At 45.9% G+C, this 72,089-nt stretch overlaps 3 protein-coding genes across 3 annotated transcripts in view; 2 read left to right on the forward strand and 1 right to left on the reverse strand.

Annotated features, from left to right (window-relative positions):
- Positions 1–6,402, forward strand: part of LOC117205616 (homeobox protein Nkx-3.2) — a 9,993-nt gene extending 3,591 nt beyond the window's left edge. The window contains exon 2 of the mRNA XM_033444223.1: positions 4,033–6,402. Within this exon, the coding sequence (XP_033300114.1) occupies positions 4,033–4,892 (860 nt within the window). The 3' untranslated portion in view covers positions 4,893–6,402. The remainder of the gene's footprint in view (positions 1–4,032) is intronic.
- Positions 6,403–37,989: 31,587 nt separating this feature from the next.
- LOC117205663 (homeobox protein Hmx) lies at positions 37,990–57,076 on the forward strand. The gene is made up of 3 exons (XM_033444304.1): positions 37,990–39,869; positions 50,017–50,363; positions 54,619–57,076. Exons 1-3 carry the CDS (start codon positions 39,277–39,279, stop codon positions 55,455–55,457), a joined length of 1,779 nt encoding a protein of 592 aa, XP_033300195.1. The 5' UTR covers positions 37,990–39,276; the 3' UTR covers positions 55,458–57,076.
- A 13,708-nt stretch (positions 57,077–70,784) lies between these two features.
- LOC117205779 (peroxiredoxin-like) overlaps positions 70,785–72,089 on the reverse strand; it is a 1,340-nt gene continuing 35 nt past the window's right edge. The window contains exons 1-3 of the mRNA XM_033444504.1: positions 71,738–72,089; positions 71,418–71,644; positions 70,785–71,341 (exon numbers count right to left, since the gene is read on the reverse strand). The exon at positions 71,738–72,089 is cut by the window's right edge and continues 35 nt beyond it. Coding sequence (XP_033300395.1) covers positions 70,882–71,341; positions 71,418–71,644; positions 71,738–71,782 — 732 coding nt within the window. The 5' untranslated portion in view covers positions 71,783–72,089 and the 3' untranslated portion in view covers positions 70,785–70,881. The remainder of the gene's footprint in view (positions 71,342–71,417; positions 71,645–71,737) is intronic.

Here is a 72,089-nt window from a genome sequence, read left to right on the forward strand (position 1 = left end):
AGCTTAATTCGTCCAAGTTTTGTACCGCCGATCGATTGACAGGTAAAAAATAACCGATATGTTCTTATTTATAATAAACGCGTCTCGCGAAGGCCCGAAACCATTCGATCGGACGTACACCGAAAGTAAACACCATCCTTGACGTCTAACCACGATATCGAAAGTAATTGATGGAAATTTTGTATCACTGATCGATTGATACGAGAATAACGATTAGAAAAAATTCTGATTTATAATAGACAAGAGTGAAACAAGGACGGTAGAAATTCGCACGTTTATTAAATTCTTTCCCACAACAAGCGATCTAATCCGAGCGGGCATCTGCCGCGGAAAGCTTATCTTCTCTCGATGATCGAATTGAGAGTCCGCGCGCCGAATCCCAATTTCACAGTTGACTTTCGAATTTAATGGAGTCTGGCGGACAGATAAGAGGAAGAATCCCGGGTACCGATAACGCGGTAGGAGAGGACGAAGAGGGTGAAACGACGTAGAAACAGAGGAAAGGAACTCACCGTTGGCTGATGTAGGGGGTTATAGACGCGGGGAGGGGGTTCGCGAGGGCGGGCTGTCGGAGCGTGACAAATTGCTCCGCTAATCTGCGTTAACCAGTCCTTGAACCCCATCATTATCGTCCCTTTATCCCGGTACGGGACACTGGCTGCAAACGAAATCAACCGACGCTGTGGACCGCATACGTCTTCGACCTCCGAAAATCGGAAAAAACGATCCGATGGACGCGAAGGAAAGTCTGTGGATGGACGATGAGAGGAGAGAACGGTATAACGAAAGAGCGAGGCGATTCCTTGGAGGATCGATCGTGGCGATGAAATCGGGATTACACGATTCTCAGGCCATCCATCTTCCAGGGTGGTCAGGCCACCCATTAAAAGTGCATCAGAGCCAGCCGGCCGATCGGTGAAATCCGTTTCGACTGCTGCTAGCGGCGAACGGTGTCCGCCCCCATGGCAAATCCGGCGACGGAATAATATCGTCGGTTGTTATGATAATCGCGCAGCATCGCGGCGTATCGCGTCGCATCGCGCCAAGCCGCCCAGAAAATTGGCTCTTCTGCATCATAATGACTTCTCTCTCTCCCTCGTTCCCTCATCGTCCCCGCGTTTCATCCCGCCACACTACGCCCTGTCCCCCTTTTGCACATGCCACCGATCGTCGTCGGAGAAGTTCTCTCTCTCTCTCTTTCTCTCCCTCTCTCTCTCTCTCTCTCTCTCTTTCTCTCCCTCTCTCTCTCTCTCTCTCTCTCTCTCTCTCTCTCTCTCTCTCTCTATCACCCCTTCGAAAGACTCGGCGATTCGAAGTCTCCTGGATTTTCCGCTAGATTTCTAGAAAAATTGTAATTACCGGCCGCTACCTCGCCGTTAGATACCGTTAAACGCCACTTCTTGTGTTTTTCTTATCGAGACCGGCTAGATGGTATCGTCGCCGCTCGTTAAGAGACCGATTCCACTGTTGTACCGGTCGAGCCATTGTTCCTAGACTGCGGACGCGTCGCATTGTTCCTGCACGGGGAAATAATATGATAATTGCTCGTATTTTCCCGCTACCTCCTCGCGATAAGGATAACGCGTGCGAAATTTGTGGCCACTTCAAAATAAGAAAGTACAAGCTCCTTCGTAATGGTCGGGGAGGGTCGTTGGAAGATAAAATTCAGAGAATCGCTTTTTAGACAATGGAGTGTAATATAGTGGACTTGTTCAACGGGAGATAATTAGACTACAGCTAACGAGAACAATCGTGTCGAGCCTGCTGTTTAGATCGTCGCTAACGAAAGCAATTTCGACCCCCTACAGTATCCATCAACACCACCGCGATATTTCCAACCCCACTGATTTTAGACAAGTGACCATATGTTTCTAACCTCTGGCTTTGGCTTTTACGAAGCCGTATGTACGAAAAACCGAGATGATTATTCAACTCCTACCATCCATAATCTTGGCTGTCGGCTAATAAAACAAACAGCACCGTTCAATCGAATCGATCACGATCAACCGGCTCGTTTATCTTTCCCCGTTGACTGAGATTCACACCGATCTCAATATCGTCCGTGGCGTCGAGAACGTTTCTAGGCTTCGATCCAAGAGACACGTCTCGCACGCTCTGCCAACGTCATCATCGGCGGCGATCCAAAGGGGAGTGCGCGCGTATTCCCAGATCGCCGCGCTCGTTGTCAAACTCTGTCATTGTGCTTAATGAGGAAAACCGAAATAAGTGTTCCTGACTGTGTTGACGTCCCCTGTGCCCCCTTACGGTGCCCCTGGGGAAGCTACAACCCCCGCGATCGGTTCCCCCGCGTTGGACCCGTGATCATGCTTAATGAAGAAGATCTAAACAAGATAAATGGTTTCGAGCGGCGGTACCGCTATAAAAAGTCGATAAACGCGATAAGAGGCGATTCATTATGGATGCGTTCGAACTTAATTGACCGAGACGCTTTATAACGGTATATGTCGGTGTCGCGTACGATCGATTCGGCGATCGTCAATTACCAAGATGCATGGAAGATAGGTCGATCGCATGGCTCCAAGTCGCTGAAAAATTCATCGTCTCGCTTTTTCCCTGAATAATCAGAGAGCAAAGTAACCCGCGAACACGAGATCGGTCAGCATGAAAAACGTAGTAGCACCTGGTAGCCGATGAAAAGAGACGATCGAGGAACAATATAAATTACGTGATTCAATTAGACGCAATCAATCGGAGCGTACACACATATAGGAAGAGAGAAGGAAAAAGGGAGAGTTGTAGCCTGTGGCTCACGGTGTAGAGCTGAAAGATACGAGGCCGGTGGCGGAAATAGGCAAAGAAAGAGGAAGCAAAGGAGGAAGAGAGAGATGATAGTCGGTCGGCGGCCTGTACGACGGGGCAAGAACGATCGCGCGTTAACGAGATACAAATCCCATTACGGCGTAAACCTTCTCGATCCGTCGCCCCCTACGGACTTGCAACCCCCAGGCACAGTGCTAGGCTACGGGCTATGGGCCACGAGCCACGCCAATTCGGATAAAGTTCCACCGTCTCGCTCTTTTTCCTTTGCTGCTCTCCGTGTATCTTCCTCTCTTCTCTACCGATACACCCTGTGCTGCTCCTGTCCTCTCCGTCCGTCTCTTTCAATCGCGCGCCACTGCCAACCTCTCTCCTTCTCTGTCTCTGGTTTTATCCGGAAACCTACCCCACCCTCCTCCCCCAACCTCCCAGGGGCGCCCCAGCCTCCACGGACCAGAGCCAGGGAATATCTGTCCCCGGGACATCTGCGTGCTGATTGAATCTCCAATCTCCTCTCTCATTGAGCGACCGATTGGCCGCTCTTTCTCTTTCCCTCGTTCCAGGCGGCCGGCTGGTCGGTCGCTTCCTCTCTATGAGTTTCGCGCGTTTCGATCGTTCGTCGGCTAGAGAGATCGGTTGGTCGGTCGGTCGGTTGGTTGGTCGGTTGGTCGGTTGGTCGGTCTGCCAGTTTGCCCTATCGTCGCTGGGATATCTTGCTTGGAATACCTTTTCGCGATTACGGTGTCTCGAGCAAACAGAAATTAAATTAAATGCGGCACGATACGCGGGACCAGCTTTTGCGGCCGCACCGACGACACGCTCGTTAAACTGATTGCCGTGGAACGTAGCACGGCCGCGCGTTTCGAACCCTGTGACTGCGGTTCCGCGATAGCGGTGATGGGATGAAAGGGTTCCTACACGAGGTTGGGACTTCGATTTGGTTATACACTCTTTCGCCTATTTTCCGCTCCGATAAATGGAGATCATCTTTTTTTTCACTTTTTCCGTATAATACGGTATCGAATTCGAACGGCGCATCTTCCGCGTCTCGATGTGAGGACAGGGTGTGAAACAACGGCCGGGATCGCGTTACCGCTTTGTCATGGGTAAACCGACACTCGCGGCGCAATTTTATACCCCCCGTGGTGTAATCAATTTTCGTCACACAACACCGTATCGCTTTCCTTGCTACGGCAATCTTCCTCCGCGAGACGTTCCCCGCCGCTGATCCTCTGGTGTTATTGCTATTTTCAGATGGTGACTCGCGGGGCGAGTTCGCCTGCGGCAGTGGCCAGGAAGACGAGGAGGGCACACCGGACACGGGGATGGAAGACATGGACGAGGACCCTGACGAAGAGGACGAGGACGAGGACGTGGAGATGAGGGTGACGGATCAGGAATCCTCGAACGCTGGCCGGGAGAGTAATACCACCACAACGAGCAACGTTCCATCGTCGAACTGCAAGAAGAGGCAGTCCTCCTCATCCTCGTCGTCGTCCAGCAGCGTGCAAGCGCAGGGTTGCCAAGGTCAAAACCAAACCAGCCAGAATGGAACCAGCGGAAGCGGTGGCACAGGAGGCAAACCTAGAAGAGCCAGGACTGCGTTCACGTACGAACAGCTCGTCGCTCTGGAGAACAAGTTCAAGACCACTAGATACCTGTCTGTCTGCGAACGTCTGAACCTGGCTTTGTCCCTTTCGTTAACGGAGACCCAGGTGAAAATTTGGTTCCAAAATCGGCGAACCAAATGGAAGAAACAGAACCCAGGACTGGACGTGAATAGTCCCACGGTGCCCACCACACCGCCACATCCTCCGCCTTACGCGCCTGCCTTCCTGTTCGCCACGCATCCTCATCAACACCCGCTGCCACACTCGCACACACATCCCCATCCTCACGCCCACGTCCATCATCCGCCGCCCGTGCCACCGCCGCCACCTGGCTATTATCACCCAGCCGCGCCACCTTATCCTCCGACAGGGCCGACGTTCTTCGGTCATCACCTATCCGCCACCACCGCCACGGCGTCCGGTCCTCCACCCACCTCCACGCCATCCTCCACGGGCTTGGCATTGTCGACGCATCCACATCCGCACACGCATCCGCACGCGTAGCGAACTCGACAATCCATCGCGCGGACGTCGTCTTCGCCTTCGTAGTCGTCGAGGTGTGTGCTGGTTGGTTCGACGTTGAGGTCTTGAGAAGTGCAGATTATCGATGAGGAGAAGAGAGAGAATGTGATTGGTATGAAAGAGAGAATATTGTTATATATATATATATATATATATACGTTTTGAGTATCGATGGCGTTGCGGCGCATTGTGTAGATGGATATTTGGATAAAATAAAGAAGGACGGGGGTGAAGAGACTGCGTTTGGTAGGTGAACGTAAGAAGGTGGGGCATGTAAGATGGTGTATGATAGAGGTTTGCGAGTCGCTTTAATTACGTCGACCAAGTGTCTCCTGCGGATTTTGATTCTAGCTTCGTTATTTGTAGATACGTCTTACGTTATGTCCTGAGTGTCAAATTCGTCGAGATCTGCACGAGACACTGTTATATAAATGTATATACCGTGGCGAGAGAGACCACCAATTCCGTTCTTCACCTCCGGGCAGCACCATCGAGGACTCGAACTAAAGGAAATACGCTCTCTGGCTCGTGAAAGTAAAAGTCCGTAGGTTCGAACTCGGATATTTCGTCCGTAGTTTCCACTTCGTGTCCGTTGATCGTCGCACATGGGACGTTTTCGATAGGGTAATCGGTTTACGCGGGGTGAAGTGCGGAAAACGAGCATATCTCTTGGAGGATATTGTCGGGTCGTTTAAAATTCGTCAGCATGCGAGAGAGAGGGGAATCCGTCGGCCAAGCGGTAAGATAAATACGCGGTGATACGCGGCCGAAGAATAACAGGCGCTCGATTACAGCTCCGCGCGTAAACCGCCCCCCTTCCCACCCCTTTTGGCTCGGGTATAATTAAAAAATTAAACGAACGGAGCAGCGAGCGTCGGCTTATTTCGCATTTCGACGCCGATATTCGCGATGACGTTTGTATACGGGCAACGATGACTGTGAAACATGAGTGTAACCAGAGGAACGAAGACAGAGCGAAAAAACAAATGAAAAAGGGGGGAAACGTGAAATTAAAGAGCTGGAATCAAAGCTGTACTTCTCGTCGAGCGGAAACACGCGAGCCTCGTCGTTTCTTTTTTTTTCGCCACCTTCGTTGTAACATATGTCCGTTGGTCGCAGCAAATGAGAGGCCCGCCTCCCCTTTCCGTTTTAAAAACGAAGTAAACTTCATCAAGGGGTTGCGAAAAAACGAAGAAGAAGATGAAAAGAAAGGAGAAAACGCCGGTAGCTGTAAGGTGTGCGTGAGAGTAAACGGAAGAGAAACGGTTGGCCGGGTGTGTCTGTTGCACGTCGCGAATGGATGAGCGCGAAAGGATTTAGCGAGCAAATTTTTTGTGCTGAACTGCAAAAAACTGAACCACGTCGGAACGCAGTGGAACGTTCCTGTGTAAAATAAAATACCGTACGTTACACTCGTAAGCCTTTGCCAGTAAATACACGCAGATTATCCCATACAGCATACGCGCAGCACCAACGAAAGATCGATCACGTCTGTACTCGATACAGGTGCAACTGCAAATCGAGCATACTTTGTCTATTATGCGTTCCCATTTTCAATGATCCTGTAGAATCATTGTTATCACGAATCCTCTTCTAAGTTTGACTATTATACGCCCTCGATTTCAGTTATTCTATGGAACCATCGTTGTCCGTTTACGTGTACTTTACGTATTGCGTGTTCCAATTTTCCATTACTCTATGCGACTCGTCATTGCAAAATCCTCGAACTCTATATTTCTCTTATTTTCGCTCGACTATGTCCTTCCATCCTCCAACCTCTTGAATAATTTTCCTTCGTGAGAAACTACGTATCCCGAAGGTTTTCGTACTTTTGTATAAAACAACTAACATCTCTCGAACCATTCTAAAGTAATTTTTAATCAATTTCGTGGGACTGAAATCCTAATCGTCCCTCGGGTCGGACAGATTCCGTCCGTTTTTTCTCGATCAACCCTCGTTGCGAGGATAATCGTTTAAACGGTGTTACATGTACAGCCAACGTTTTCGTAAGAAATGGAAAGACGACGAACAAGAGGAGAACGCTAAGTGAGTCGAGCCATTAGAACCGGATGGAAGAAGAATATTCAACGCTTTGAGCGGTTACTCGTCCAAACTCATCCAGCCTTCCACGCACGGCTCGTGATATACAACGGCGGTTTGTTGTCGCCCATCCTCAAGGCAGCCACGTTCAATTGACGGAAAATCGCTCGCGCCTTGCTTTGATGCCGAAATTAGAAGACACGAGGCGGAGCTCTGATTTGGTCCGCGGTAAAGATGCGAATATAGACTGCCTGTGGGACAATGGCGGACCATTGACACACAGAAATCAGTATCTTTATGAATCAGCACAGTGATTCGCTTGTATCGTTTTCTTCTTTTACACTACTTTTTATAACGCGTTTGCTTACACATTCGAGGTCAGTCTGGTTAATTTGAAATCGACGAAGTACCACATGTATCTTGAAACTAAAATTTTATAACTATTCGATATACAAGAAGTTATCAAAAATCATCACACGAAAAAGGGATAATAGAGGAAAATTGTGGGAAAATAAATTTAGGTAAAAGATGAATATGAATATAATCTATCGTTAAAACTTTGAAACATAACTAACTTTAAAGATCGTTTTGTAACGAGACACCGGTTTTAAATGGTTTAAATGAAACGTCAGAATTACGGACAACGGAAAGTTTCATTGACACAAAGCCAAACGCACAGTGTCACGTTCGAAGAACGATCCGCGTCTAGCAATTGAAAAATAGCTGTTCATCGACGAACAGCTAATATATCATTGGAAGCGTTATATCTCTAACGCCTATTAGTCATCCAAGTTAATGAAAATGATATTTTGAATGGTCGGTGTATGCTGGCCCAATGGAATTTTTCCACCGAACCATCCGACAGCGTGAAATATTTTTATCCATCGTTCGTGGCCGCGGCAACATACGGGTGCAAATCAATCCAGAACACTACACGTCGGCGGCAGAAGTCATTGTAATCCCAAATACGAATCAATCGGCGTTCGTATTACAGGAATCAGTGAAAAATCGGGGGTAGCGAAAATTAGCCTTATCAGACTCACGGTCCGTTCAACCGGAGACAATGAAAAAGGCCGCATTCCCCACGCCTCGGTCCTTCGTTTCAGGCCTTCGTTGCTTTATCTCGACCCTTCGAAACGACGGTGTTATCAAGCCAGCAGCCAGGAGGAAGTTAGATCGACGCGAACCGTAATGCGAAAGGAGAGACGAAAAGAAAGTGGCCGTGGGTTAAGGGAAGATGATCCGAGAGGGTAGGTGAAGGCCGATGGAAGAGAACAGAAGAGGCGGCTGTCGCTCGGCCGCCGGACGATTCTCTCGAATTAATTCTTAGGGGTGGATTTGGAAAGGGGCTGCCACCGCTGCCGCCGCCTGTAAGGGGTGTGAGTGGAGCGAGTGGACCGTGAAATAACCAACCCCCGCGCGACACTCGCGCACCCCACGTTCCGTAGCCCCGACACAGTGGCGTAACCTCGTCGTCGGATACCTATTCTCCCGTGTATCCTGGCGATTCTTTCTCGAGGACGTTTAACCTCGCAGCCGAGAACACGGATATAGACAGGGGGCGCTAATTAACGATCTGTCTCGGGACTCTTAGTGCCCCCGGACCCGCGTACTTCCGGGCTGCCTGGCTCATTAGCGTCGCGAATTAACGATTGATCGACGCTTTGAACTTGGGGAACAGAGGTGCTACAGGGAGACTGTTTTCTCCATTGAGCTGAATCAAATTTGTTTGTATAGAACGATACGAAGGTGACGCAAGATAAAGTATCGAACTGCGGACTGTTCGTTATGAACCATTGCCAACAACGAGTCTAATGGTATTAATCGTCGAAATTTAGACATAAAGGAATGACATCTCTAAATTTCGACACATAGAAAATTAAAAATTACAGATTATTTGTTATAGTTCGCTTCCACAATTCTTCGTAACAGATTCTAACAGTATCGAAACGTAAAGAGTGCTACGAGGGAAATACGTTTATTACGTTACTAAGTTTCAACGCTTATCGTAATTATTATAAAACGTTACTAGAAACGATAAAAATGATCTATAACGATTGACCCGCAATTTTGAATCTTGTCTCGTCAAAGAACGTCAAAAATCTGTCAACTGATCGACAGTATCAAAAATTTAGTTTCTTCGTTTATTTGATATTAATGCAGGTTTAAATTTACCCAAAAGAGCCATAAAAGAAGCCACAGAAATTTCCTCTTCGTACTTAGCTAAAATCAAAGAAAGTCACCTAAATTCTGAGTCTTTGTGGCGGCGCGTTTCCGCTTAAATCCTCCCGGCCGGCTCGTTATCAGCCGCGAGAAATTACCGTGAAAAGACACGCCGGCGGGTTAGGAAGTCGCTCGGACTAGAGTTACCAATTATCCACGGTCAACCGCCTATTCCCTTTGTCCCCGCCTTCGGTAGCTTCCGGTACACGAGGCGTGCAGCTCCGGCAACGCTTGTACTCCGATCCTCGGGATTCGTGTACGGATTAGCAGTTTGAGGTCGTCGAGTCGCACGCATCGGAAGCAGCAAGGCACGCCACTGCAGTCATCCTGCTCCACTTAAGCGTGTAATAGCTCAATAGCTGTCGTTCCCGTGTCTGCGAATACGACGAGGGTCACCATTGCGCGTGTACAAGCTCTGCCTGTATTTATAGACTCGCCTCCGACCGAAATACTTGCCCGAAAATGATGTTCTGTGCCCACGAGTGTCCTTCGTTCTTGCGAGACGTTTCGCAGAATCAGAGACGTTGCTCCCATTAATTGGTCCCGTCAGTTTGACGCGTTGACTATCACGGTAATAATAATATCGTCAAAGAAAAAGGACAACGCAAATACGATATAATATTTTGATAAAATTAAACGTTATAGCGAACTATATCTCTGTCTATTACGACTCGCAGGGCGAAATATATAAAATTCGCGTGAACCAATGAACGTGTTAACGAGACTGTCCTGCCTTGTACAACCGTGAAATAAGAATCGACGAAAGGGGTGTTTCGATTGGAATCTGTTAACTGAGTGATCGATCGAGGTAAACGTGGTAAACCTCCCATCGTACGAAACGTAGAAAAATTGGATTTTAAATGATAAATTTTTGTTTCAAGTTTCATACGAATTTCATGTGAAAGAATTGATAACATTTGCAGAATGAAGGCAGATCTTTGTTAACGAAAGGGGAGTTGGTAAACAAGCGGGAGTAAGGATACAATTGAGCAATATTTTCGCAGCATCCCTTGGCCGCGGAGGGGACGAGAGATAAAGTCGGTTCTTACGGTGGCGGCTCGATTCCGGGCTGTCGTAGTTAAATCGGATAGCAGGACCGTAGACGAACAAAAGCCTCCGCGAATCGATCGATTGGCTGCGAGGCGTTATCTTTCGCGTCCGCGCTTCTCTCTTTCCTTGTTCAACTCGCGCCGCTGTTTCCCGCCGCGATGTGGACGCGTCTCGCTTGTCTCGCGCTAGTGGAACGGAATCACCGAGGATTATGACGTTGCCAGTCAATCTTTTCTTCTCGAGACTCATTCACGAAGCTTCGCCGTGATTTCATGTAGCACGAATCACCAGATACTGTTTAATCCCTGAATACTGCAACGTAGAATTTCGCGAGGGCAATTTTACTACCGTCATATGTTGACGTGAATAAATTTGTCAATATTTTGGTTCTATATCGGTTAATTATTAAATGAATTAAATTGAAAAATTGATTGAAGATTAGCGTTGTATGTGGAAAAGGAAGAATGATTCCACAAAGATGGTGTAGTAATGACAAGCATGGTAGGGATGAAGAGAAAGATTGAAACAAATAGAATGAATAATGAGATGAAGGAAATAAGAAAAAAGAGAGGATTAAAGGGAAAGGGAGAAAGGATAAGAAAGGAACGAAATGCTTAGTATCTATCAATGCCCTGTCATTTACGACACAAAATAACTCGATATCTAGCTAATTTAGAATTTTTATCACCCCGTATCCGTCTCTAAATCTATTTTACAATATTTCAAACAAGATCTTCGACCCCTGCCGTTTCCAAACTCCTTACAGAAACCATTAGAACGTTTTAAAGTTTACCTGTAACGATAAAGTCAATCACGACTAACAGTTACTGTAGACGTTTAATCAAAGGAGTCGTCTTCAACAAGAACGATTTAAGTAAAGGTATGGTTCCGGTATGACCATTATCCTTTCGAGAATTTTACTTGCCAACTTGCTCGGTGGTCTAACCAAGATCATCTTGATTCACTTATAATCACGAATACGCTCAATAATAACCGATACTTACAGTCACGTGATTCAACTTACCGCACTTATTGCTACGAGTTCACCGCAAATTACCCATCCCCGTTCAATTACCATCGACATCGGAGCAAGTCGATCTAATCCTCGAGCGACAGCGTCGATTGATTTCCAGCCGAATGGAAAGACAGGCTGCCGCGAACGAAGCGAAGCAAAAGGGGTGGAGGAGGAGGGGGGAGGGTGGCGGTCGGAGTTTCGACAAAAACTGCCTGACGAAAATTGGCGAAACCGGCGCGGTGGCGGCGCGCGTGCAACCATCCACATGCACTTTCACCTTAGCGATCGGCGGAGTGTGTCGGTGAACGTGGTGGCTGCCGTATCTGCCTGCACGCATACACACGCACACGCGGCAAGCAGACTCATACACACGCAGCCGGGAGAACGGAATTCGGTTCGACCTCAACAGTGCAAACAGAAGCATTGATTTCACCGCTTTCAAACACCCCCTAGCAAAGCGTCAGTCGCTCGGGGTGGTCCCCGTCCGCGTATACGTGTACGTGAGAGACCTGCGCGTTCGGACGCGGCACTGGTGTGCGTGTGCAAGCCGACGAGGAGCAGGACGATCGCCCGCTCCTTGTCGCCGATGCGGTTCTAATAATAATGCTAATTGAAATCAGCACCGCCGCGAAAATCGACGCTGCAGCCCTTCGCGTTTCCACGCTCGAATTCCGAACACCTCGAATCACTCGGCCGTCTTTTCGATCTACCGTATGCTATGCGATTCCAATAGCTTCTTATGGATCTCCGTTGAGACACTAATATCAAAATCCGTCTACAGAAAGGATATTCGTAGAACGAGAAATACATTCTGAATCGTTCGACTAAGCCTGATCATGCGTAAAATAGACAATTTCTTAATCTTCCTTGTTACGAATCTACGAGATGAACAGTTTCTCAAGTACAGTCCGATGTTTCGCGTAAAGACCTCGACCCAAGGCATACCAGTCTGAATCTCTGAAATTGCTTTCTAACTGGATTAACACCCCACTATCAAAAGAAAACTTTACAACCCGCTGTATCGACTTTTCCCGCTAAGAAACCAAATTAATTCGGAAATGTATCAAGCCTACTCGAATATATCAAGCAAAATCATCCGTAAACCGAGGGATACCGATCCAAATCCTCGATATTCGTCTCTAACTAGATCGACATGCGTTCCAACCTACCACCATCAAATTCAGCCTATTTCCAAAAGAAGCATCGTCGTGCATCGAGGACGTCGACGAGCCTCGGCCAGAGGAACAATGAGCCACGTCCAGGCAACTCGTGCTCTCTGGGCGACCCTCCGCGCGCACACCTTTCCGCGAAGAAGAGAGCAGTCAGGGTGGCAATAACCCGGCAGCCGAGGGGATGTGGGTTCCAGCTCGGATAGTTGAGTGCCGGCGGGAGGGGCGGTGGAGGGTGGCCCGGGGGAAGGGGCGGCGAAGCGAACGTTTAATAAAAGATGCGCAGAGATAGCGCCATTACCCCGGCTTGCATTATTTACCGGTGCGAGGCAACTCTCTGGCCGCGTTCCGCCGCAGTCGCGGCGTTAGGTAGGCGTGTCGTGTCCAAGTGTGTGTGTACACGGGCTTCGTTCGCCCGTGTACGAACGCCACGACGACGCCAAATGCACGTACATACCTGCCGCCGTGTTCATCTACACCCGCCTCGTGGCGTCGTCTTGGTTACACGGACGAAGAATGGGGACGATCGCCGCGATGGAGATCGTTGCAACGATCGCTGATTTTGTACGATGATACCGTTCTGAAAGTATAAGAGATGTTTAGAGAGGAAAAAAAGAGGCTGTGTCGATGGTTCTGAAATATGTATGTCGAAGGGTGGTTTATTTTTGGGTGCAACCATTCCCGAGCATTTGGCAGATTGTTGATTTTCCTGGATGTGGTACATGACCTCCGATTCTACGAACTGTTGGAGAGTTTATCGAGACCCTTGCGAGGGAAAACAACTCTGGAGAATTGAGGCGATTCAATGAATGAGTTATTATCGTTATTAACGACAGAATACTAGATCGATGCCTTTCTTGAGGATATAATTGACAATAGAGGAGAAATTTTCTTACGATAGGAACAGGATCGGATGCTTCTTCGAAGCGTGTATGACGTTTTTAGACGTTCCTCTAATGAAAGAAAATTTCCCTCGAAAGGAAAACTTGCCCATTCTAAGAACCATATTAACTGGTTAATCCCGAGGAAAAAGTTCTCCTTCATCAAGTTGTCTTTGGTCAGACATCTAACATTCAGTCGGAAGCGTAGAATGGTTGCTTAACGGCGCGGTCGAAGAAAGCTCGGGCCGATTTCTCGAGAGCCGAGCTCGACGCGATTCTCTACGAGCAGAAGCCGTCGTAACGACGAACATTACTCCGGGGGTTGGAAAACACCGTTAATTACCTCCCCGTGGGCCGTTCGTTATCCGCTGGACCTTTCCCGGCCCACTGGTGTGCGGTTCGCCCAAATTGCCTTCTCACTTGCTGGGCGAAGATCGCTACGATTACGCTCGTCCGTTGTTCCTCTCTTCTCTCTGCACTTTGTGCTTGTTGTTTCGCCAACGTGTGCTCCCAGATGAGGAAACGGAAAGAGACGGTTGGTAAATAGACAAGGAAACGAATATCCAAGGTACATGGAACAACGAGGAGGAGAAGAAAGATCGCGGGGGTTGGACTTTACAACTGAGGGAAGCGAAGTGTAAGCGTGTACTCGAAAGGGATGGCAATTCGGGAGGAACCACGGGACTAACAGGGAAAACTCGGGAACTGTATGCCGCGGCGGGGAGGAGGTAACGACAGAAAGGGGGTGAGAGAAGAGATACAGCCACGTCAAGGGCAACGAGAGCCGAAACCACCCTCGGTGACGAAAGAGGAACGCGCAAACGGATGGAGGGAGAAAAGGCTGGAGAAGAGATTCGAGTGGCAAAGCCGGAAGGCGAACTTGACATTTATATCGGGGATTCTCGGCTTTACACCGAGAAGAACCCTTTCGAGTAGAATACCGTTGAACGGAAGACCGAATCGAAAGGGGCGGAACATTGGGGGAGGAGAAGCTTTCGGAGATCCTTCTTCTTGGACTCTCTATCTCTCCTACTTTCTTAGTGTCTCTCGTACCGCGGCAAATTATGTCCGGGCTGTTCGCAGTCGAGGAAGCTTCAATCGAGCGTGACGCGGTCTCCGTGGTAAGGAAAGTTTGCGTATCGATGGCGACCTTGCTCCGATGCACGGGGTTAATCGTTGCTTTCGTTTATGAAATCTTATCGAACCTAATCTTCGACCTTTCGGTAGATTCTTACGTGACAAGTCATTTTGCAATTTTGTAGATGTAATTGGAAAATAAATTGATGATAAATATCTTCGGTGGTACATCACGATATATCGGTGAGGATAGGTACTTGTACCTGTACTTAGGATTAGTCCTATGCTTGGTTCACTGAATTATCAGACTTACGCGGAACATGGACACGAAATCTCTCAAATGGTAATAATCATGTACCTACGACAATGCTCGAGTTACGTACATTTCCTATAATGGAACGTGTTGGGAACAAATTTCTCTGCACATGGTACGTATATTTGCAATATGTTCGGCGGAAAATATCATTTCCTTCCTACCTTGCATTCACGATAGATAATGAAAAATGCTGTGTTACAGATGAACGATAACTACCAACGAATGGTCATCGCTTACCAGCACAAGGGATGCGCCCTTAGTTGCCTGGTGCTGCCACCAGGAGGTGTTTTCTCTCATGGTAACAACCCCAGAGCAGGGGTGGCTTACCCTTGTTCAATAATCTACCAGAAGCGGATAACACGTTTTCTACATGTTTTAAATGTATTATCTACGAAACAAGAAGGGAATTTACCAATTCCGCAGCTTCGTGGCGTTAGTCGGCGAACTTTGAACGCTCTGGACAAACATTCTCGTACCCGTTGGAGTGCAGAGGGGAAATTCCGCGGAGCGTTAAATTTCGAACGTGGACACGTGTCGGAGGAATATAAATTTTCCGCGAAATTTTCGCGCGTGGCGTGATTCATTCGCGGTTCGCGTCGATAAATTACTCCTCGTTAAAATTCCTCTCTGGAAAAAGCGTCGTTGTATTACCAGCCTCGTAAAACAAAACGAGAAAAATAACCAGGAGAAACGGTCGTGATACGAAACAGAAACGGAAAGGGGAGAGGGAAGTAATCGATGGGAAAATGTTGGTATTTCCCAAGTGTAAACGGTTTCGAAACACCGTTAATGACGAACGCGATCGAGCCATTCATCCAGCGACGACAGAGCCGACGGAACGCGTTAACTTTAATCTTCCGCTTTATTCTAATGCGTCCGTTTGAAACGCGCCCCGTTTCCTTTCTCTCCGCCACCCTTCCACCCCTTTGCCCACCCCCGCTCCAGCGTTCTCTGTCGCGCTCTCGCTCCTTAGTCGCAAATTGGCCCCGGCATTCTTTTCTTTATCATTGAAAAAGTTTCTATTATACCGAGAATTTTCCCGTTCCGCGCGATACCGTCGTGAATAGACGATGTCTGCAATAATAAAAGAATGAAACGGGACAACGGGAAAGCGTATAGAGTTGCATAACAAGAGAGCAGTATCACGGAAAATCACGAACGGGAACGACAAATGCGTTTGGCGTGCCTCCTAATGAGGTCGTTTAGCACAGCGGTGAGGAGAGCCGGTCTCTGGAGGACCGTATTAATGAATCGGCCGGCTGAAATTGGTGCAGTGCGTCGCTAGAAGCGTACACATGATCGCACACGCGTATACACGAATGGCGAATGCTCGTATACACGTAGGTTGGCAAAGAGAGGAGCGCGTTAAAGGCGCGCCGTTTTCACGTGCAATTAGCCTCCTCATCGGAGGCGGATCGATGCCGCGAGGAAAGGAAAACACGGGCTCTTTTAGGGAGCTGGTTCTGTTCTACGATTGAAGACCAACCCCTTTTGCTGCGAGACAAATAATTCGCGTGAAAGGTAGAATTCGCACGACCGAGCCCCGATCGAGTTTCAATGGAGGAACGATTTTAAACGGTGTCTGGTGTTGGAAAGGCGAAACGAAAGCTCGCAACGGAGGCATTGTGGTTTTAGTATCGGCGAAAGACGCTGTTTTCACGGTTAATCTTTAGCCAATCTAGCGATACAGAAACGTAGCGGTATTGTTCGAGCAAGTTTTCGTATAGAATTCCGATCTGACTGTAAAACATGCCGGGGCGTAATCGAATCCGCAGCGGCCGACGTGAAAGACAGGGGGTGGCATCGAGATCGCGACAAAATGGCGGGGTTGGTGGAAATTCATAAGAATCCCGGCAAAGCCCGGGGATACAGGCAGCCGTGGAACGAGTACACTGCCTGTGAGCTTCATCGCCCGCGATTCCCCCTTTTCCGCCTCGCTTCGTTGCCGGGTGTCGTCGTCTGAAATAGGAAGTCCTCGGAATCCGCGGCAGCCATATCGCCGGTAAACCAACAGATTGGAGCTTGCCGCCTTAATGCCTCTTGCCTGGGGAACGGGGTGGGTGACAGGCCAAACAAATTTATAGGTCTCTTATCCGAAAGATACACGGGATTATCCCCCGGGTCGCGCGCGCGTTCGCAGTAGTTCGCGGGGGACGACGTTGGCTGCGGAGGGGGCGGTTTCGAGGGGTTGACTCCTCGGCGAGGCAGAGCTCGAAAAATCGTAAAAACTTTATATAACTCGGCTGAAGGAGCGAGATATTCAACGGCCACGATAGAGGGGGGATGGCGGAGAGGGTGGAACGAGAGACAGAAGCAGCGAAAGGTAGAGAAGGAATAGCGAGGCGGGGGTTGGCCGCCGTCGGATTCCCGTATAGAGGGGTGGCGAAGAAGGCAGGAAAGACAGTTACCAGAAGCCAGCTTGCGGAGTTTGTAGCCAAGGGTGGTACTGAAGCGTTTCAGAAAGAACGGGAAGGAAGAGAAGTCTGCGATCGGAGGAAGAGAGTGAGAGACAGAGGAGAAAGAGCCTGATTTGGGAAGGAGAAACGAAGATTATCGGGGCTGGAACAGAGAGAGGGAAGAAGAGGCCGTGGATGCAGAGGGCAGGGTAAAAGCGGCGCGTAAAGAGAATAAAACCGTGGGAGGAGGCAGGGAGAGGGAGAGAAGGAGGCAAGGGTCGATTCATTCTAATTCGGTTGTGAAGGCTACAGCTTGTCCAACAGCTCTGTAGTATCTGTAGGGTGGCTGCTGGCTGCCACTGTTGCTGCCAATGTGGCCGGTGTACTCCACTGTTTCCTCCACCTCTCTCCGTTGTCCTCTTTCCTCCCCTTTTCATCCCTCTTTTTCCCTTTCTTTCCCTCTATTTGACCCTCTCTACACATTCCGCTCGCCCCCCGGTCCTCTATCTGTCTCCAACGCCGTTGACTTCTCGCCCTTCGGGAAGGGAATATTTTTCAGGAAATTTCCGTGCCCGGATGGATACGCCGGGGCGATGATACTTGCCGGCGACGACACGGCCCACAGACTTTGTCGACTTGACAAATTGGTAGCGCCGTTGTCGCTTCTATTAGCGCGTCGCGAATGAGGATTTCTGGCCGGAACGTTCTCATCGACGATACCCGGCCCTTCCACCAACACGTAGTGCAGTCGCCCACGGTTCTCCACCGACTTTGTTCACCAATTAAGATAGACATCATTCGCACTGAGATTTGAGAAATCGTTGTTCTTTATCCGATCGAAAAGATGGTGCCAGCCGATTACCAGTATTATTTTCAACGGAGGAGATACCGCTTTGATTCGCGGTTCACCTTTTTCCATGGATACCATCTTTGCACCAGTTTTGACGAATTCGGTAGGACACGTCAGGACGATACGAAACGACCGCGATAAATCGGCGTCCATTTTACGAAGAGCGTATAAATTAAGGAATTTATGGGGCTTGGCGTTTCCTCGCCTTTCCAGTCGCGATATTTCCACACGAGTTTCGGTGTTGCTATGAAAAAGCAGAATTCTTTTTCGGTCAGAAGCGGAGGCGACGGAGCATCTCAAAGAGCTGTACGGAACAGGAGCATACGGCCGGGCTGTTTATGTCGATACAGGTACAATGTAGCCCCTTGCTGCTCGTTTCCGGCCGCAGTTCCTCCAATCTATCGAACTTCAATCCCCGTCGACTTTCCATTCTGCGCGCGGAAAAACATTCCCAGGGAAATTTCAGCGACCAAAAGCCCCCGACTCGGTGACAAGTAGCGCCATAAATAGAGTCGATACGACGGGATACGTCGTATTCCCGTTCGTTCCAGCGTGCCTTGCCAGTCACCCTGATATCTTTCTCTGCTTTACACCGAGCCCTGATCCACCCCTGAAAATCACCGTCAAGCCATCGATGGATGGATATCACCGGCAGAGTCTCTCTCCAACTTGTTTCAAGCTACACGTCGACGAGCTTCGTAAATAAACCGCCGTACTAAATAAAAATTACAGCGGTGTGCAAGGATCGACGAGTTTGACCGGAAATCATCTGAGGCGTATACACGCGCGTATAGTACCAGCCTGCGCTATACTCTTGCCGTGATTGGTAGTTGTTTTCTGTTCTGTTCTACGAGTTTTTGCCTGTTGTACGCGTGCACTCGCTTTTTCCCTTTTATTTTTATTTATTTTTTGTTTGTTTCCACGATATTTAAAGTTCTTCGTGATAGTAATTCGAGTAATCGAGTTTCGATCGCAATGGAGAACCGGCGGTTTAACTGGCAATTTCCAACAATGATATTTCAGACCTTTTATTATTAGTTTCTCGCGAGACTTTACGCTGGATACGATATTTTATTCGCGCATTTGAAAATCGTTGTTTTCGTTGTTACGTACGTCTATCTATGCGTTCTATGTATGCCACCGTGTACATGTACGTGTACATATACATATATTTATGTACATGTACATATATATATATATATATATATATCTTTTTTTTTTATTTCGTTCAAACATGACCGCTCTTTCGAACGCTCAACGATTTACGAACCGTCAAACGAGTGATCATGTAACTGCCGCGTTACTCGGCTCTCTCTTTTTTTATCCCCCTCTCCCGTTACCGCCACCAATCGTGAAATATTGTAGACCGTTCTTGTTATTGACGATTGGTTACAAACGTTAAACTGGCCGCCACCAGACAATTATTGCGCCGCTATTGCGGCCGGTAAAATATTTCGCGCGAGCTACGATCGTCTGACCGCGAACACCGCCACCAGAAATAGCATTTCGCGCTTCTCCTATCGCCGTCTGTCACGCGACAATTATCCCGAATTTACCGGAAAATTCTGCTAATGCGGCCGGATTCTTAATTACGGCGCTGTGCACGTTAATCGCCTGTCGATACATCGAGCTATTTGACTTTCGCTCCATTAATGCTGGAAAAATCGAAATAATGGTGGTTTGTGTACGTTACACTGGTCATCTGCTATTCCATATCTCGATTAAAATTGTATAAAAAATCTGAGAAATCATGTGACAACAGAGGTTTCCGAAAATCTTCGATTCATCGAATTACTACTTTATTTATTTATTTATCTATTTATTTGTCATTCAAGTGAAAAAATCTGTTAGAAGAAAGCATCTATCGGAAAAAATTCCACGGCAATCCTTTCAGCCCACGATTAGCCCTACAAAAGTGATAAAAAAAACTTCTGCTCGTTGTAACTTCAACTTCTCGAATCTCGAATCTCCCAAATGCTTGCTAGGATAAATTCTCGTCTTTCAGGCGAGGAGCCCGATGAAATGTTGCAGTCCCGATTGAAATCAGGGACGAGATCGGCAAAGAACGGCGGGGAACCGCAGGAAAATTCGCGATGCATTAACGTGAACGATTTCGCGGCCGATTTACAACCGGGCAATCTCTCTCTCTCTCTCTCTCGCTCTCTCTCTCTCTCTCTCTCTTTCTCTCTCTGTCTGTTTGCGCCTCGCGCACCATTTACTCGAAAGTCCATTCCAGGTTCAGCGACGCGTTCCATAGACGCAGATAGTGGCCCCGATGGACACGGGATAGCGGCGTTTACAATTTAATCGATGATAAATGCCGACAGATAGGCGGGCCGCGCCCTCTCTCCGCGTGCACCCCGCCGGGTAAACCACTTGGCGCTCGGTTGCTTCCTATTAGAGCGGCTCTATACATTTCCAGTATGGTCCATTTGGGGCGCGACTACCACCAGGACTCGTCTCCTTTCCTCGCCGGCGACATGTGGGCTCATCGAAGCAAAACCAGGGAACACCAGGGTCCGTGGGTGTCGTAGGTGCGACATCATCCATCCATCTATCCGTAGGTCGGCGTAAAGCCCGGTACAATATCCCTTCTGGGACTTCTTTTCGTCCTTTTAATGGCACACCCGTGGCTATCCTTTGGATATCCTACCGCCGCATTTTCCATCGATGATCACTCGAATTTTCGAACCTGCTGGTCTAGGTTCAACACGTGTCCGAAATAGTTGGTTTAGTTCGACAGTGGACGATTTGAGCTGAACGTTTCCATTCGTATACTTTACGCTGAACTGACTCCACGTTCACTCGTCCCTTGCCTGTGTCTCTTGTGTTATCGGTAACGCGAGTAAAAATCAATCTTTGTGTCTCTCTATCAGAATTTTTGTATTTCTTGCACGATAGTTTAGCAGCAAACGATATTAATAAATTGACGAGTTACAGGTTGTACGCTATACACTTGTCTATCTTACGATTTCGTCGATTTTCGTCGAACAGGACAATCGGATAACTCATTGTTCCTAGAATTTATTTGCAAAACCACATTCGAGTTATCTCATCCAACTTATTATTATTGCGAAAGTGAAATACTTTCACGAACCGATATAAGTAAACATATAAATCGAACACCTAGCCGATTGCACAATTTCACCATACCTCTTTCACCCGCAATATCTGCACACTGGTTCCCTTTGCTTCGTCCAATCGTAACTCGAGTAAAAATCAATCCCAATATCGTTCCATTGTTACTTCGCTCGTGTAAACGGTCTATAACCTGTATTTAGATTAACGCAGCGCGAATATCGCGCGTTGATGGAGATAAACACGTCGATACATTTTTCAAAATGGAATCACGTATGGAGTATAGCGCGGCGGGTTCAATCGTGGCGAAGATCGATCCGCGCGGAAAAGCTGGTCCGCAAAATCGGCTAGCGATTCCGGACGGGTATTATCGGAGCCGTCGACGGCGTCGGTGCGTGAACGATCGCCTCATAATGACGCTAAATATTTTAAGTGTATAAAGGGTTTCGCTTCAATATCGCTTAAGCTGGCCCATAGTACTAAAGTGCAGTTTACCGCTGCAACAGTCTGGCCGTTGCACAGAGAGAGGTCAGTTTCACGCTGAAGCTAACCGCTCTCTCCGCGCCACACTACATATCGCCCACATCGAAGCGATGTGTAAGTACGTGTGGTTTCGGCTGTTCTTGTTGCCAACTAAACTGGCCTCCAACCTCCTCTTTCTCTCTCTCTCACACACACACACACACACACTCTCTCTCTCTCTCTCCGTCTCTCCTTCTTTCCCTCTTGCCGACTGTAAACTGCGTTTCAAGCTTTATACAACCACCGTCTAATAAGTGCATCTCTCGTGCAAAAAGGAGTGAAAAGGTAGAGAGAGAGAGAGAGAGAGAGGCTGCCTTTACCAAAGAGGAAATAGTTTGACTAAAATGTATCTCTGAATGTACAGAACCCACCCGTGCATCTGCTCTCTTCTTTGCTAGATGCTTTTTTCCTTGTTTCCATTTGCTTGTTAAGGATACCCGGTTCGATAGGAGGATGAAATTGCCGCGGTGGTCGATGTTGAATTTTTAAGTAATATTCCCGACAGACCGATTTTGCTGGATCACGGAAATTAAGAATGTCTTCGCGGGGTTAAATCGGCGAAAGAGTTATCGAAAATCGTTTAGATAGTTCGAATGGATAGTTATTTGAAGGATTGAAAGTACGACGATAGCTGTAGATTTTGGCTAGAGCATCGGTTGAAATATGTTCATTTGGCAGCATTGGCTTCCTTCTGGTATTTATCTTTTAGTTTATTTTTTAGTTTCATAGATCATAACGCGTTAAACGAAATACATTTCGACGTTATTAGAGCAAACGTGGTTCTACGAACGAAGCATTTCTGAGAGAAATATGGCAAGCGAGTGCAACTTTATCACTCGACAAATCGAATATAACCGGCGAACAGAAGCAAGTTTTTTACAAACAAAATCAAACTCCACTATTTTTACCACTATGATCCGACTCTGTACACTTTGCTTCCCATTGAAAAGCGGGTAGAAACGATACAAGATCCGTCAAAGTAATTAGGATCAATGTCCATTTGTTTCGAAGGACAATCGCGAGGTGTAATTAGTCTGTTCCAAGAAGCTTTGGGAGCGTGTAAGGTTTCTAACATCGAACAGAGTAGAAGGAAAACTGGCCGCGTTGTGTTTAAACACGCAAACAGTTATCGCGAACCGACAACGCCGACGTCGGCATCAGGTTTCGCGAACCTGCCACACTCTCTGTTCTGCGTTTAACGAACACATCCACCGACTGAATAAATAATCCACGCAAATGCGCATAAAAATGTTGCGACCGGTCGACCGCGGAGTAATCAGTTCGCGTTGCGACGCGGCGACGTTTCATTTTTCATCCCCCGCGCGCGCCCGACGCGCCGCCCATTGTTCCTCGAACTGCCTTAGAAAAAAACATGCTTGTTTTCCTGTTTATATTATAATTTTCACGATAGTTCTTTTGGCTGAGAACACGGGAGATTTAGTGGAACGCTTGGATCGTAGCTTGCTACTTTGAAACCTTGATAGCTTCATAATGCGATAGCTGCGCGGCAAAAATTTACTCCTCGAGCCAGCCAGTAATTTCACCGAAGGGTGGAAAAGTTTTAGAAGCGAAACACTGTGAATATAACGCTTACGAAGTAACAGCGTATATCTTCGTAGATAAGCAAATTACTTATGAAAGCTGTTCTAAGCAAGCAAGTCAGGGGGCTAATTGAGACGCGCAAAACGAGACGAAGCCTTTGTTTCTCCTACTTTCTAAATTTATTAGCGGCAAATACCGTACAGTTAGTTCCGAAATCTTACGAGTTTCCATCGTGAAACTATTCCCTGAAAAACAGTTTGCGATCGAACTTGTTTAACTTTATGATTTACCCTGTGACTCCTTTCATGACTATACACGTTGAGCTCCATACGATTCGCAGAATATAGCGCCATAGTAGCAACATCATGGACGTCATCGTACGCAACGCAATTATCGATACTTGTTTCATAGATTAAGATATCTATTCCAAAATGTCGGACCGACTCGTAACGAAGCATAGAACACCGTGTAGAAGAGACGATCGCACTGGCAAGGAGGCTGAATGGGAACGGCTTGAAGAAAAGGACGACACAGCGGACGATCGTTAGAAAGCGCGGCGGAGGATCGGGAACGTTTAGCGAGTGGCTCGGAACAATCTCGCGGCGCAAAGTAACTCTCGCAGAAGGTATACGTCGGTGTTGTGCATAAGCCGCGAGGCGGATAGGTGTACAGATCGAGAGGGGTGTAGGTGTGTGTTTGTTTTCCTCTGTCGGGTGGCGTGCGGAAAGCGAGCTAGCGGAGGCGATGGAGAAGACGAGTGCCAGCCCCGGGCGATGGTCGTTTCCCGGGCAAGTAGCCGGAGTGGATGGATAACTTGGCCATTGTGACGAGCGATGGCCTCCAGCAAGAGTAAATGATTGCCGGGGAAGCGGATACGGTAGAGAGGGTGCCGGCGGGTCTTTGTTGTTTCGAATAACCGAAGGGTTCTTCGATGGGGCCCATCGAAACACCACCCCCGTCCAATAGTACTCTCTTCTTCCTGCTTGCGAATCGCGATCCTCTTTATCCTTCTCCGTCTCGTTCCTCGTTCTACCGCTTTTACCACCACCAAACCCCCGTAGCACTTCTTTACCGCTATTATCGGTAATTAGAAGTACCCTCGTGGCCACGCGACCATTTCAACCCGATGAGAGCGAGCCGGTGAGCCACGCGATCGGTAACAACTTCGCTAATTCGACGAAGGGAATTTCTACTGGAATATCTGCCCACCGAACTGTTATCTCGTGAGTCGCGTTAATTGGAGATGGTCATGATTTGTTTGCCTCTACGTCGGGGAGACGATGATTGTTTCCTTTTTGTTTCTTTTAAAAGCGTAGGGGATGGCTGAAATTTGATTTCTGATTCGGATTTACAAAGTATCCAAAGGTTTGGTTCAGATTTTGTGTCCGTGGCTGCTGGTCTCTCGGTTATGGTAAGCCAATATGGTTCTTTGCTTTGGAAAGGCATCGCAGTACAAAGGATGGACCGTGCTGAGCGATGTGCAGAGTTTGTGGAATAGATACAATACATTAGTCATAAAATTCTGTTTTCAAAGGAAACACGTTAATATTTGAGATTAAAGCTCCTCCGACAGAATATCCAAGAATCTTCCGCTCCGTTACCTGGCGATTGTCTAAACCTTGTTAAAACTCTTTGCGATTATTCATCATTGATTTTCTGTATACCCGAGTACGGATACCTAAGATAAAGTATTTACTGCAGCCTTCTTACTTGGAAAATTAGCTCGATAATTCCGCCCCTGACAATCTAGAATTACCTCGAATTAGGGGTCGTCGATTTGCTCAAAAACGAACACAATCTTCCCTCGATTTCCCCTAATTTTCCTCTTTATCTTCGAATCTTCCCTTAAGAAAACACAACATTTCGCAAATTACCTTGCAGTATTGCCTTACAGGATTACCTTACAGCGTTACCGTACGGTATTTCCTATCCTTTAAAGTACCCCGAACAAACTAATCCTCGTTTTAAAAATTCGAAATTCATCGGGACAATCTCTGGCGTGATGTTTCCTCGGAATAAATATTATTCCAAAGCGGAAACATACATTGCATTCTGTTGGAGACCGCGAGTCGAAGAGAAAAGCATCGTCCGTTGTGGTGGGTTTTCGGCATGGAAGCTCGCGGGTTCGCGAATCGCATTACGCCACTCTCTTCTTTTCCAACGAGGAATACGCTCGATGTGTTATGTTATCGGGAGTACGGGTGGGGCTGCCGCAAAGGGGAGGAATACTTTGAGCAGCAGCAACGAGTCTTTGATCAGAATCTATCAAAAGGATTGGTTGCTCCATTGTGGCCCGCGTTCCGCATCGGTATTACTTGCCATTGCGATCAGAACGTGTACCCTGGCTACGAATATTAACGTTCCACTGGATGCAGCGGCCCGGTCACAATGCGCCAGCCAATCTCTCTGATAGTAGCTAGAGAAACCTTGCACCGATCCGATATCAGGCTAACTAGTTATCGGGGCCGCGAGTTTAAGGCAGAAAAGCCGCGTGGCTCCGACTTTTGCCCGCTTGTCGACGCGAGACGACAAGTCAAAGCGAAAAAAATTCCAAAGTGTTCCGTCCCTCTATCTGGCCTCTCCGGTGCACCCTTAATAGGCCTGCTTCCTAATAGCCGTCTCGGATGCACTTATCGCGATTGCGTTGCAACGTTGCAGCATCACGCGGATACCGCATGCTTCCGGTCGATATTTTTTTTTCTTTCCTCTCCGCGTCGTTCTTTTTACCTTTCTTCCTTTTTCCTCCCTTTCGATTCAGCGACAAGGAAAACGGACGAAAGCGTTTATCCGGGCCAAAGAGTTTGGTAGGAACGAAGTTTAAAGAAAGGGAAGAGAAACAGAGAGATGATGTAGGGTGGTGACCCGGAAGGCGTACGGGAGAACAAACGGGCAACGAGAAGGAGGAGGAGGAGGAGGAGGTGGACCATGTTCATCCAAAAAATCGCGGATATCACTGGTAACGCCGACTGAACAAAAGGAGGAAAAGAGCAAAAGGTGGAAAACGAGCAAGGAACGGTGAGTGGAAAAAAGGGAAGCAACGATGGTAAAAAGAGGAAGATGACCGAGAGAAGAAAAAGGAAAGGTTCTGTGTGTCGTTTCCTTTCTTCCCTTACACCGTCGGTTGGTGTAAAGAGCGTGGAAATGTGGCGCAGATGGGAATGCGGATTGTGCTACGCGCGAGAGAAGGTGGAGCAAGAATCGAAACTCGGGGACTTTGAGATCCAGTCGATAAAGCTATTAGCATTTAGACGAGCTGTCGCCGGCGTCGTTCGCCTCTTCTCCACCCCCTGACCACCCATTTCTGCCAGCCGTCCCTCCGCCGCCTCGCTCTTCTCACCCTCTTTATCTCTTCTGTGTGTCGGTTCCCCTACTTTCCTCGTGCTCGCTTCTCCGCCCTTTTTCCCGCGTCCTCTTTCCCTCTTTTCCAGCGGTGGCTCCGCCGCTGAAATGCATACCGATGTATCACCATCCCCGCGCATTCCACCCTCCGGCCCTCGAAATCTGCACGTGTGTATACGCACACACGAACCGCGGTACGGGCCTTGCTTTTCCTCCTCCTCCTCCTCCCCCTGCCGCTCTTCTTCTCTCTTCAACCCAACTTCAACGTCCTGTACCCACTCCTCCTCTCTAGCCCTGCCCCTGCTGCCCCTTCGAGACTCGCCTCGTGCTCCGACAGCGGTAGAAAACGCACACACGAAGAACCGCAGCAGTGACTTCACCACCTTCTATTAGCGGCGGAGCGTGGTAAATGGTAGAAAAAGAGAGACGCGGAGAGGATCAACGCTGGCGGAGCCAGTCCAGTCAGCGAGAGGAGAGATGGTTTAACGCACCAACCACCCTTCACCGTCGAAAGGTGGTGCGTTATAGTGGCACGGCGGCGGTCGGACGACTTGGTCCATACACGCGCGCGCTTACGTATACGTTCAGCATCGCGAGTGATCGCGCACAAGCTCGCAGCGGTGAGCGCACTTATACAGGGAAAGCCGGCTGGTCCATCTCCGCTCTACGGAAGATACTTATTAAAGGCATCTCTCCCGCAAGCAGCGGCCGGTTGCCGTGGAAACCTGACTCGACCACGCGTGTACGTGTACAAAACGCCCCCGCCTGCGTGCAAACGTGTGCACACGATATAACGCGACCGTGTGCCTAGACACGTGGAGGCGGCCTAACGTGTGTGAGTGTGATCACACGTCGAGGAAACCGACAGGGAGGAACAAACAACGGCGAAAAGAGAGGGAGGAGGACAACGACGAGGCGAGTACACGTAGCTGTGTATACAGGGGGACACGCGTGCTCCATTTGTATGTGTATATATGTCGGCTGTCTGCGTGTACCGCGGCGTTTCACCGTCGAGGGAGGTAGGGGTGAAACAACCCTCTAATAGCCGGGGCGGCGCCTATACCCAACCCTAATAGCCCTATCTCGCCCTCGTCTCTCTCGCTTCGCTTCGTTTCTCCTCGAGCATCCTCGCCTCGTCTATCGTCTTTCTTCACTCTTCCAGTAATTTTCGCCTGCACCGTCTCTTCCTTCTTCTTCGGCCCCCATCTTCTTTCGTCGTTCCTCTTTTCTCTTTCCGATTTTCTTCTCGTCTCGTTTCCCTCGCGCGATTCTTCTCGCTCGTACCCTCGGTTCTTACCAGCTGCTTCTCCGCCAGGAATTCGTCCTTTCCTCCCTTCGTTTTCTCCGCACGACGAATCATCCCCTCGTCCCACACCCACCATTCTCTCCTTCTCATCTTGTCTTCCCGTTTCTCTGCCCGTGCTTCCCGATCCTCACCGCACGCTGTTTGTTTATTCGATGCCTTTTCACTCTCTATTAGTCTCCCGCACTCCTACATTTTCTGATTAGCCGGATGTCGCGCGTATACACGCTTTACCTACCGCACCCGATTCCGCGCGCCGGCTTTTCTTTGAACCGGAGGCAACCAGAGCCATCCGATCGATCGCGCCACCCGCCCGCCCCCGCCCCTCACACACCCTCCGACCCTCCCTCACTCACACCAACGCCACCAACCACCCTCCCCCCTCGTACCAACCAACGACTCACTCCCCTTCTCTCGATCTCTTTTCGTTTCTCTGTCGCGCCTCATCTCTCCATTCGTATGTCTCTTCATCCCCCTCCTAAACCACCTCTTTCACCCTCTCTCGTTCTTCTCGTTACTCGGTTGTGTGGAGGAGCGTGTGCGCGGCTCGTTTTTTACTAGCGCGCGTTCAACGATTCGCGTTTTCGTTTCCGCGATGAACGATCCTTTGGCAACGGTCAACCGCGCTTGGACGGCCAGAGAATGGAGCGGCCTGTTTGCCGGCCAGGGCTCTGGCTTTCCACGAATGTCTTTATCTCGCACAGCAACCCGACGCCGGCTCTCCTCTGGCCCTGGGAAAAGAAGGAAAATTTGATCGCGAGTCTTTTAACGCCGCGAGCGGATAAAAATGCCCGATACCAAGATGCATTTTGTTTTCCTTTTGTATTCGCCACTGTGTTATGTTTCCTGCCCTTTATGTCTTCCTTTTGTTTTTTTTTTTTTTTTGTTGCTTGGGAAATTTTTCATTGCAAAGTTCCGCATATGGTGAATATCGCTTGGTTAATTTTCCTGCTACAATAGCTACAGGTTTTCTTATTGTCGATGTAAGTTTGCCAGGTTTCGAGATTATATCTGGGACGAAGAACGAAAGTCGGCTTACTTCTCACAACAAGAAGCCGAGATAACATTCGTATGAACTCAACCATGCGCCAAATAATGCAGTCATAAACCACCCCTTTCGGAGATACCATCAAGGGAACTCGAAAGGGTATTATGCCGAGGGACACCGGAAGGGAGACGCTTCTAACTTCATCAGACATTCTTTTCATTCCAGAGTGCCTCAATGCACAATCGATCTATTCATCCCCCATTAATTACCATTTTATTTATCCCATTAGATGGTAACGTAAACGTTTCACCATCCAGAACCTGTTACTCCTTCCCGAACGGACAAGATCATGAAATGTTTATACGATCGTTTCTATGGTCCGAAGATTATCTTCTCAAATAATTATCTCGATAATAATCATGTTTCTTATCGATTAGCCGAGAAAATAATCGAGCACGTTAAACGCTATAAAAGACATTTTACCATCAAAGAAATTGGTAGTCCCTCTCGGGGAATAGAGAATACGATACAATGCCGGTGATAATATCGAAGCAAAATTCGCAAATATGAAATTTTCCATGGCCTTTGAAACCACGTTCTTATAGAATGACTCAACGTTCTCGCATTCTGCGCAGAAAATTCGCATGTTCCCCAAGAAATACTCAAGACCAATACGAAACTCGTTCTGAAACCAAACCAAACCTTTGCCAATTCAACCACTTGCAGTTCGGTAAACCAATCAATCCGGGAACGATCTGAAGAGCGTTGATTAATCCGCCGGTCGATAATAGAAGTCGATGCCCGTCTCCGAGTCGAGCTCGATTTAACATTCGCGACGCGTTCCAGCTCAAGGTTGGAATTTTCCGAATCGAGAGGGTGGCAGGCGGCTGCTGGGATGGGACGAGATAGAGGTGGGCGACAGAGAAAATCGAACGAGTAGGCGTCGGGATGACGATTCGCCGGAGCGTCGACGGAGCGCTCTTGCACCTTTCTCCCGGAGTTTTTTCACGTGCGGTTTCATTTAGCCGGGCGGCAATATCACGGAGACCCAGGTCGTAGTGTACTATCTTTTTCGCTCCTCTCGTACCGTCTCCACCTTCCTTTCTTCCCTTCTTTCTCTTTGTTCCAACTCTTTCTTTCTTTCGCGCGCGTAATCATCGCGAGCGCGCGCAAGACTTCCATTTCAGCGTTTCGCAAAGAAAGTCTGTCTCTCCGCGTCTCATTCCTCTCCCTTGTCCTCCTTGTGCTTGCCTCTCGTTGCTCCCGCGCGCTCGGTTTGCCAGAAACGGCCCGAAACGCAAATCCCAACCCGCGGACCGTCTTCTTTTCGCCTTTGCACAACGCGCACACACGCGCGCGTGCCGCGTTCAAAAGTTTTCTGAACGGTTCGCGGGATTAATGGGGAACGGACGCCATCGCTTGAGCCACCGCCGCCGTCGCCGCCGCCGCCGCCGCTCAACGCCGGATAAAGCGAGACGGCCACGAAACGCGCTTGGCCGAAATGGAAACGATACTTGGGGGAGTTGTCGCGCGGGTTATCGCCGTCGATGAATCGTCACTCCAGTACGGACATGTTTGTTAGGAAATTCGTAACCAAAGCGATTTTTGCTTGTTGAAATTTTGAAATCCATCGGTCGATTTTTCGTGATACTGGTGAATTACCCTTGTTAATTCTGCCGTGTTCTACGAATGTTTATAGATTTTTACAAAGATGGTGAATTTCGAATTGCACGTATCTTTTGATCAAATGGTACATAAGTAGCATACTCTTGCTGTATCGTATTTAGTATCAATTTAAATGAGTTATTATAACCCGATTCGCGTTAGGTTCAAAGATACAAGTCTTCTAATAATAGTTGAAATTTTTGCAGGAAGTACGATGTTCAGGGATACATTTTATACTATACCAATCGACGTTTACGATAACATGAAATTGGTTAAAGATCATAAGATGATCGTATAGTTGGTTACGCGAAAAGTTGCGTTAAAGTCGACGCGACTGTTGAGAGTTTATGGACTGGTGGAAATTTCTCAAATTAGGAGATCAATTAACTTTAATGTTCCCCTGAGGCCTCTTAGAACTCCTCTAGTTTTTCATGCCGCATTACGTGCAGATCCGATCGATAAGGTATGCCAAGGGCCAAAGTCCTCTTCCGACACGTGATTAAACGTATTTCCATTAAACACGCAATTTAATCATCACAATCGTCCGATCTCGACTTGATTTCAATCGTCCGAAAAATTTCCACGTGAATTGTATCAAATTCGCGAATCCGTTTGGCAAAAATTTGTTGCACAGTTTGTACATGCCGAACACGCATTTTAACAGGGGTGTGCGTGTAAGCCTTAAGTCTCGAGGGTCGAAACTACGACTTTTCGTGGACTCGGATGGGCAAACGCTCGGTCCGAGGAATTTTTCCGGCTTCCTTCCGATCCTGTTGAGGAACCGTCTGAAATACATCTGGAAAATGTACGCGGAAAAAGGCAACGGGAATGTGCAGGAACTTCGCAGTCGTCGCGGTTTCGACGGAAGTTAGATCGATGGGAATAATTTTTCACGTGATATCGGTCCCTTTTATATATATATCGTTCCTTCCTATCATTATCTAAACGCACCTTATCTACCATTAAAAGCATTGTTATCGCATTCTATACAAATTTAATGAGAACTGCAGAGCGTGTTATGAATCGTTTTTCCTACGAATTTATTCAAATAATAATCTGGTATTGAATAGGGAACGGTAACGTACAGACACAAAGAGTTAAAAGGAAGTTTCGCGTTCGAATCAGATACGATTCGAAATACCGCGAGAACCTTCGGTTGCTTTTATTCGCCACGTTTTTATTGGTTTTGTGAAATGCACGCGTTCTATTATGGATACAGCGTAATGTTTCCCCTTCTCGTGAAACGAATATCGAAGATTGAGTTTTTCGAAAAACCAACGCCGTGATATGTATTCGTTTCTTCCGTTTTTTTTTCTCCTATCCCCTTCCTCCCTTTTCTCTCCTTTTTTGTCTTCTTTTTTTTTGGTTTTCTTTATTTCGCTTGACTAGTGCTGCAAGAGCAGAGACTTTTCCCCGCACACAGGCAGGAAACTTTTTTAATTAATCGCGAGATGTATTCGCCACGAGATCGCGAATAATTGTTGTTCATTTATGATGCTGTAATAAGGAGAACAGGCGGGGGGAGGAGGTGCGTTTGCTGTTTTAAATGAAATCGGGTATCGGAACATTTTGATGGATCGACTCGCTTTCGCGCAAAATGATATCCCCGTTCGTAAAATGTCCGGCAATTTTTGTTCCCTTTGTATTAATATTACATTTATGCAGCCATCGTAACGAGCCGCAGCCTTATTTTCGCGCACAGGTATTGTTTACGTAATTGTACCATCATAATCGCGCTCGTCCGTGAATTTTTCGTTAAATTCCCTTTTTTCATCGAACACACGGTGAATGTTCCTTTATTAAAATAATCATAATGCACCGGCCGGCAAACAAGTCCATTTGCATTGTTCCCCCCGACGAAATAACGATGCCTCTTTTTCATCTGATCGCTCATTTATCCCATAATTTTTGCTCGGCTGGTAATCAAGCCGAATATAAAAGCTCGTGTTTGCGTGCTTTATAACGAATTATTCACCTGTACGTCTAATCACCAATGTTGTAAGTGAGATTTATATAAACAACACCAACATTCTTGCGAGATATACCAATATTTCTAGTAAAATATCATTTTGCTACGTTCACTAATGGATGAATTAAATTTACAGATGATGCGTCCATAAAAAGATATCAAATGCTGCTTCGAATTATTAATTCGTCGTTAATTTCTACACTTTGATCGAATTTAAATATGCAATCGGGAAAATCATGCAATATGAAAGAAATATGCGACACACACGATTACTGCAAATCGACTTAAGCATGTGAGTGTTGTTGAGCGATATACGCCTCGTTCTTTTCCTACGTTTCTTAGGTTTCTCGCGTATCGAGAATACCGGTAATTACTCCAATTATTGGGAGGCCACAGAAACACCTCGGGAAAAGAAAAAAGTTGGCACGGATGAGCAACCTTTAATTCTTGGCGTGCCGTCCCTACCAGAAAACCATACACCCGGGCTATTTACGAAAGTTACCTAATTTGACCGGCACGATTGTCCTTAGGGAATACGCTAGCCCTCGTCCATTAACACTACCCCCAATGTTCGTCCCGGAAATTTAGATCGCATCCCCCGCGTCGACGGTCAAAACGTGAAAACGCCATTATTGACCACAACATTTCGTCACCCCTCTCGTTGTATCGTCCTCACAATTTTAATTTAGTCTGGTCGCCGAATTAAAAATTATCTCTTACGTTAGTTAGTCACCCTTCGTCCTGCGATGATGTGGTCGACGATGATTTTGTCAGATGATAACGTAATCACCGATGCTAGATTAGGGCTAATGAAGGGTGCATGTTTATGTCATTCAGAAAGATTGCGATTTTTGACTATTCCTCTTGGAAATATACTTCGTTGTACACGATTCTCGTTCATAAGTGACGAGATAATATTAACGATTTAATCGATAAATCGGTACATGTTATGAAAATCCTGCGTTTTTAACGTCGTGCTTGTAAAAGAGAATTCCAAGGATTCGCTTAATATTTTTCTAAATTGTTTCTTTTGCGTACATTCCACAGTTTTATGAAATGTCGCAGCCTTCGATTTGCATATCGAACGCAAACACGTTAAAAACATTGAAAATCGAGCGGTAGTGTCGATAGCCGTGCAACAGGCGTCTAGGAACATTTAATATTCAATACCGATATAGCTTCTATAATATTAAATCCCTCAACTGTTCCCAAGACTTGAATTCCTCCTCCTTGTACGATAGATTAGAAATTCCCGAAGTTAGAATATCCTCTTATTTGAATAATTCCTAGGTAAACGAATCGATCGAGTGTCCGGCCGTTTAATTTTCTTCGAGTGAGCGGTCGTTTGGCCGGGACGACGAGAGGATCTCTCTCTTGCGTCGGTTCTTTCACGAGAGATCGAGCACAGGCCGGCGAGCCCCGAGCTAGTTCCTTTTTCCGGCGGATCTGGACGTCCGCTTCGATCGGTCTTCGCACGGAGATTAGCTCGGCGAAAGTAGCGCGGAACCAGTAGAGGGACACCAACACCGCTCCATCTCGAACAAGACAAAAGCAACGTCTCCTCTCCTCTTGCTCGCAAAAATGAGCCACCGGTTCCTTTTTAATTCGCGTTTACTGTGAACGGCGTCAAGTAATTAGTCGCTTACTCTCTCTCCGGATTTAATGTAAGGTATTAGAGCCGGCAGGCGAACCGTGGCTTTTCTTCTCGTTGCCTTGTTCCACGACCTTCGGTAGCTCCTCGTTTACCTCCGTCGCCATTATGTCCCTCCCCTACCCCATCCACCAGGTTTCAAGCTGTGTGACCGGCCGTTAATCGCTTGTTATCTAACCGCTGCTCTTGAAATCTTTCTCCTCCCTCCACCCCTCCCTCCGTCCTCCCAACCTCTTTTTTCTTCTTTACCTGTCAGCTGCGTGTATCCCTCGTTAAAGGTATTATGTCACGGTTGTTCGACTCTGATCGATCTCTGTCGAGCGCCGCCTTGCCACGTTCTTCCGTCTCGTTCCGCCATTGTGATGCACGCGCGGGGGTGTCGTGTGTTATGAGTGTTCGATCACGCGATTAAGTTTCCCACTGAAACAACAGCCATCCAACCGGAAGGAACAATCGCGGTGTAACAACTCGAATCAACTCGTTCTCGCGTATAATACCTATGCAGCTATTTACGAAAATCATCTCTTTACGTATTCATAAGTGGAATATAATCTCCGATAATTTGAGAAACGAGCTTCATCAATTGCACCAAATTCCCAGCGCAATTAGCGTCTCTGCTAAAAACCAGCCTCTTCCGTATCCACGGCAGAGATCGGCCACGATCTCGTCGCCCGCTAAACGTGGTCGTCGATCGATCCTCCCGATCGATCTTCCAGGTGCACGTTGTCCAGAGCGAACGAGAGAGCGAGAGAGAAAGAGAACGATGATACGGTCGGCGCACGGTCTAATTACTCGGCAAAGCAGATTCGCGTTTCGGGGATAAAGGGCGGCTTCGGCACGATAATACAAATCGGCCGTGCAAAAACGGCCGGCAGAGGCCACGATCATTGTTGCGGCCCATGGTAAGAGTATAAATTTCACAGCAGGTCGGCGGGGCGACCGATTTCGGTGGCAGGCTCCGAAACAGACGAGAAAGAAGCATCGGTGGCCATTGAAGGACCATTGCGAAAAAGAATACCGATCCGTCTAACTGGTTGAAAGACGAAGGTAGAATGCGAGGAACAGAAGAGGAGGGACAGAGGACACGTTGCTAGAGGATGGTCGCAATATTCCAGGCGAAACTCACGCAGTTCGCGGATGACTGAGTAGTTCTGCCGGCAGTATAATAGGACCCCCCGTGGTAGCTTACCTGCATCATCGACTAATCACGCCGGATAATAGGGAACAATGGCGCCCCCGTGAAAAGTGAAGCATACTCACCACTTACCTCCCTGTTCAACCACCACCCCTCTCTATCTTCTATCTTGCGGCGTCTTTCGTATACCGGATGGCTGTCTCGTTCTATGTCTCTCGGTAAACGCTCGCCCTCTCAGATCGTTCCCGCGAGTCTCTTTCTCTTTTCGCCTACGTTTACGAACACCTATCTCCGTCTCCATGCGGAAAGTATATAATCCTCTTACGCACCGAGCACAAAGTAAAATACGGACAACACAAGGCGGTCCGCTCCGTCGCATCGTGTTCCGGCCTTGCCGGTTACACGAAAGACTATTTTTTGGAGAATGGCATGGTCGATTTCGGAAATCGACGCGCTAAATTTGTAAATCCGTGAGGCTCTTAACTTTTTAACCTTTTTCACGATACATTTATTATCTATATATATTACATTCTTCTGTCGAGAGGAGAATTGAAATAAATCGTTACGATTACAAATTACAAAATAATTTAGAAGATTTTCGATCATTTGGTAATTCTTATACGGATTCACGATTTTTTTAATTGTCCTTTATAATCAGTTTTATATCGAATTTCTAGCATCGCAGGACAAAATGTTCTAGTAGCGAGAAATGCATTACTATAGACTATAGACGATAGATAAAACTACCCGATCAACATTGGCTAGGAAAAATTAAGCTTGCAAATTACGTGTCGAATAAACTATTTCATCGACAATTTTCTACGTAAAGCGTCGCGAAACGCTGATACGATTAGAACGAATGTACCTCTCGATATAACCTCGTTATAGTACGGTGAAACTAGAGTCATTCCTTTGGTTCTTTCCGTTCGTCCCTCCGGAGGTTGGTCAACGGTTTCTCGTTACCTATGTAGGCGGAGGACCTCCGTGGGGTAACAGACACGTGAACGACGACACACAAACGGTCGTTGGTTCGCTTTGTCGTGCTTTAGACGGAGTTGCTCGCGAGACGAGAACGTACGCGTTTGACCCTTTTTACCGGGGACCGCTTTCCTTCCGTGGCGCTCGCCTACGCCGCTGGCCGTGTAATCATTCTCTCCTACTTTCGAGAGGCAGGCCGCGCTTTCACGCGGATGCTCGAATCGCTTTTGTGCCCTTCCGGCTGGATCCGCGGGAGGACCGGCCCATTATGCCACGCAACGCGCGCGTTTTGTTAACTTGGGGATGAAAGGGTCGTTAAAGGAGCCCTCCGGACTCGTTAGTCGGCCGTGCCTTCGGTGATTCTTCCGCAGAAAGAGGTGCGAGATGAGATCCGAAGCGATACTTGCTCCCTTTGTCGCGTAAATTACATGAAAAAATTTATTTATCGGGGAAAATTGCTCGTTAAAATGGTTTGCTCGGAATTTCTATCTCGGTCGCGTCTCTCTTGTGGGACGAAGATAAGGATGACGTGGACAAAGGCAGCGGAAGAGCGAAGAAAAAGCGACAGCACGATATCGGTATCATGATGGAATCGCGCGGTCCACTCTTAATTTCCGTCGCCTGGCGCTTATTTAACCCGGAGGGAGTATCGCGAAAGAGCGAGAGAGCCGGAAGACGACAGCGAGGCATGGATAGGGACGAGAGGACGACGAGGGTTCCTGACTCGGAACGAGAAACTCACCCCCGCGCGGCCGGCTACGTGCTCTCGGGGTATTTGCACGCGCGAATACGCGGCTCTGATACACCGACGCGCATAATGCATGTGGTTATAGAGAGCGAGAAAGGAGGGCCAGAACGGTGAAGAAAAAGAGGGAGCTAACGGATAGAGGTAACTAGAGGGTGGCGGTGGAAGGGAGAGAAGCAGTAGATTAGGTGGGTACATCGCGCGACTGCGGCGAGGACGTTGGTATAGAATAGCAGATATAGGTGTACGAGAACTACCATCGTGTGGCACACCGGTTAGGAAGAGAGAGCGAGCGAGTAGTCGACGAGGCAAGCTAAAATGGGCGGTTGGAGAGGGGGATGACTGAGGAACGCGAGCCGAGGGGTGAGAAGGGTGGCGAGCAGGGAAGGACAGAGGGAAGCACGGGGTAGTAGAGTGAACGGGGTGTCGAGGGGGGTAGGCTATAAAGGCTAATTGGTTAAAAGCTCACCGCTGGCTGCAGGCTTAAATCAAGATCTTGGAGTGTTATAATGGATAAGTAACACGGCGAGGCACGGCCACCAGCCAGCGGAGTTGTGTGTTATCCCCACCCCTTGGTTGGCTCTGGCAGAGTAGGTAGGTTCGGTGAGGCAGCGCTACCACCCCCATTCCGCGATCCGCAGGATCGTCGAGGGCGAGTATCTTTCGAGTTAAGGACGACGCGGCTCACGCGATTGGCCCGCACCTACGGCTACCCCCGTGCCGGATACACTCTGCCACGAGTCATCGATCGCGCCTCCACCCTATGAGAAATCGCGACATCCATCCCCCACGGTAAGCCATTTGCTCCGCCCCGCCCCCTGCCCCTCCAACAACGACACCCCTTCTGGCAACTTGCAGCTTAGCCATCCTCTCTGCTCCCCTCCAACGCGTTCGCCACCCTTCTATCTTCGTTCGTGTTTCATCCCTCTCGTTTCAACCATCCCTTCGGCCCGTTCGTCTGTCCTTCGGTAGTCGTCTATCTACCCGACGCGCAACACTACCACCCCGTGAGTCTCGGAGCGTGACTCCACGTTCTATCCTTCTTTACCCTCCTCCGTCTCCATCTTCTCCTCCTCTTTCTCTTTCTCCACCCTGCCTATGCTTCTTCTCTCTCTCTCTCTCCCCCTCTCTCTCTCTCTCTCTCTCTCTCTCCTTCTTCGTCGCTATTTCTCGCTCGCACTCTCCGTCTCCGCTTCGCTTTCCCTACATCGCTCCGCGCGCTCCGGCTGCGTGCGCGAATGTTCGAGTAAGGCCCTCGTTCGTGTGACCTGTGGTTTCTCCGGCGTTTTCCTACCCTTAGTGCGAGCACAGTGCCCATCCGCAGTCCATCATTCGCCACGATACGCATTCGCGATTCTTGGCTACTTTCACCTCGTTGCTCGTGCTCACGGCCGACAATTTCCGCGAGTGGATGTCACCGTGTTGTTCCTACCGATTCTTCCAAACGTTCACCCTGTTGTGCGATTCACCGTGCATCTTCGTGCAAGAGTACTTGACCATGGTTCGTAAATCGTGTAACGATGATCCGATCCGATCCAGTGGTAAATATTAAAAGAAACAAAGGAATGCGATCCATCGATCTTGCGTGGGGAAAAAAAAACAAGCGGAACACCGGCGAACGAGTGATTAACGATCAGTGGAAGAGAAAGTGACTCGAGGAAGTGACTCCGTGTTGCTCTTCGCGGTTTTACACGTACGGCAACGTCTCGCGAATAAACTAGCGGGTCGAAGAGGGGAAGAGAAGATCGGTTTGGGGTGAGGAAGAGAGGAGAAACGGCTACGTGTCAGGTTGGTAGGCGGTGGTGGGAGGAGGTGCTACCACAAGCGCACAATTACACACACACATACACACTCACACAAATACATTCGCCTGTATATACGCACAGTGTAACGCACACTGTGACGCGCGAATAAAGTCGGAAGGTGGTGGTGGTGGTGGACAGAGGTGGTTGAAGGACGAGAGGGGCGAAAGAGGGTGGCTCTGGAAAGGGTGGGCCTTCCAAGTGTCTTGTCTCCTATCATCCTGTCGTCCAGGGTATCGCTTACGAATGTCGCGCGATCGAGCGATCCGTCTCCGATCCAGCACGACCAGGGACGTTCTGCCATCGAAGGCGTTGCGACGAACCCGCTAGTCTACACCGTACAGTTTACCATTATCATCGTGTTACGCTCTCCGCTTGATATGCGACGCGAGCCGCGATTCGAACCGCTCCGCGTGTCGGATAGACCGTGTTCTGCCGTCGGACCGTCGGCGGAGGAGCATCCGATGCTCTTCTGACGGGACGAACGCGTACAACGAGCCGTGTTCAGTGGAACGGGTGACTGTTTGCTCGAATCGTGTGCCATTCCAGGGGAAACAGAACTCGAGACTGACGCGTTCCGTTCGGGGAACCGTGAACGTCGCTGGAACGGACTCTTTGGACGCGAGTCAACGATGTCTGGTGAAACGGAGATCGAGGTATCCGTAGTGTCCGAAGAGGATTTGGAACTGGAAGCTTCGAGGAGCAGCTCGACACCGGCGGAGTTGCTTCTACAAGAGAAAAACGGAAAATCTGGTTGTGGATTGAACAATCACCATTCCTTCAGTTTCGACGTAGGCAAACCGGCACTCAGGCCCGCGTGTAACCCTCAGTACACGTCCTTCAGCATCTCTAGCATCCTTGGAAGACCCGAGTCACCACCTATAGACTCTACATCGACGGTGTCCGCTGAAAGGCAATCGTCGGATGTCGACAGAGGCTCGCCATTGCCAACGACGAACGCTCAGAATTCCCAAAGAATCGGATCCTCCTGCGACAGCCCTGCAAGGGGTTTGTCCTCGCCTACGTCCTTGAGATTTTCCAACAATCAAAGGGGTGTCTCGTCGGTCGGTCACACGACAGACAACAGAAACAATGCTACTAACATGGGGATCGTATGTGCTACCAGTGCTACCAGCCCGGCGTCCACTTTCTCTCCACCCAGCGACGCCTCTACGAACCCTCTGCTCGGTCACCAAGCGTCGGCCGACTTGGCGATGCTGTCGAGGTATGTTTTCCTCTCTATCGATCTGTTTCTTTTTTCACAATATATGTCAATGTATTCAATGAAACTTCATGCCGTTGAACGCTGAACGTTGAATATTGTGCGGTTTCAGCGTGGTTAGTTTCGTAGTTTTCAGTATACCAATTTTTCGTGGTCCACCGAACTGAACGGTCCCGTGGTTTGATGGATGCTTTGCGTTTCATCGTGTTGTTTGTGCGGCTGAGTTTTGCAATCGTGAAACGATTATCAAACAATAGCTTCAGCTGTGTTTGACAGTACCGCGTATTATAATAGGTCAATAAAAAGAATTTGAGTTTAGTAAAAGTTTTCGTGTACGCAAGGTGTTACAAAATCCGTTTAATCTCTCTGCAATCATTCGTCCCGTGATATTTTATCGTACGAAATGGACCAAGCGACCTTTTATTCTACCTAAATAATGCTATATCTGACTAATGATTTCTAAATTGCAAGGATCGTAAATCCAGCCGTCATCGTCGAAATGTAAACAGCCTCGAAACGCGCAACAATCGACTATTTACCGATAGTTCTGCCTCGCATCTCGTCCAAGAATAATTTAACACGTTCGTCGAACGAATGGCGGGTACGCGACGGTAGCATCTATTCGTTGCACCGATGTCGAATATAGTTTATACCAGTGGAACTATCATTCCGTGTTAATACGTCAACGCCATTAAATGCTGTTAGGTATCAATGTTTACTAATAAGGAATTAGTGCGCGCCATCAATTTTATATCTGCGGCGACTGCCAGCGCGATAACTATTTCATCGACGATCGCGCGTCGCCGCATACGATTAACGTCGATTGGCCACAATCAACGCAATCGATACGTGTATGCCAACTTTTTTCTCCAATAACGCTATTTACTTTTAAAATCCTGCTTTTCGATTATCTTATCGAAAGAGTGTCGATATTATTCTCGTCTCTCCCTTATTTTCCCCAGATTTCGCGGAGGGGAACGTCAACAACCGATCAAACGTGAAACGCGAAAGAAATTCGGAAGAAAGATCTTGATCAATTCAACTTTTTTTTTTCGAGGCATTGTGTATAGTGCTATTATCCCTGTTTGTGACGCAATAAATGGAAACGAAATTATTCGAATAACTTTCCCAAAGTGGCGTCGAAACCATCCGCAATGCTGTTCTCTGGTTTACCTTATTTTCTCAAAATTCATCGAGGGAAAAAGCCAGCTACCGTTTTGCACGTGAAAGGCAAGACAGACCCGTTAAAAAGATCTCGGTCAACTGCATTCTTCTACTGTTCGAGGATGTTCGACAGAGGACCATTATCTCTATTTAGGATGCCACAATTCAAAATACAGTTCTTCGAATAATAACACCATTAAAAATGATCTGAAACATCCAACCGAGAACCGAGTATCCGAGCATCCGTGATCCAAAATCAGAAGACGATATTGGACGATGCGCAAGAATCAAACGAAAGATTTTCAGCCACAAATGAAATTTTCTTTCAGAGTGAATGCTCTTTTGGTGAACATACACAGGTCGTATGAATGGTATATATATATGTGGACTTTGGTCGAAGGACAGAGTGGTTGGAGGTGGTAAGGGAGTGATAAAGTAGCGGAAAGAGAAACGCGTGGCTGCAGCTTCGGATTATATTATGTGGGAATGGACCGAGGGGTCCGTAATGGGCCTATTAGGCTGTCTCATTTAATAACAACCGTAGCAACAACCACCCTCTTACATTACTTACGTTACTTAGGGCCGTCCGGCTCTGTATCGGATATATCTCGGCAAGGAACTCGAGCCGGGCCAAGCTCAGCCACAAGGGGCTGCCAGAGACGAGGGAGGGTTCGAGATGATTTTATCAGATTTACACCCCCTTCCGATTGACGAGTCCCCGCTATATAACCGGCTGCTTGCTTACTTGCTTGCTTACTCGCTCTTGTAACGGTTCGATGCCTCCAATTGCTTGTTTTCCACCCGTTTACCATTTGATTAAGTTGCACTCGAACCAACGGTGCATCGGGACCCGCCACTTCGATCGAGAGAAAAGATTATTCCGGGGCACGAGCTTGTCACCACAAGGGGGTGTACTTCGATGGCGTGTCACTCGATAATTTTCCAGATGGGTAAAATAGTGGCGCGTTAAACGACCATTGCTGTGGTCCTCGATCTTCGAAACTGCTCCTGTGAAATACATATCACGCGCGAAGAACACACGAGAATTTCTTGATTTTGATATCGCTCGGACAATTCGGTAGATCTACAAATATTTTCAATGTCTCCGATAATCGATAAATCTATAAAATTCGACAAACGATCGAAGAATTATCTTTTGAACGATCAGTAGGATACAAAGAACATCCTTGAAATACCCCTCTGATGGTTTTCATGTCTTTTTAACGCGAGATTAAATTATCTCGTGTTGCGACATTGTTTGAGATACACGTTTGCGGTATATGTTCAACGAAGTCCATTCTAGAAGACCATTAGACAAAAACTAATTGCACCCCGTTCCGTAGAGTCTACGCCATGGAAGATCGAATATCAACGTAGGCGCGGAAAGTAGAAAAGAATCAATTAGGCAACGGGTGCATAATACATCAGCGGATGAGACGGCAGCGCGTAGTGGAAGTTAAGGAGCCTAAGGCTCCCGGGAGAAACGGCCACCTATCCCGTCCCGTTTCGGCCACCCCAGCGAGCGTCTTCCGCGCGGAGGAAGCGAGAGCAACACACGCAAGCGAACACACTTCTTGGTTTGATTTATTATTAAATCGCTGCCTACGGCATCCGAGTCTTGGCCTCACCAAGGTCGGCTAAGTAGACGAAAAGCTTGCACCGTGAAATCTTCCCCCGACCATCTCGACGCTTAACGTGCAACCCTCTCTCTCTCTCTTTCTCTCTTTCTCTCTCTCCCTTTGCTGAACTGATACGATAATAGCATTTCCAGGGAGGAAGAGATTTCAGCAGAAAGGATTCCCGTGTAGAATATTACCTGAATTAGCCGGTCCGTGAATTTACCTCGCATCCTTCTCCTTTTCGCCACATTTTTGCATATATACGCGTATAGGGGGTTGCAGAAGCGCGTTAACAGTTAACCCCCTGCCGCTAGACCCTTCGATCTAAACCGTTCTCCGTTTTAAGGGATCAATTAAAAAATATGACGTGTCTGAAAATGATTTTGTATCGATATCTGCGCCGCGATCTGAAAGTCGTGAAAATTAACAATAGGAACGAGAGTCGGTTTATTAATTAACACGTCTTCGGTGGAAATTGGTTGATTGTTTGCGAGCGACGAATATTTTATTTTATAACTGTAAAAATAACGAGTCTAGAAAGCTTTTTTACCGCTATGAAATAACTAGATCGCGAATGCTTATGCAGAATATTTTTATGGACGCAACTGAAACGTATCCCACGATTTCTCCTGCCTCTATAACAAGATCCTTATCGCTTAAAGAACAATTAGACAGACTCTTATCCTGCTCCAAGGCAACAAAAATCCACAGAAAGGAGTAGCAAGGTCGAAAATAATTCAAGTTGTATCGAGTTGTCGTGTAGCGCGAAGCTATCAGGTTTAAAGAGTGGCAGGGGAGGGGGCGAGGCGGTAGGTGCGCGAGACAAAGCCGTATTAAAATTGATAATATCCCAGTGATGAGAGGTAGAAGCTCGTGTGTGCGAGCGTCGTCAGAGTCTGTAAATTAATCAGAAGGACGACGCGTAACAGAAACGCGTTTCTCGTTTATCTTCAACATTTTCCTCGCAGTCCAATCTAATTACCGCGTGTTTATCCCGGGAAACGAAGCGCAACAAATGTAACAGTATTCCGTTTAAAAAGAGGAAAAAGAAAGGAAAAACCATCAAAAAGAAAATAATAGAAGAAGATGGATAGACGAAGAGAGAAGGAGAAAAAATCTCGCACGAACACGGCATTGAAAACTGGCTACAGATACAGGAAGCGTCGTAAGGATGTATATCTGTATATGTCTATGTGCATACTATATTATATATGCGCTATATATATTTATTTTCTCCCTCTCGCCTACTCGTCTACTCTTTTAGCAATGGTGCAAAAGTCGCGCGGGCTCCTTTGCAAGGGAGCAACAATATTCAGTAACGTAACCGCAGGCATATGACGTCTATGCGCAAAAGATCTGGCCGGGATAATCCGCGACAGAGTCGGCCTCGTTAATTACAGCGCCGATGAATGATTCGTTAATTAGCGTGGGATCGTGCTGCAAGTTTCAAAGGAAGGTACGATAAAGCCCATTCTGTATGATCGCCCGTAAATTACAGCGTCGGAAACAAATGTGGAATGAACGGTAGCTGGGAATAGACCACGAATAATAATCGCGTCGAAACACAGTTTCTCTCCTTCTTTCCTTCCATCTATCTCTCCTTCTTTTTCCTCCTCCTTTTTCCTCCTCCGCCTTTTCCCGTTCTACCCCCTTTTTTCACGTTTCTCCCTCTCGTTTTTCCCTCCTCGGTTCTCCTCTCTGTACGTACGTGTGTCGTTTCGATTCGTTCCTCTCTCTACTCTTTCGGGCTTTCGTCCCTTTTATTCTACCGTTGACGCTGATGACGCCTCCGTTCTCTCGCCGAAATCGAAAATCCTGACTGAAACCGGGGAAGCATGTACTTTGGAATATTTCGCGAGTCTGGTCTTTTATGGGGATGATTGCGAAACGTTCAATTTCTGAAAGTTACTTTTGTTAGTATCCACGATGCATGATTTAACAGGTCGAATAATCCTATATATATGCAGCGTAAACTTAAATTCGTGGTACAATCAGGAACAACAAAATTGTGTATGTTAATACGTAAATTGTATGTATGTTATATAGAAATTATACGTAAATAATCTTAATTGTGTATGTAGCGTAACTTTGGTATAAATACGAGAGCTGTTAATCGCGTAAGATGAATTTTCGAGTGTCGAAAAACGAGCCAAAATTGCAGAGCAGTAGCTGTCGGCGCTATTCCATGTTTTCATGGAAATTGATTTCGAAAGCACGGATATGCAACCACTCCGGTATAAAATGCTATTTAAACGATCAGTCTACCGTTATTTATTCCGTTTGTACACCACAAGCAATACCGTTTGTTTAGAATCGAACAATTTTTATCCGATTCTTCGTTTCTTCGCTTTGTCATCGTTACGCGAATATTATAATATTTTTGGGAAACTTACGTTGGTGAAATTTCCTTAACATTACGAGTGAAATACGTATCCTGGAGGGTACGAGACGTCCCGTTCGAGGGTTAAACCGTACATACCGGAAACGGGCAAGTTTTTAATGGGAGAAGAAATCTTAGCGGCGTCTGGCGTAATTAATTCCCCCTGGCGAGGAAAGGGTTTAATCCGCGAATGTATCCTGGTCTGGGTTTCTAAAGCCTGCAAGCGTCGCGTTAAAGCAATTAAGTTGTTTCCTTGAAATCCAGTGAAATGAAGTTGTCTCCTGTGTAAGCACAAGCATAAATCCTCCACTTGGCCTGTAACAGGCAGCCAGCGGAATGAAGCCAAGTAGCGGATTTAGCCGAGTACTTTGAAAGCCAATAACTCATTGTTGGGTCATCGTAATGACACTTTATAAGTCAGTACGTAACCATGAACGCTGTTAGGCAAATCGATAAAAAACAAAACTCGCTCCCTTATCGATACTAAGCAAAGACGCAATCTTCTTTTTTTTTCAATAAGAATAGAGCACGCTCCCCTTGTCAATATCAAGATTCGCGCAATATTTTTGCATATGTTCCGCCAATAAAATTGAAAAGAAACTTCCATTGAAAAATGCAAATTCCTTTCAAATTATGGAGAACAAAAGATTCGTACGATTTTATTTCGAACGTTCTGGCATTTCAGGCCAATTCACTACCCTTCACGAAAACCCTTCGTTCTCGTTTAACCACCAGCGGCGACGACGAATTAGCACAAAGCCTGGAGACGAAAAAAAGAGAAAAAAAAAGAAGAAAGATGAGAGGCGTGAACGATCGGTCTCCGAGCAGAGAGCTCTTAATTACCAACGAGGCTGTGAAACCCTTGCGCCGCGGAAATCGGCGAAGTTTCGAGGCGGTGTAAAGCTGTGCGGGAACGATTGGCCGCCATCGTGCGTAATCGACTTCTCCTTCTTCGGACTACGCACCGAAAACTACCTCCCCTAGTGTAACGGTACACGACAAAAACGTATCGGGTTACGGGCGATCGTTAACCACGGCATAAAGAGTTTATATTCGAGAATGCCACTTACTAGGCGCACGCTCGCCCTAGAACGCGCGCGCGCGCGAGTACCAGCGTACAATCGTACGAGCAAGCGGGCGATATGACCGAGTAAAAAGGTGGGATAATAATCAATACAAAAAAAGGGATAATATATCCATTGAACTATGGCTGTATAGGGGAGAGTGAAGTTTAACGGACAAATTGGTGGAGGATCTGCACATCGAAGAATCAAAGCTTGACCATCGACCGGCTGTTGAATCGATACAGAGAATATCGTCGGTTTGACGTTCGATTCCGATTATATTCATCGTCGCGTTTCATCGAAGCCGTCCGTATCCGATTATGCCGGTGTGACTCGTAATCAACGAGTTTCTTTCTGTGGACATTCGATCGAGCCAATAAGATCACCGACCAACCAACGGGAAAGATCAAGTCGGAGAAAGAGAAAGAGATCGAAGAAGAAGAAGAAGAAGAAGTGGATGCCGAGAAGAAAGAAAGGGATATGCCGTATTGAAGTTGTGCTGATAAAGTAGAATCGAAGGAAGTCGAGGACCCTCGTTGAATCGATCGAGCGAAGGAAGAAGCCGGAGCAAGAGGAGTCGCGCCCGTAGAAAGGAGAGAAGAAAGCCTCTGCTCACGGCCATTCATTCCGCTGGCTACCTAAGAAGACGTAAGCCGCGCAAGAATTAGGCAGAAAAAGGTGGAGCATGCTCCTCGAACGGCCGAGAGTGTTTGGTGTTTATACCTGGCTCCTTAGAAAACGGCCTCCCTCCAAGTAGATGCTTACAAACAGGCGGTTGTCAGATTTCTTTTATCTTTCCCGGGGCATCTGTATGGCCGATGCCCCCGGCAGCTACTCCTCTTTTGCGTTTTCTTTTTCTTATACCGCGACTAGCCGCGTCGACCACCCTATCAGTTATCGATGCGAGACAACTGGAATTGCGTGCTTCTCTCACTGTGACTTTCTTCGGGATTCGTCGAGAACGTTCGTGTAGTAATTACTTGCAAGCAGAGTTGATCTTTGCGTTGAAATTTCTTATAAACGCATAAATATCCGCAGTCTAAGTATATAACCCAAGCTCTGCAAACATTTCCACGCACAGTGACGACGAGACTCTCGTTAAAATCAATTTCAACTATATTCGAACAAACATCGGGAACGTCAAATGAGAAACGAGTGTCCCTGAACAGTTCTCGACAACTCCGAACGATTAAGGAATCCCACCGCAAGCAGCGTGTCGACTCGACAAGCTTCGACCGTCGGAGGATCGGTCGGCGATCGTCGACGAGCATAAACCAAGCCGGAGGAAAAGTGCATCGATTCGGCGATCAGAGATCGTAGCTCGTGGCCGGACTGAGAGGGAACGAACGAGTCATGAACAACGGGGGAGCTGGTATGGCTTCCGAATCGGTGGGCTTCTTGCCGTACCGGCTCCCGACGATGTGTTCGAACCTACATTTCTGATGACCAACTAAATCGCCGGCCGCAAATCGCCGCTAGAGCGTTAAGTTCTCTCTCTCTCTCTCTCTCTCTCTCTTTCTCTCTCTCTCTCTCTCTCTCTCTCTTTCTATCTCGATCTCTCTATCTCTGTTTCTCTTTCGATCCGAGCGCAACGTCAAGCGTTCGCAGCTGCACTTAACGCTGATCAGGAATAACGATCGCCGGGCTGTTACACACGACCCGGCAAAATGGCCGGTATAATTGAGAGCTCTCTGTTTCGGGAGCAGGGATCCGCCCTGAGATAGTTAGACGTTGGCAGCTCTGTTTGCGGTAAGATCTAATTAGAAACTTCTACTTGAGTACCATTGAAAAGTATCGCTGTTATTATTCGAGGATAGACACTAACGTTGGGAAGTTTGAAGTGGCAACAGCTTTGCTAGTCCTTTGTCTTAGTAAATTTCCATTGAGCTACTGGAAATTTTTCGTAGTTCAACTAATATGGAAAGTGAAAATAATCAAACCGCGTGGATGTACGAAGAATGGAAGAGTTCGACGCTCTCGATGAAAGTTTAGTCGAGATAATCTATAGAATGGAGTTCTAATTGTAGTTGAGACCTCGCATGCGTCGGCAGCTCGAGTTGCAGCTCACGAACCCAAAACTCAAGGAGCAATTCGGTTGCGTGTACATTGAAAAGCGAAAGCTGTAGAGCGGCTGTGCTCCAGCCGTGAATATCGTCGCCGAGATCAGCACTTAGGAGAACGTAACCTTCCATTTACAAATATCCGGATTTGGGGATTTGCCCCTGGTTTAGATAGGTTTAGGTATCACTACGAGCTCCATTTACCTTAATCTACAATTAAGAGCACCTCCAAGAACCCGGTAACAAAGAGCTCTATTTACCAGAAAACTAGCAAACGGCGGATATTCGCTCTCCGCTCAAACCTTCGTCCGAAACCATCATCCAAATACGATCCACCCTAACGAGTTATCATCTTCACGATTCTACTCCGTTCTACACGTCGTTTCTTTTTACTCTGCAAAAGTCACGTACATCCAACCACTCGATCGCTGAACAATCTTCAATTAGTCACAACCTACGATTCCATCGATCATCTATTTCATTCGCGAGATCTATTATGCCCAATTCTCCATTCACGCTCTCGACTTCCGATCACAGGCAACGAATAAAAGAATCCTCGACGAAGGTAAACCGATTCATCGGAATCCCGTAAGCGGATTTTCACCGTTAATAACGAGGCTGTACAAACAGCGAGCCATGGCTGGTGTCATTGTTGGGCACGGCTCGCGTCGCCCTTAATGGGCATAACTCTCGAAAAATTCCTTTGCTTCGTAGCAAAGATCGAGCAGACGTTAATGGCTTTCGGAAGATCGCGAAGAATCGGTTGCACGAAGAGAATGGTTTGGTCCTTTTTCGCGAGTAACGCAACAAGAAAGAGAATGGAGCTCGTTTTCGACGAAACGGCCGTGGACCGGATAAATGGGTTTGGAACCGTTTGCCGGTTTTTCGAGCGCGGAAACGAAGGGAGAGAGGACCAGGTTGAATCGTGGCCGACGCCTCGGACACGGCCACGTTCCGACTGTGTAAAGCCTCGCAACGCTCGCATTCAACCACGCTTCAACCCGCTGGAAACGCGGCCGCTGTGTTTTAATCCCGCTGTTTCCCTCTTTTTTTTTAGCGTTGTTTTATTTAGAGCGCGGCTTTAAACGGCTCGCAACCGGCGCAAACATTTCGCTAACGGTTTCACTTTTACGCCGCTGCGCCCCGAAATGATCCGGCAGAGCTAACTCTCGGTGAAACGTGACCGATCCTACGCGAATGCTTCCGGGTTAATCGAACCCATCACAACCACCCTTTAATCCCAAATTCTTCGATTTTTTCCGTTCTGCGGAGTAAATGTCTTCAGAAATGTTTTGCGCATGAAGGATACGAGATTCGAGGACTTTTTTGTAAATTCTGATAGGATGAGACTCGTGCGATCTTTATAGTAGCACGGCGTCACTGGACGATGTCAATCCCGAAATGTTAAGATTACTCTGCTAATTATGACTGGCGATACAACTAAAATCCTCTTTGCTATTTTCTTTTTAAACAAGCAGCGTATTACGAAAAATAAATTGAATCTTTCTCGAAAATAAGTAAATCAATCTCGATCACAGACTTTGTACAATCCGTGAAAAACAATTACGCGATCCTCGTGACATTTATAGCACCAAAAACTAATTAAAGGAAGAAGCGATCGTTGAAAAATCGCATGTCTCTTAAATCACAATTAATTCCTTCATGGACGAACTTCTTATAACCAGAGGAAGAGAGAATTGTTTTTTATCTTTCAGTGATAGTCGCTTGAAACACATTTATTAACTATACGAGATACACGATACTAGAAAATATTCGAAGAAAAATGATCGACACAGTTTTAGCCACTGTATCTTTGCGTCTTTTGATGCGATGTTTGAACTTTATCGAATCTTCCGTTTTCAGATTGGGCCTGATGTCGTCGTTGATAGCGGGCCGATATCCGGTCGGAATTGGCGTCGGCGGCGTGTTCTTTCCGTCGACGTTGCAACACCTTCACCAACAACAGCAACACCAACATCACTCGCGGTTGGCAGCCGCTTCGTCGGCCTTGAGCAATGCCGTTCAGGTCACCGGCCAATCGGATATCGTCGATGCCGACGGCATCCGTGGCGTTCTACCCGGTGGCGCCGGTTGGCCGTTTCCATGGAGGCCGACGCACGGTCTGCAGACGCTAGAACATCCGTCGCCGAGCGACGTCGTCGGCAACTTGAGCCGCGTTAGTCCTGCTTCCGCGTCCTTTCCGCAAAGGGGTGAGTTTCCAATGCCAAGAATCAAGAATTCTACCACTAGGCAAAAATTTGGATATAGTCTTTAATTAGGAAACTGAAAGTAATTCTTGAAGTTGAACCAACAATTCAAGGTACCCTTCTTAGTGTCACTAAGCGATAGGTGATGGACGATAGTTCGGATTAAATTGATTAATTTTAGAGTATTAGTTTACTTTTAAAACAAATAACGTTATCTCAGTTTGTATTCTATATTCGATTCTCGAATCGAAATCGATGTAACAGGACAAGGGCATACTCGTTTATCCTTGATACATTCACCCATAGATGACATAATAAATGATCCGATTAGGAACCATTTAACCAGAAATCTACTTGTATCGAATATACATATACTCGTACAAATATTCTACAAACATTCTAGTAGTATGATTATGCGTGAAATCGTGTCGACTTGTTGAATCATAAATTTAGGCTACTCGTGCGTGATAGAGGCTTGTAAACATTCTCGTGCGGAACAACTCGTTGATTGAAAATCGTGCGCTCGCTCTACCTGCAAATAGACCGTTGAATGAACGTGGACATCAACGATGCATCTATCGTTGCACATCAATCCCAAATTGCGCGGAGAGAACGTGATCGATTGATTGACATAATTTCTTGCAAACGGCCTGTTTGTACACCGACAAAACTCAATTATCACGGTTGAAAGAAACAATCCTCTTCCTGTAGCTTCTGACTAAATCGTCGATTTTTATGCGAGGTAGAGGGCACAAAAGTGACGTACTGTTTGGTTGCAAGGAAGTATAAATAAGGGATGTTTTACGAGAGAAATTGATCCGCAATGAAATACACTTGGGAAGATGAGAATTCGCGAGTATCGTAAAAGAAACTGGAAACGGTATAAGAAAAAGAGAAAAGGGCAAGACGAGGGCTCGTACGCGTTGTACGTAAGTGTATAAACGCGAGCGTGGACGTCGACGAGTACGGCTTCCACGGCTTCCACCACGACAAACCAACGTCGATCGCCTTACCCGCCGATCGTTTTACTCCTGCCACTTCGCCAAAATACTTGGCAGCCTGCTAGATGATGACCGTTTGCACCTACGGCGAGACCTGCCGCTGATAGTTTCGTAAATACCTCGTCGCTTTCACATTCTTCGATCGTTATTCTAGAAAACATTTCACGTAACGCGTAACATGTAACAGTTGACATTCTAAAATACCTTAAATTCTGTTCTTAGCATCTTGACAAAGAAATAGAAAAGGACAATAGGTCAAGATTTACATAGAGATCGAGATTTATGAGAAAAATTTCTAAGTCTTTTATAAAACATGCTTGATCTACACAAGATATTCTTCGTGTGTAAATCACAGAAAAATGATAATCTTTTACATGGAAGATGTGTAAATTTGAGGTAAACTGGAACAGTCGAGGAAACTGTAGGTTTTCTGAGTTAACTGATAGAATGGAGGCGCGAAACACGAGATGTTTACGATGGATTTGCGAGATCGCGGTACAACCAACTCGATGAGTCGAGTTTCGCATGGAAGGCGCGAAGGACCGATGCAGAAACGACAAATATTTCATTAGAGCGGTGAAACACGGCTACTCCCGATATCTGAGGCAATTATATCAAAATGGATAAATAGAATATTAATTAGCGGATTATCAATCGACTAAATATTAAATGCAACGGCCGGCCGAGATGAATAGCTCCAATTGATTTATCGAATTCATTGGCCAAAGACAATTTATAGACACATATTCTCGGCTCGGTTGATCGACGATACCGAAAGGGATATCTCTGCGATTCTGTTTCGACCGATGCCAACGACGAAAACGCTTTAAAGGATCGGTTAATTAACGCGTTTAGCATATGCCAAACCGTTTTCACCAACATTCAATGATCGTCCGAATAAATAGGACGATTTGTGAAATTATGCTGGCGCGCGTGGATTCGTCACTCGCCATCATGCTAGTAATATCGCGTTCCATAATTACCCAGTTGAAACCGTAAAACGAAGATTAAACTGCAGATACCGTTTCCTACTCTAATATGCTAATTTCATCGTTATTATATAATAGCCCCTTTATCGTGAAATTAAATCAAACGAATTTAGACTATGAAAACACTTTGGATTCTTTCCAATGAATCTTCGATTTTTATCTGTTGAGATATGTATAATTTTCTGTGCTGGACTAGGTTAAATACGTAGTAGAGATACTTGTATGTGAGTGTCGGTGTGTGGAAGTATGTGTGGCTGCAGCGTCTCGAAAACAAAGGAATGTAAACTCTTCAATCAGTTAAGAGACGGTTAAGAGTCGGTTAACAGTCGGGTATAGAAGAAAGTGCTGAGATGCGTCAAGTGTGTATCGATGAATATATAAGGAATCGTTCATGAAATAAATATTTCATTATTTTAATATTAATCCTCAGTATAAATTTAGTGTTTCTATAACATTATTTCGGCTTCAAAGATCCACAATTTTCAACATTATCATTTGCGAAAATACTTGTAGCGGCACACGAGCTGCAGGACAATTCAAATCATGTTGTTGTTTTGCCTCGGAGTATCAATATCGTTAAGATACACGTAATGTAAGAATAAATAAACTCCCGTCAAAACAATGTCGCCTCTACGTGCAATCGTCGAACAAAGACGAATTTGAATTTTCCGACTCTCCCCCGACCAGTGTAAATAAATGGACGCGATCGTAAGGAAGACAGTTATCAACCAGTTATCAGTTAGTCGCGCGAATCAATATCAGAGTTATCAACGAGTTATCAGCGATTATATTTAGCGATTATACACTGTCTTGACGAATCCATTAGTACAAGCGTCCTTCTGTACTTATTTATTTAACATTTTAAGTATACTTGATGGTTTCAACAACGAACAATCTCGTCTAATGAATCTCACGATCAACCACTCTACACATAGTACTGTACATACTTGTTGATTTGAATTTTTTTAGGTCTATGATAAATTAGTAGATTGCGGATGCTTATGCAAATTCATATTTTTATGAGCAGGGCTAAATAGAAATTTGTTTCATCCTCTAAATGATATAACGAGTTCTTTACTTTGGATATTTCGTCGTATTTTTGCACATCATGCATGTTGTGTATATTTCTGCACGTTTAAATTTCCCAAGCAGTCTACCAATTAGTTAACACCGTGGCTACTAAATTTTATTTTCAGCGTTACTAAAATTATGCCAACACTTTTAACAAAAATAATGCTTTCTTTCGCTAAAATACAGTCACTTACAAGGATCTCCGTACGTCCCATAAAAACACCGTTTTTTTATTTAAATACACGATGTGTCACGACATATTTATTTCTCAATATACGTAAATACAGCTCTTGCTTGTCTTACCACAGAACATACTAACTTCGCAGGGGAATTTTGTAACATTATATTTTAGTAAAAATGACCTCTTCATGAACTATACAAAAGCTTTTATAAATGACGGTATTAATGTACTAAACTGCTTTGTTCATACCGTTTTAATTGTAATAATCGATGTACGATATATTTAGGTATAATTAGATATTGGTAATTTTAATATTAAATCGCAACTAAAACTGTTTCATAACTTCCGTAGGAAGCGCAGGACAATTTATAGCGCGGTTGTTGGCCATAGTATCCATTTAGACTCTTGCATTCGCCACAATGACAACGAACTACCGATCATCACTGACATTGGAAGCATATGTTTCTATTACGACATGCGTGGCCGCCTATCGGGAAAATTGAGGCGTTAATCGGTATCGATGAGCAACCTCCTGCGGCTACCAAAAGCCAACGCATTATCTTATCCTGTCGCTACTTTGCATCGATTATCGTCCATTCTAGACGACAAGATATTCAAGCGTCCGCTTTTACAGCTTCCCCTTTACGACGGAATCGATTCTCGATTATAGAACGACGATTTCAATTTTACTCGGAAACTTTGGAATTGGGTTCCTCTTATCTTATTACTCAAAATCAAATTCTTACAATGTACGCTATCGCCTACCGATATTCGATACAAACCGAGTGTCTTTCGCTGCTTCTGTTTCCATTCAGTTTACTACAAATTTTCGTCTTGTAATTGGCAATATCGAATAAAGGAAAATTTTGTCCCAGTTTTCCAGTAAATGTAACGAGTAGGTGTCCTTATATAATACTTACGGTCGGCAGTGTATATAACTGTCCGAAGGCTACCAATTTTCGACAGACCAAGGAAGGCTAACAATTTTCAAGCAATCATATATCATTTTCCTGCAGACGACCTGGACGACGAGAACGGGGAGGAGCGTCTGCACCGGACACGGAGTCCGTCGACGGGCGACGAAGGACACGACGATCTGGGTGAGCAGGACGACTGCCCGGAGGCGGATGGCGAAGGGGAATCCACAAACTCGACGAGTCTTCACGGTGGTAGCGGCGGTGGCACAGGGAATAGTGGAGGTGGTGGAGGCGGTGGTGGCGGTGGGCAGAACAGCGTGCAAGTTGGCGTAGATGGTCGCGACTCCAGCAGCATGAAACGAAAGAAGAAGACGCGAACTGTGTTCTCGCGGTCGCAGGTGTTTCAATTAGAAAGCACGTTCGACATGAAACGCTACCTTTCGTCTTCTGAACGCGCCGGTCTCGCTGCAACGTTACGGCTGACCGAGACTCAGGTGAAGATCTGGTTCCAGAATCGTCGTAACAAGTGGAAAAGACAACTCGCTGCCGAATTGGAGGCAGCAAACATGGCGCACGCGGCGCAGAGACTAGTCAGGGTGCCGATACTGTATCACGAGGCGTCCGCCGGAAGCGGAACGTCCGGCAGTGTCTCGGTGTCGGTCGCTGCGCCGCCGGTCGCCGCTGCGCCAGCGTCGGTCGCCACGTCGGCGCTCTCCCACTCGGTCGGTGTAGGAGTCGGCGTCGGTGTCGGCGTCGGCACCTCCTGCCCCCCTACCACCGCCCAGTCGATCTTCTACTCCCATCACCATCAGCACCACCATCATCACCCGGCTCACGTGCAGGCGCACACTCTCCTGCCCCACCAGGTACACCCACAACCGCCGCCACCCCCGCCGCCGCCGCCTAACGGCCAACCACCCCAATCCTCTTCGCAATAACACCGTCCGGCTCACGAGACCGTCGGCCCGCTGCAACCAACCACCGCCGACACCGCGGTCTCCCTCTCGCGACTCGCCTCGATCGCCTTGTCCGGATAAACGTTTTCTTCTGCCGTTTCGGTCATCTTGGATCGTCGATCGTGCGAGCTTGATCGAGCCAGGTAGAGTCTCTTCTTTTCAACGTTTCCTTTTTCGTCAATTACACTGATTTTTCAGTATTCTGGCATCAGTCTTGTTTTAAAAGTTTACTGGAAGTCGGTAGATTAGAGAATATCTGTGATTCGATATTTTATCACGATCAGATCTTACCGACGAGAGGAGAAACTTGACAAAATTTTATCATATATTTTCTACCATCTTTGTTTCTCCTTATTCGGTTTAAAATATTTAATCACAATTACGTAACACTCTATACGATATAACTTTACTTAGAAGAAAAAGAACACGAGAAACTTCAAATATTACAACATATCTTAAAAAATGAAAAAACGCTACATGGGAAATTGTAACTGAGAAAAACAGTTATTTGAACTATACAAAAGAATATCACTCGGATCTTTAGAAAAGGAAGGAACAAAACGATCACCGAGAGTTAATGCAAAATGATAGAATTTAAAGTAAAAGAATTCGCCAACAAAATAGCCGGACGATTTTAAAAAAACAGAGAGAGGTTTAACCGAAACACGATCTGGCTTGTTCAAGCTATCCGAAAGCTTTTCAACATCGCTGGAATCGCGGGTTTGGCTCGTTAAATTCCGGCACGATCGATGGCTCTCGAGTCTCCGTTTCAGCAACGAAACGATCTCGTTTTATCCACGTTCGTCGCGCCACGTCTTTCAATTGCACGTTCCAAGCCCGTGTACTAGCATCCGCGTTCCGTTCCAAGCGACGATGCATCGAAACGCAAGAGGACAGGATCGTCACGGTGTCGGAGGTTGGATTTTTCGCCGCGGTTCAACGCGACTGGCGACTTCCGGCAAGTCGAACAATTGTAATATAAGTATGTATCTAGTCTGTCAACTTGTCGATAAGAAACTGCTCGTGGAACGATTATTAAGAATATTTTGTCGATGAGCGCAGGACAAACACAGTTCTGTCCTTCCCTCTGTTTCTATAGCTGTCTGGCTCACTTTATGTCTTTCTATCGTTTCGTTTATACGCTTTTCTAAATACGTGACACGAAACTTGTTTCTACCGTTAACACAAATTTTAATTTCTTTCTTTTCCTTAGTCTTCTTTCTAATCGGGAACGTTGCAAACACGAAACGAGGAATCTCAAAGAAAAATGTAAATGTAACCGCTATGAGATTGTAACTAATTGTTAGATACACCGTAAGACACAGGCAGGGTTCCTACGACATCATTCTACCTGTTGTGATAAGTATTTAAACGATTAATTTTATTAAACGAACGGTATAGTTACGAAATACCGGCTCTCTCCTCTCCTTCGCATTGTATATCTCTCCATCTAATCTATAGACGTCAATTAAGGAAAATGGAAAGCAAAGCACACCGCTTGTCGCGTCGTGTTTTGTACGGACGTTTGTGATCTGAGATTTAAGCAGACTATTGTACAGCTGATCGTTTCGTAATCGCTAATAATGATCGTTGAACCATAACGTAACAGTCCACGTCGTTCAACATCCCATCTCTCACGCATCATCGTCCCTTTCCACGCGTGTTTTTGTCCTGAATCTTACAAATATTGAGTTGCAGACATCAAAAAATAATCAAATTTCAAGGGTAGAAAAAATCAGCTATCCATCGTTCAACGCTTCGAGCGAAAATCGACGATACTTCGGATGTACCAACAAAGATGAAAAGTTAAAAAAATATCGAACGATCAACGAAATATCTTCGAATAAGACCGCGAATATTCATGATCCCGTGGACGACTTAACACACCGTGGAACATGTCGCTTCTCGGCAAAGTCAACCGACGTTTTCCCACTAGAATGCCTATGTAACCGAGTCGTCGTGAAGTGGAAAGTGCTCGATAGACCCTCGTCGATTGTCACCGCCGTACCTGGTTCGTATTGTACTCTGTGTTCTATCGTTTAATCGTTTCCTGCGTTCTTGTTGAACATTCTGAAATGCGTTGATTTCGAATTTCCTGAAAGCCAGAAGTAGTTGTGAAATGCGCGACTTCGTTCAGTGAGACTGTTCCCGGAGTGGAGACCAGAAAGTTTCGAAGGCTACAGACGAGAAAAAAGTTTCATGGTTACGCTTTTACTAGACGTAATTTCATTTCCTTCTCGTGTTTGGAAACATAAAAATTCCAACTGGGATCGTGAATTTAATTTCAAGTTACACACATCCCGATGTAAAAGTAATCCTGATGAGTATGTATAGCCACTAAAAAATACCACAATGGAAACGGGAATATGAAAGAGGGTTAACCAGACATCCCTCAGATATTCCCAACAATTCCTCCCGATCAATGTCTCCATCCCGCGATCGTCTCCAAAGACAGATAAACCCAGACCGTTCGCGCAAACACGATCAAAGAGTATAGAGGGGCGGAACAGGGCGGTTTCGCGAGGATATCCGGCGAACGGGCGACACAGTTTTAGCGCTGTGTAGAATGGCGATGCTGTGTCAGGTGGTTCACAGGCACGTTCAGCCGATTCATCGTCGCTTTCGAGGAGAAAACGTCGAGGCGCCATTGGTGGATGTCGACCACGAGGGAGCAGGAACGACAATGCGTTCGTACCGCCGTGTTTCTCTGCATCTGCACACACCGCACAGCATCCAGAGTAAGTACGCGCACGTAAGTACGTGCACTTCAATCATCGTTCTCACAGGCCGTCGCGCGCCATCGCGCCTTCGCCTCTTTTTCGCCTCTGATCTCTCTTTCTCTGCGAGAACCTTTCATCCACCGAACGATTACATCCCCCACCTCCAACCTCCTCCAACCTCCCAAACGGCCTCCGTGTCCCTCGTTTTAGTTTTATTCCGCTTGCACACGTTGCCCTTTTCTCTGCTCCGCGCCCTCTTTACCCGACGTTTACCGTTTTCCTTTCTGCGATACCCGGTGTCCTTTCGCGCCTCAAACCAACCAGGGACTCGATTATATCGAGGCTACTGTCTGCGTATCTCGATCTGCATCCTTGCGATTCCTGTCTCCAACCTCCCCTCTCGACCAGCATCCTCCCGAAGATGTGTTCCACGAATGATAAATCGTTTTACAAGTAGATCGCCGATGTTTATGCATTTGTAGGAAGTTTAAAGGTGGACAAATCTTGCGTATAGAATGTCGAAAGTATAATACTCGTTATAGTATTCAGTGGGTAAAACATTTTTATATGTAAGTTGTACGTTTTTAATTTATATTTGTAGAGATACGAATTTGCATAAATATCGGCGATCTATTCATATGATTTTCACGAGGGTATCGGTTCGGTAAGTAAATTGGTTAGGAGCAACACGTTGAGTGGAAGGAAGGACTCGATCGTATCGAGGTGTCCGAATTCGCAGGTTTGTCTGCGGTCTCGTTTGAGTTTCCACTACCAAGCTGTTTGGTAAGTGTCCTTTCGACGTGTTCAACTATCTCTATGAGAATTGGGCGATATAGCGAAACGGTTGTTTGGCCAATTCTCGGAGAAGTTCTTTGGATGGGCGTTGAAGCTTGGATCGTACATGTAGTATAATTTAAACTCGACGAGTTCTGATACTCTTTTTTAGTTTTATCGACTTAAGAATCTATAAGCAGAATTTTGTTTTGAAAGAAAAGATTGTAGCGGACTACGTCTGTTTGGTACGCAAATGCATCGGAAAAATGGTCGTTTAGAGAAACATCGATGGAAGCACGTTGAAGAATTCGAGCGAATGGTATTCGTGACGCAACGACGTCGAAGATATTAGCTCCGCATGGCCGAGAACCGTCGCCGATGGATTAAATGCAGTTCGATTGATTAAACACGATTTATATTGGCGTTAATAAGCGATGGCATTGAATATTTAAAGCGACTCATTAACTCGGTAATTGCGATGAAACGACGTAGCCCGCGAGGAGCGTTGATCGATCGATTTCAATTTCGTTCCTTTTTGTTCCGTCGTTACCTCCGTTGCGGAACAACGTTTCCCTATCGCTAACAAGCCGATCGGAAAATTCAGCCGTTCGTCGATATCGCTTCTGGAGTTCGGATGAAAAAAAGAAGAGGGAAAAAGCTGGACGAGGAGGAGGAGGAGGAGTCGGACTCGGAAAAAAACTATTTCTTCCCATTGGATGCTGCGTCGTCAAATGACAGGAAATTTTTTTCGATTTAATGAGACTGCTTTAACATCAGAATCGTAACCTCGACGGAATACCCCTCGTGAACCAGTCGAAATAAATTTGTATAAATATACAAATAATGGGAATTGGTGTATTCGAAATTCAAGAAACTAGAGATACTTCCTCTGAAATAATTTTACTACCACTCCACGAATCTCTCTGTGTGTTAAAAAAAAAAAAAGAGTTGTAAAATTCTCGATTTTTTTAACAAAAACACTCGCGATACCCGATATATGTTTCGCAAACTAGCTGCCTGTTAAACAACACGTTGCTTCTACTCTTTCACCACTAAGCTTTCTATGGCCGTTTTAAAATCGAGCGCATGGATCTTCGCACCTTTCGAAAATCCTCTCCGTCCTATCAATTAACCCCCCACCCCTGATACTTTTGAATCGAGCTAGCCCAGGATTCAAAAAAAATTGTATTAGGATCCTGTTTGTCCCTGGGATCGAAAATTCACCAACTCATTGTCGGCTGCAATCTAGAGTCGAATTGCAACCTTCCCCTCTCCCAATACTTCTATGCGCCCCATCCTGGGGTAATTTAACACGTAAGGGGATGACGACGGTCTCGAAGCCCGTGTCCTACGGGGTCTCGTATAAGTGACGATCGTGTTACACCGGCAAACTCACGAAATCTTTCGAAGAATCTATTCTTCGACCACCCTCCCAATGATTGGTCTCATTACTTCTGCCCTGATACCCAGACCTTTTTCGAATTTTTCAATGGAGACGTGGTGGTAAAAGGTGGAAATTATTACCGTAGGCGTGATGAAATTTTTTTTCTGGCGATATTTGTCGCGAAGTTTGTTTTTGAAATTATTTTTCTGTACAATGTTTCTTTGCTTCGATAACATGTTATCATATACGATGCAACGTAAAGATCATAACGATGATGTAAGTCGGTTCATTGCTCGTTAGAGTTTAGGTTTAAGTTCTATACGTTATCTTAAATTGAATGTAACCGTGACGGCATTCGAATTCCAGACAAATTAATGAGAACGCGACGATAATTGTGTGCGAGTGGACCAAAGCCGATCTTGGGAACGAAATAATCTACGATTCACCGACGAATTACAGAATCTGTGCAGAACAGCGCCGAATAGAATTGCGCGATTGAACGATGGAATAAATCCCATGACCCGTGAAACCATCGAATATTTCGTGGATATATACCATTACCGATTTCAGGCTCCCCTAACCGCCAGTTATCCGTCTAAAATCCATCCTGTCGCTGTCCGCCGACAAATCTCGTGATCGATTCGAGTGTGCCATCAAAACATCAAGCAAAACTCATTCCTCGGGAGAATACCAGAGTTTCCAGAACCATGGGGGTCCTATAGACCACCTGCGGTATTACACCCACTTTTGCCTTTGTCACTGTGATCGAGAGACCAGAGCAGAACAAAAAATCAGCAATTCCTAATGGACGAGCGGACAAGGGATCGCGACGACGACGACGACGACGACGACGACGACAACAACTACGATGGTCGTTAGTAAATTAAACGCGGTCCTTGATGATCAACGGTGGAAATCGCGTGATCCAACGTCTGTTTAAGCACACGCAGCGGTCGAACGTCCACGCGAGTGCGCGTAATTCACGTGATTCGCGATGAAACACAATCGATAACGCGGCTTAATTGCTGTAGCCGTAAAAGGAGGCTCATTTGTATAAAGCTTCATCGTCCGGCTAATCGAGTTAATTATCAGGCTGATAATGCGCGGACGACTTCGCAACAGCTGTGTTGGATAGAAAAACAGGGAAAAAAAGGGACAGGCCGTGCAGATGACGCCTGAATCCTGCGTCTCCTTCCTTGCGCCCCGCGTTTTCTGCTTCGCCGTACGAGCAACACGGCCAATTTATAGCGGCCATTATCGCGGACGCGATCCTTCCGTGACTATTATTACCTGCCTCCGCAGCAGCTCGACAATTACTCTAATGGAATAATTTTTTGGAAAATCTATCGAGACCTTCCAGCATGGAATGGTTACAGCGGCCACACCCTTTGCACGTCACTCCAATTGGAACCTCGTTTAGTCACAAAGCAACGAAACAAGTTCTTTATTTGGTGATTTGGAAGAAGGTGACGTGGATGATATAAAAGTAAAGAAACTTGAGGAGAGATGTAATGGCGAAAAGTTGATTCTAAGGTTCTGATCGTATCGAACATTCTATATCAGGATAGATTTGTACATAGGATAACTGCGGATCTACACGCGTGCTTTGCGGGTTTAAATAAGCGTTGGTTGGAAGCGCCGTTTAATTTTAAACGGAATACTCTGTTTCGCTGGCGAGATAGTAACCAACGAAATCGGTCGATTTTCATTCCAGAACACAGACACCAAAAGTCGAATCCCGCAGGAAGATTGACGCATTCGCAAGACTGCCACCAAAAGAGACGAGAGGGGTGAAAGGGGGGCTTAGCTTATAGACCGCGCTGCCAGATCGAATTGCTTTTTACAGCGGACGGTCGCGAGATATCGAACGCGTGGTCGTGTGTATACTCGTACACGTTTGTTGTACACGCATGCATGAGAAGACGTTCGTTGCGTGTACGGATTCGCGTGGATATGTGTGAGTCAGCACGCACAGTGCACAGATACACGTATGAACATGGGAGGCACATGATGCGTGTGGGGCTCGGCGCATAGGCATAAAAGAGCAAGCGAAAAAGGGAGCCTCTTTTTAATCTAGCGACGATTCGCAACCCCCTGCTTCTTTCATAGTTACGTGCTTAGTGCTTATACCCATTGACTCCCTCTCTTTACTCTGTTGCCCGAGCTGTCTGTCATCGTCCCTCTTTATACGCTTTGTCGTCGTGTCAGAGCGGCTCTCTTCTGTGTAACGGAGGGCCCGGACCAGTAGTATCACTCAGACTTTCTACTCCGTGACCAACAGCGATTCTATTACTTGCCGCTTCTACTTACTCGATTTGTCGTACCCGAATGGTTTTACAAGTTGTGGAATTATTAAATTTTTGACACCTTCGATCTTGGAGCGTTCGAATTTATAAATTTGCAAATTCTCGACTTCTTCGAATTGTCAGAGTTCCAGAAATATTCAAATTGTAGAATTCATCTAGCATTTTACACGAAAAAACAATTTTCTCCATTTTCCAAGTACTGTTTCTCCTTACAAATTGGCATATTTTAAAACGCTGCTCACAGAATAACGTTTTAGACCAATTGCAGCGCAAATGTTTGCTGGCTCCGGTATATTCCTCGGGCGTGTCGTCGCGAGACCGAGGTTAAATCGGCCGAGACCATTGTTCGAAATAACACGCGGCTTGCTTTCTGTTCCTTTCTCCGAAAAGTGCATCGCTCTTCGTTCACCGGTTTTTCACTTGCATACACACGACGGCGTGCACGATGAGCGCGAGCCTGTACCAGGCCGCATATGTTGAGCATATACAATACCTCGTGATCGTATTACCATTCACGATAAACCGGCGGCCAGAAACTAATACCGAAAGCGGCAGTAATCAACCCTTTTGACGAAATTTCAATCGGCATACTTGCGGTTTCACCCGATAGCGCTAAATATCGCCGCTTTGTTTTATTCATATTCGGTTAATTAAATCGCGTGGAGGATCGTTCACAAGGATCTGCAAATTTTTAGACTTGCCAGGTGAAATGAAATTTTTCTATTTCAAAAGAATTTAGTTCGTTGTCAGAAATTTGTAATTTCTCACTTTGAACGCTATACACTAGTAAACTGATCGAAACGATCGATTCAATAAACAATGCATTCTGAGGGACTGGAATGATTTTTTTGTAACGCATATACGAATAAAAGCTTGCTTTACCTCTTGCATGTATATTTTTCACTTTGATTTCTTCGGTGGTAGTCGTTTATAGTTTAGTACCGGTGTTCGAGATATAAACGATAATCGTCGAGAGATAATTTTATAGCATTTCAAGTAAACGTACCGTCCGATTAAGGGAGCATTGTGAAAAGGAATAGACTACTCTGGGACGCACGAACCGTGCAAAGGTGGAGCAGTTGTATCTTATCTCGCATTTAATCGGCATCGTTGAACCCAACTGTGACGCTCCTAAGCTCCGGTAATTACTTAGATGGACGAACCTTTGACACGAGCCCCCGATTCAACGCGGCAAATAAAACTCGTATCGTATATACTCAGTTTTAAGAATTCGTTCAATTTCATTCCCCTAGTTAATTACCTCGAGTTTATCTTCAATTTTCAACGCTTCGATCCTATTTTTGTTCTTGTTCCTCTTCCTTTTTTTTTTCTTTTTTTATTCATACGTTTCTTTCCGATGAAAAAAGAAAAACGAAAACAGGGACGAGCATTAGAACGATTGATAATGGTCGAGCCGATCATTTATTCCGTTCGATGAATTTTTCATTGATCGATCGTCGCGCGCGCCGCAACGACGACGACTTTCATGTTAAATGAAAGTTGCCATCCAGATAGAGAGGACGAATGGTAATTGCGATTGCCACGGGTTGAGCAATTAGTCGAGCGATTGGCGCGTCGAAATGCGACGAGAAAGAAAATAATACGAAACCGAGAACGAGCGTGTAATTAATATTGTACAAGCAAAGCTATCGAAGTTTCAGTTACGCCTGATATTCTGGTATATAGACGAGTGAAAATATCTCTTAATTCGCCCCTGCCTTTCCCTCTCTTCGTCAAATTACATTGTTCAATTCCCTGTATGCGAATTTACAATGCAGAATAAGCGTTTTAGAAATTGCCGATGGATTGACGATAAATTGCAGAAAAGCAACGTGTTTCGTATATTTTTGTGTGCTATTACGCGGATGATGAATCGAAATTTCTAGAACAGTTAAAAAGGATGATCGTTTCTATGTTTCGATGTGAATCAAAAGCAAATAAATTAAAGGAATTGTACGACGCTTATTATAATCTTGTTTTGTTTCAACCAAATTCAAGAGCCGAAGGACTTAGGAAATTGAACAAACGTACATGAAACTAATCGAGAACATCCTTCCAAACTTTCTAAATTTATTTTCTACGAAATTTTTCATTTACTTTGATCTTACATTAGGATTGTAATAATTGACTTGTGTGACAACCTAAAACATTAAAAATAACTTTGCGCGGTTTTCATATTTTATAAGGCAGTTCAAAAGACAGATACTTATCCCTCGATAGAGAAAACCGCGACTCGGAGGGTCGGAGACGATTGATTCGCGATTACCACAGCATCGAACGATCGATCCAGGCGAAACGATGGTTAAGTAGATAGGGCCACCTGTCTATTAGCTCCGGGTATCCCGGTATCGGAGTTGTTGATCCTTTTCCGGACCCCGGGCGAGCGCTTCGTTAATTAATCTGGCAGCAACGGACTCGCTTCGGCTCAAAGGCACCCTTTTTCGCCCCGGTTTATCCATCCATTTACTTGCTGCATGCGATCTCTTTCCCGACGCTTTTCACCGCGGAACACGGCCGAGGACAACGAGCTGTGCAAGATAATAATTAAAGTTATAGGAAGAGGAGAATCACAAGCATGTGCCGCCACTTAAAAATACGATGGTTTATTCTCAATACGTTTCACTTCATAGTTTACTTCGTTTAAACTTTTAACGCATAAATTTTTCTCCAATTTATCGATAGATGTGTGTATCTCGGAAATATGAATGAATGGAACTTTAACGGACATCCGTACATTTGGAAAAGCGAATCCAAATGTTTAGATAGTATTAAATAAATTGATCGAATAATTTAATTTCCTCTACTCCTGATCCTATCTCAAAGACAAAATAAATGAAATTCTTCGTTCGTATCTTTATATGTCGGACAATTTCATTTTATTAGTTTTTTCACCCCTAAAACCAACCGATTGTTCCACCAAAGCTGCTTTCTCGCGAGTACAAAAGAATCGTCGCGTGTCGGCGATTGGTCGACGAAGCACTAGCGAAACAATCGGATCGAGCCGATTCTAGGGCGACGCGTGGATGATTCGCGAAGGTTGGTCGATGCGGGCAAAGACGAAAAATTAAGTCGTCCGCCCGATTATTCTCCCCACCCCCATGATTCTATTCCAACCTACTAATAGAGTCGTCCTCGTGTACTCTTTTACTTGTCAGGCGAAACTATCACGGTATTGACCCCACGCTCGGCCGGATAATCGACTGAAAATAACCCCAAGAGACACAGGACCCCCTTGGTTCCCCGGACGCAGCCTCCCGAATACAAAATCGGTGCATCTGTTCCGTTGTTCGTGAAAGGAACGAATGACTCCGACAATTAGAGAGCAGAAATCCCGGCGAAGCGCTTTTACGAGCTTCTTCTTTTCTTGCTCACGCGATCCGCGGAGATTGCGCCTGCCTGCTATGGGGTGGAATCGGTCAGATTAAATCGGTCGGAGGAACGATTACGTCCTGTCTGGACGGAAATAATGCGAATCAGGGGCTGGTACTCGCTGCCGCGGACCAAAGAATTAGAATCTCTTTTGAATTTCTCTTGGATCGACGATTAGTGCTGGAATTGAAGTACCTGCCTGTAGGATAAAGCAACGATTTCCATCCTTTTCCGTCTCATGACACGCGTAAACTAATTATTAAAAATTAAAATAACAAAGATATGTTACGCAAAGTTTGCTTCAATTACTCGTATTAACAAATAATGATAAAAGCTCGATACCTTCCTATTGATTCTCGATCTCTCGGAAAATCAAATAGAAGATTCCATCGGAACCAAACCACCTCCTCGAATGGAAAGAAGAAATCAAGAGATAGAAAGACCAATGGGTCACTTGTAATTAAATGCGCCATTAAGCGGGCTTTGACGAGCGCGGAGAGTTAACCCTGATACAATGGCCAGGCAACGTAAACAACGAGAGACCGATCTTTGTCGTCTAATTCAGGAACACGGTGGATGGGCAATGGCCATGACAAAAGACACATTTAGTTAAATGCAAGGCGCGAGCCCGCGTGCCGCATTGTTTTGATCCGGTTTGAGTGGGTACAATTAGATCACGCTGCCGGCGCTATAGTTTCGACCCCCTATCGAGCCAGAGGGGACCCGGATTGGCTTCGTTGTAAGCCAACGCGATACCAGGCCAGTTTTAGCGTGCAACGATGTACCGGTGGCGTGTCGCGAATCTCTTTTCATCGATCTGATGACCACCTCGTCCATTCGTGCGGTAAGTGGATAGAGTGGACTGCCAGTGGTACCTTGTCGAACACAGCTTGCCTACATAAGGGAGTCGTTCATTTAATACTTGCCGCTTTTTTTCTTCTCCGCCATTTCCCTCTTTTTTGTTTGTCTAATCTTATTTCTCTCTCTCTCTCTCTCTCTCTCTCTTTCTCTTTCTCTTTCTCTTTCTCTTTCTCTTTCTCTTTCTCTTTCTCTCTCTCTCTCCTTCCTCTACTTTCCGCTTCCTCCGGTAACCACTAGACGAACCTGTCGGAAGCTGAATTGATCCAACTGAGTTTTTATTCATTTCTTAGTTCAACTACATAAATACATGAACGACACTCGATTCTCAAGAAACAAATAGTTCATTTGCATAAGTTCATCCGTTCTAAGGTAAATTTACACAACGTATTAAACAGAAACGTATATAACATATCATCGCTTTTCTATACTTTTCGAGTTACGGAACGGATCGATGCGGTTTCCAAACGACTCGAATACGACGTTTACGAGGGAAACGAAACGAACTATTTAATTGGTGAAGATCAGACAAGAACGAGAATCGGATAAACGGTCCAAATACTAACTGCCAGATTAACGTGAGTCTAACGTGATCGATTCTTTCCCTAATGCTTCTAGATCGAAGCTTCTCAATAGACCAGGGTCTCTTTCAAAGTCTCTTCGCGATTTTGTGCAACGGAGAGAATCTAACCGTGAAACGTTGCCAACGTGTCCCATTTGGAACGGTGACGATCCATCTGAAGAGAGATGAGAACACCGATGCAGTCGAACGGGGATAGCAGTCAAGGAGGAGGAATTCGTGGAGCGGCTGCAGCAGGGTAATCCGATTAGCCGATCACCTCCGAATGCGCCTCGTAACCGGAAAGCCAGTGTGAAAGTGCTAAACGAGCAATAAGAAAGTAATGACAGTGTGTTCAAAGCAAAAAGCCAGCCCCTTTCGAAAGCAACATGGGCGGGCTTTCTACCACGAATCAACGACTGGTTGGAGGGGGTGGAAGAGTACACCGCCGCGGTAGCGGGTGCAATTACGGATTTTGAGTGACAGATGCTCGCCCAGTCGGCAGCCGGAAGATTAAAACAAGTAATCAAAGCCCCAGTAGCCACCCCGGGATGGATATGGATGGATGCATTCCCCTGCCTCCACTGGGTACAACCCCGCCGCTCCATTTCTCTCTATCTTCCTCTCTGTGTCTCGTTTTCGTGACCGCGCCACGTTTTCCCTCCTTGCCTTGCTTCCTCGCCACCGACCGGGCCTAGCCAGCGAGGGTTACCACCAGCTACTATAATATCCACCTATCAAGCCGCGCTCTGAATGCTCCTTTAAGAAAATGTTCCTTTTTCGCTTCTCAGTACTCCTCAGCCGGGAGGTTATTAGACGGCTCCTATCCCTGGCAGGAAAAAAACGAGTGGCTGACAGGAGAGCAAGGGGAAGGACGAGAAAGGGAGACTCAAACGACCAGCGAGTTCCATTTCACGAGAAAACGATAGAGGATGCTCTTTGACGCGCGCGTTCGCTCGCTTCGATCGGCTCCGCTCGACAACAACCGGCCGGTTCGTCAGTCGACTCGCTTTCTTCCTTCTTCTCCTTTTACAACTTGTCCACGCGCTCACAACCAGCGCCACGACTATAGACTATAATCGCGGTGAAGACGATGCTAACAAAGTTAAGCGATTTGCCGCTTATTGTTATCCATGTGACAGAATGTAGCGTGAGATCTTTGGCACCTATGAATTTACGGGGATTACGAGCAGAGCGTTGAAGTGTTTGAGATTTACTTTCAGCATGATTTTTGTCGTAATTTTTATCGCGAAAATGATCTAATATCTTCTTTTATAATTATATCAGGTCATCACCCCATAAGTAGTACGATTTTTTTTCATATATTAGATGAAAATAAAAGATTACCTGTGTTCGATCAATTGTTTATTTTTCTTTTTTTTTTTTAATCTTTCCATTCCAACTTTATAAAACCTTCATAGCAACAGTTTTAATCGTTTTAAATTCAACTCCCAAAAAAATCGTATTAGTTATACGTAGAATGACATAATATTTCTAACAAATCTATCCCAAATTCCGTCTACATTTTCATCTCGAAATTAATGCATTAATCTAAAGTGTCTAAACACCATCCGTTTTATATTTCGAAATTAATGGATCAAGTTCGGTATGAAGGATTAACAACCAGACTAGAGTGAACAGTGACGTTAAGGATAAATGTTAAGGTCGGTTAAGCGTTCGTTACGGGCAACAAAAGGAGCAATTAGAACAAGAAGCCGTATGATCGCAGCCCCAACAATCGCGAGGGCGGAACAAACCGACGACGATAGGCGACTAGAAAGTCGATTAGAGGAGGAAAATCCGCGTTCGCCTGCCGACGACATAATCCACGTTCACTCTTAATCGGACAGACATTACGACGGAATTGGCGAGCGTAAAAATGTGGTTCGATAATCGTTACGGCGAAACAATCACGGGGAAGTAGAATGAAGGAAAGAAAGAGAACAGAATGTAATTCGATTTCGCAAACTTTCTAAGAGACGGAGGCGCGAGTCGACGAAAAAATCCATTTTGCTATCGTGGCAACGATTGAATTCATAAGTTCCTTTCTGGTACTTTTAAGCGTGCGTGCCACGATTTCAACCGATTATTCAGCATTTGTCTGACCTCTTTGTCCATCGATATTTCTACTTTTCTCTACAAAAAAAAAATATTGCGACATGAAGCACGTTGTAGCAACGGTGCGCGTGAACACGTAAAAATGAAATCTCTTTATTTCCAGCGTTTCTGTGATAAAGGCATACTTACGTTTCCGAATGAAAGATAAAAAACTGTTGTTGGTTTTTTTTTGTAAATGAAAAAAATAAATATTTCAATATTTTAATAATTTGATAGATGTCGAATAGATTTTGTTCGATGAACGTGAGCAATATCCCTTATCGATGCGCGACGACTCGACAGGACTCGAGGAGACGGAATATTTTTAATCTTGAGATTTCGGTTCGCAAAAGGCAGGATTGGATTTTATAGGGCGAAAAAGGATGAGCCGTTTATCTCTGGCGTCGCCTTTCAGTTTTTCCCTGCTTCTCGGTCTATCTTATACATCGTTCGTCTTCCAACCCCTCTTCTTTGTTTACTTTATCCCTTCTTTCGGGGGCGTTACCGGCGTCGGTATCTTCTTTATGAAATAATAAGCTCTCTCTTTTAAATTCATCGCTAATGCGGTCCAGCCGATTCTCTAGATCGACCTCTTTGGCCACTCAAACCTCTTTGATAACGATCAATATCAATCTAAATGTAAAACTTTCTATTGATTGATTAATTGAAAAAAATACATCGATTCGATAAAATAAATATCTCTATATTAGTAGAGGATATTAAGCGATTTCTAAATGAAATTATCCCGTAATCATTTAAGCTATGATAATAATCTGTCTTATACTTTTCCATCGTTACTCCTTTCTTACACAAATTTGGGGAGAAACAGACTTTCAGAGATTTGTCCTATCGTCATTACTTTCATCGCCACAAAGAATAAAATTGACCAATACAAGATTGCTGTTCTCCTTCTATACTGACACTCCAAATTCGACCCTTGAATCCTCTGTATCACGCGCGTATGTACGAGACTGTTCACGGACCTTTTTCTCCCCCTTCTTACTTTCAATTCAAGCACCGCAAGCAGTCCCCTCATGGCCTTTGCTTCTGATACAAGAGTCTGAACATACATACCCTCCATTTTATAGCTGAAAAAGTTCCGTCTAAGAGCGGCCCGATTACATAAACGCGCATATTATCGTTCGTATTTTTCACAGCTTGGAAAAAAAAGAAAGAAATTAAAATAAAGAATAATTTTTAAAAATTATGTAAGATTATAGAAGTAAGATTATCTCGTCTTCGTGATATTTGCAAGTATATATTAATATTTTATTTTTACTACTCCATATTACAATACATTATACGTTATACGTTTATGAAAACGGTTCGTTCGCAATGTTCAATTAACGGATTCAAAGTATTGTTTACTATCTTTTGGGTTTGGTTTAATAGTTTTAGAATCTGGCTGCCAGTTGGCAGGACAGACTTCTCCATGTTTTTCAACAAACTGAAATGCCTTGATGAGCCTCAATGTTTCATCTACGCTTCTACCCACTGGTAAATCATTTACGCTAAGCTGCCTCAATATTCCTTCTTTATCTATGATGAAAAGGCCTCTTAAAGCAACTCCAGAATCCGGGAGAAGGACATTATATTTAACCGATATTTCCTTGTTAAAATCACTGAGAAGAGGATAACCCAAATTGCCACCCAGGCCTCCCTGTTTTCTTGGCGTATTAGTCCATGCTAAATGACTAAAATGCGAGTCTGTAGAAACTCCAATCACTTGCGTATTCAGAGCTTTAAACTCTGAAATTTTCTCACTGAATGCTATCAACTCAGTGGGACACACAAATGTGCTAAAAATAAAGTCTTGTATTTATTTTAGAGAAAATATTTGGTTTTCTCTGGTCGTTCTCTATCGTTAAAACTTACAAGTCTAAAGGATAAAAGAAAAGCACAACATATTTTCCCCTGTAATCACTTAGGTTGATTTCCTTGAAATCACCATCAACCACGGCAGTCCCAGAAAACTCAGGTGCAGGTTTCTGAATCTGAAGCTGACAGGAAAAAAGATTGCTACTAACGCAAAGACTTCGAGCGTATTGCACTAACGTCGGCTGTCGAGTTTTAAACATCAAATTTGATGTTGCAACAAATACCTGTAAATGTATATATTACGTTGCATATTAAAATAAACTTCAGAACTTAAATGAATTAAATGATTGATATCTCTATCAAGTTAATCGACTTACCGCTTTACATGTTTGGGAATGTAAAGATGCTAACAATCGAAGCATTATTAATATATAAATTATCGGTTACGTGGATGGAGAAGTATTTAAACGAACACGAGGCTACTTCACAAAATAATACTTATTCAAAGCTTACTCTCCGAACGTTTGATAGTTTGTAGTTCTTAAAGAGGTTATATAACTCACTTTTCTTGTGAATAGCGCATTTTAATAAGAAATAATTACGAAAGATCACTGTATTACATTTATTTCAATTACATACAGATTTATTCACTTGCAAATTATTATAAAAATAATTGTTTAATCTCTTACGAAATATTCTCTTCAGAAATCAGGATACCCCTACAGTAAA

This window comes from Bombus bifarius, unplaced genomic scaffold, assembly GCF_011952205.1.
Source record: "Bombus bifarius isolate JDL3187 unplaced genomic scaffold, Bbif_JDL3187 scf7180000007992, whole genome shotgun sequence".
In the NCBI taxonomy this organism is placed as follows: domain Eukaryota; kingdom Metazoa; phylum Arthropoda; class Insecta; order Hymenoptera; family Apidae; genus Bombus; species Bombus bifarius.

Excerpts from the sequence above, each read along its gene's own strand:
- LOC117205663 (XM_033444304.1), top strand. The coding sequence starts at position 39,277 with ATGTCTGGTGAAACGGAGATCGAGGTATCCGTAGTGTCCGAAGAGGAT. Across the intron at positions 39,870-50,016 it reads GACTTGGCGATGCTGTCGAG|ATTGGGCCTGATGTCGTCGT; the intron begins GTATGTTTTCCT and ends TTCCGTTTTCAG. Across the intron at positions 50,364-54,618 it reads CGCGTCCTTTCCGCAAAGGG|ACGACCTGGACGACGAGAAC; the intron begins GTGAGTTTCCAA and ends ATTTTCCTGCAG.